The 60,948-nt window shown below is 36.6% G+C and overlaps 3 protein-coding genes across 7 annotated transcripts in view; 2 read left to right on the top strand and 1 right to left on the bottom strand.

Annotated features, from left to right (window-relative positions):
* The first annotated feature begins 1,278 nt into the window (after positions 1 to 1,278).
* Positions 1,279 to 15,975, top strand: aipl1 (aryl hydrocarbon receptor interacting protein-like 1). 2 transcript variants are annotated; one of them, XM_081371217.1, is made up of 8 exons: positions 1,279 to 1,367; positions 5,300 to 5,367; positions 11,566 to 11,666; positions 12,009 to 12,188; positions 13,759 to 13,947; positions 14,500 to 14,676; positions 14,848 to 14,989; positions 15,099 to 15,975. In XM_081371217.1, exons 3-8 carry the CDS (start codon positions 11,571 to 11,573, stop codon positions 15,761 to 15,763), a joined length of 1,449 nt encoding a protein of 482 aa, XP_081227343.1. In that variant the 5' UTR covers positions 1,279 to 1,367; positions 5,300 to 5,367; positions 11,566 to 11,570; the 3' UTR covers positions 15,764 to 15,975. The 2 variants fall into 2 exon arrangements, with proteins under 2 accessions (XP_081227343.1, XP_081227342.1); XM_081371216.1 differs by lacking the exons at positions 1,279 to 1,367; positions 5,300 to 5,367 and having other exon boundaries at positions 11,137 to 11,666.
* Positions 15,976 to 17,669: 1,694 nt separating this feature from the next.
* trarg1a (trafficking regulator of GLUT4 (SLC2A4) 1a) lies at positions 17,670 to 26,864 on the top strand (the record flags this gene model as incomplete). The annotated part of the gene is made up of 3 exons (XM_081370826.1): positions 17,670 to 18,056; positions 26,247 to 26,373; positions 26,842 to 26,864. The coding sequence occupies 3 exons, from the start codon at positions 17,670 to 17,672 to the stop codon at positions 26,862 to 26,864; spliced, it is 537 nt and encodes a 178-aa protein (XP_081226952.1).
* A 3,608-nt stretch (positions 26,865 to 30,472) lies between these two features.
* gosr1 (golgi SNAP receptor complex member 1) overlaps positions 30,473 to 60,948 on the bottom strand; it is a 38,115-nt gene continuing 7,639 nt past the window's right edge. For 2 of the 4 annotated variants that reach the window (XM_081371231.1, XM_081371232.1), the window contains exons 7-9: positions 39,040 to 39,069; positions 35,466 to 35,548; positions 32,773 to 34,092 (exon numbers count right to left, since the gene is read on the bottom strand). In XM_081371231.1, the coding sequence (XP_081227357.1) occupies positions 33,968 to 34,092; positions 35,466 to 35,548; positions 39,040 to 39,069 (238 nt within the window). In that variant the 3' untranslated portion in view covers positions 32,773 to 33,967. Of the gene's footprint in view, positions 30,549 to 32,212; positions 32,287 to 32,772; positions 34,093 to 35,465; positions 35,549 to 39,039; positions 39,070 to 60,948 lie in introns of those variants that run through there. The other 2 variants (XR_014030541.1, XM_081371233.1) reach the window with 2 other exon arrangements.

The raw sequence follows: 60,948 nt of genomic DNA, 5'->3' as shown, positions 1-60,948 counted from the left end.
TTGTTGCTGAATGAATCAGTGTTTATAAACGAATCGGTTGAGTAAATTATTCAATGACTCATTCATAAAGACAATCCGAATTCATTTTCGAATGAAACGTTTGATTGAATGACTCATTCATAAATAATCACTTTTTACATTCTAAATGAATCAGTGTTTCATTCATCTTCATCTCTGAGTAGGTACTATTTGCAACCATTAAAATAGTTTTGTGCTATGTAGGGCATGTATGAATTTAGGTAACACATTATTTCAATGGTCCACTTTAGACATTCTTCTAATTATAAGTAACTTTACAACTACATCAACTAACTCTAATTAGAGTATTAGTAGACTGTTTGATGCTAACACTTTATTTTGATGCTCCTAACAGACATTCTACTGACTATAAGTTACTTAGCTAATTATTCTACTTACTCTAACCCTAACCAAACAGTCTACTAACAGCCTACCAACCCTCTAAGAGTTAGTAGACATGTAGTTGGCAAGTTTCTTATAGTTGGTAGAATGTCTAAAGTGGGCCATCGAAATAAGGTGTAACCTGAATTTAATCTGGACGTACCACATTTGCCATGTTGTCATTGTTATTTGACCTACGAGGATCAGTTTCCTTGTTTCACCCATAGACAGTAAAAGAAATGGACACAGCGACCCCATTGGAACTCAATTGAGACAAGTGAAGCCCGTTTTCAGCGATTTCTTAGCACTTCCTTTCCTGACGCGCAGACTCAAACCGAGCAAAGCGTTACACGGACCACGTGAGCAACCCGTCTGTCTTCTAGTAGCTGTGCCAAGAGAAATCTGAATCATTCCCTTCCGAATCTTGCAGAGACGGAGAGTGTGATTAGGAGCTGTCCATGAGCTTGGAGCAGGAGAAACTTTTGCTAAGTATTCTGATTAATTATATTGTCATTTTGCCTCCACGTCTCCCCGATTGCCCGCGAGCTTCTCCTCCCGTCCATACGGTAATCTCTCTAGTGTGCGACAGAGAGTCGCGTGGTTATGACGCAATCGTTAGCCTACTTTTACAAAAACTGCTTCTACGGGGACATAACATAAGCTACAAGGTAATGGAGCATTTTATACATTGTCGTGTTTCTTTAGAAATAAAAAATGGACAAATGGAGTCTTCAAACGCCTCAGATGTAAAGTTATTCGCTGTCAAAGTGACGCCAAAATGAATGGAAGTCAATGGGATTGCTAACGCAAGTGAAGTTCTGCTACAAGATGGCGGCACCCGGTCGACTTCAACTTCCGGTCGACTTCCTTCCCGCTTGGTTTCACCGCCATTTACAAATCCTCTCCCATGGCCTCGTGGGATAGTAAAGTGTCCATTAGATGAGCACATCAGAATCACACTGAAAGTAGTAAGTCACCAGGGAACTTTTCGTCTACTGTTTTACTGTGAATTTTGACATACTACTCTTTTCACATACTATTTTGACCTACTATATAGTAGAGAAGTGTGCGAGTTTGGATGCAGCCAACCTCTTCCTAAGAGAATCCTTATTTTTGAATGAATTGGTTGAACAAATGATTGAATTTTGTTTTCTTAAATCGGTTAATTAAATGATTCAGTGACTCATAAAGCCAGTCACTTGTCACAACCTACGGCTGTAACTATGTAACCTGCAGAAAGAATCAATTAAAATTCCCACCACTAATGCATGCACTGACAATCTGTCTGGAACGCTCAAACAGAGACAGCTCGGCCAATCAAATTAGAGGTTGAAACTAACTGTTGTATAATGGGGGTGTGAGTGTTTGCTATTCATTGCAAATACCATCATACATTCAAGCTTTAAAGCCACTTCACTTGCATATTTAAAGAAATTGTTAGCTGTTTGCAAACACACATTAGGCTTCTCTGTTACCAGTGCAGCTTTTTAAAGAATAGATTGCAAGAACGCTTTTTCTCTGGCGTTTCCACATGCACGCTCCCTCAAACTCTCTCACGCTCTTTTTCTTTCTTGTGGCTAATTGACCCATTTATCCAGGGGAGAGGTTTGCGTTTGATTCAGGGAAGGCCAGTGAGTGCGTTGGGGTGGGTCTGTGGTCTAAGATGTTGGCGTAAGCTCTCCGAGGCCCTCACCTGAGCCCTTCTCTTGCATCCACACCCTGTCGCCCTCGTGATCTGTGTATTTATGTTTATTTATAACCTTTCCTGTGAACCATGACAAGTATAGTACATGCCTGTATAGAACAAGTATAGTACATGCCCTTGTTCACCTGACAATACGAACTCTTTTGAGAAACTGCACTCATTCTAGTCCGGATCTCAGATTATTCTTAAGAACATGGATTTCTGGCACTCCTCCGAGGTTTAAAACAAAGAGGTTCATTTTGATATTACATCATCATTAAACTGAGGTTTTACACCTATTTGTTTTTCATTCAGGGGATCTAAAGGTGGAGTTCATGTGTTGCGGTGACTCCAGAATCACATGAGCCACATTCCTCAGTCGCATTGCTACATAAACACAGAAGATGTTGTGTTATTCCACAACTTCCCTGCTGCCTGCATTCTTGCGAGCGGACTGTTTAGTGGACCTTTTGCTCTGGCTCTCTGCATGGAGGAATGTGATAATGCATCCCAGCTTTGGCTTAGCCCTGCGGCTGGCCGCCTCGGTCTCTGGCTTCCCAACACGTGTCTGGCTCTGACTCCGCTCCGCTCTGGCCCCCCCCCGGAGACCTGCGGGACCTAAGAACACCACACACTGCGCACTCCCTCGAGAGATATCCTCTCCAGCGTCACACTAGCAGCACGTTCAACGACATCTGCGTGACTGAACACTTCGCTCATGCGACCAAATGTCAAAGGCCTGGATGAGCGGCGTGTGTGGGTGAGGTGGGGTTTATGATGGAATGTCTGTGAGGTTACAGAGTGTTCAGGTTTTGAGGCTGGACACATTAAATGAGATTTATATGAAGAGGATTTGCTGGCCTGCTCTCTTGAATCCAGCATCTTAAGAGGGCTTTGAAGATGCTACTGTAGGACTAAACTGAAGCACACATTGTAAAAGTTTGGCATTACACTAGAATAGTACTACAAGGATAGCTTTGGTTTTGGTTTCAATGAAAATAAAAGCAGGAAAACGATGTGATATGCAAATCTGTCAGGTAAACACCAAAATCTAAGTCAGAAATGAAATGTGTCAATAAGCCCAAAGTATAACTCACTTGTCCACATTCCGCTGTGGCTCGCATCCAGTCCGTGTGGTATCATTTTTGTCATTAGCACAGTCCGCTGATGGCCCATGTGCAAGTGTATGAGTGGGTCCTGTATGTACTTGTGTGTATTTTTACAACTTTGGAGCTCACCCTGTCATAACAGTTGTTGGCTGTGCACATGCATTTTTTGACATGCTAAATGATTTCAAAAGCCAAAAAGAACCATGTCGACTGATAAGGTGAGCAATATTACAAACATAACAAAAGAATAACATAAGAATGATAAAAACATTTTTTTGGTGACTTTTTGCTAAGCGTTTGAATGTGCATGTTTGTTATCAAATGTTGGAGACACAATCGGCCACATTGCACATAATTTACATTTGACATATTAGAAGCTAGCAGAGATATGTTTACAAGGTTGCAAAGTTTCACATCTGACTTGCAATGAGAACATCCCATTATGACTTTCGACATCCCAGACAAACTACAAAACTCTGTGAGTCAGGGACAACACCGATAAGGTTATAGCCTACGTTGCCAACAACTACAACTATACAAGATATACAACTTTTTGAACAAAGCCAAACATTAAATGCAAAAGCAGAAAACATAGCAATTCTGCTACTATTACTTACTAGTGCAGCAGCACAAAGACCAGCTCAGCATCTGTTTTGCATCCTTTAATTTCACGAAGCTCTCGCCAACAAGTAAACCCCACACTACACCAGATTGACTCTTGTCCAGCCCCTTGCACGACCACTGTCTATTGTTCTCTATTCCTCTTTGGTTGTACTGATAATACTCCTTCGCTAAAGCTATGTTGGTGTGTAGCAGTCAGCCCTTTTAGTGGAATTTCGTAGCCTACACTTAGCGTGCACATGCTGAATGCATCCATTCGAGCTCATAGTCAATGAAGTATACTTTGAAGGGGGAGCAAAACGACCTTTAAGTTAAAATCATGCAAAAACCTCCAGCTAATGCTCGTTCAAGAATAAACGTGCAAGAATTCAATAAAAAGTCGTTATTCACTGATAATCTTCCCCTCCTCTATGACACTCAAATCTGATTTAAATATTTAAACGCTTAAAGAAGTCAAATTCCAGTGGCGATCTTTTTGAATGAGATTTAGCATAGAATATCAGCTCATTTACAAGTCATGGTAAATGATAAACAGTTAATTTTGTAAAATGACACCTGTGCATAGATCACTGTGGGCGTTTTGGCAGTGCAGAGGAGGGTGACCTGTCTGTGTGTTAAGTAATGCCGTGCTTAGAGAGAATTATGACCAGACTCTTTAGTGATAAGGCTTTGGCCCATGGAGTGTCAGCCATAGGTCTGCTGTTGGACACTGCAGGTCTCTAAAGTGTGAAGAGGTTAAAGAGCATTTAAGGTTGAGAGCTGGACCATCTGGTTCTACAGCCATCCCAGAATATCCCAGTCAGCTGGTCTCCCTGAGTGACGGAGCTTATAGAATAGCTTGTCCCACATGATGGTGGGAAAGGTGGCTGTGTCAGCAGGCACTCAGTGTGTGAGTGTGTGCTCATGTGCCCTTTGTACTGCCTGCTATGCGCGGTGGTATGTATCTAAAGGTCGAGGGGAGGTACATGAGGCTCCAGCGGGGAGATTTCGGGCCACTCGTTGCTCTAGTTCCCAAAGGCCAACATGACACTGTCAGCTTTGAAGTCATTATCCTGTCAGGAGTTTGTATCATACAGTATTATATCAGGATACTCAGAATAGTGTCATGTCAAGTTTTCCTGCATGTATGAATACATAAATCTAACTTTACAGATGCATTCTGGGGTTAAGTGAGTTGCTCAAGGGCGCAATGGTCACAGATCGGGTTTGTGATCCCAACTCCTGTCACCTTAATTTGAGAATAAACTGGCAACCTTGGTGTTTTAAGGCTACCACCCCACATGATCCATGGCTTTTCCAGTTGTTCATTAAAGATAAACATAAGAACAATTTCTAGCCAATGAAATGTTTCTAGAAAAATAACTAGGAAAATGTATATCCATTACAGAAATATCCAAGACTTGTTTAAGTTTGCTACAGGTTTAGACATTTTGAAAAATGGTAAAACAGATCAGTGTTTGGTTTTACAGGTGTGTCTGTTTTGCAGGCCCAGGCAGCTCTGATTAATTCGGAACAAAGTGGAACAAAAAGACCCCCTCCTGCTGGAGCTTACAGGTATTACATACACTCACCTCACTGCTATCCATCCATCCATCCATCCATCCATCCCTCCATCCAGTAGATGTTCTGGTAAGAGGACATGCACACACACACACGAACGAATACACCAACACCAGTGTGTGGAAGCTTGTCATACAGGGATGTCCAGGGCTCCTATGATTCAGGACCTGTCATATCTGTTGTAAAGGAACAGTGAACACATGGTTCAGTAAACCATGGGTGACTGAAGAGTCTGAAAGAAGAGCACAGGATGTGTGAAAAAGCCACAGAAAATGGGCTCCCTAAAGGGGAATAGCGTCTCAGATACACTTCTTCTCCTAACACAGGATGTTTCCTACACTTTTCACGTAGTAAGGTCAACACAGCGTGTCACATTATGACAAGGCTGGATGAGAATGACACACGCACATACATATGCAGTCACAGTCTGTTCCTCTGCGCTCCTCATCTCTTTATGAATACAGGATCAAAGCTTAATTCTGAGCCCAACAGTGAGTCACATTACATGAGAGGATCACTGATACATTTTCAATATTCAGGTTTTCATCTAACAGTAGCATCATCTCAGCGGTGCACATGTCGTTCTCCACGTGGCCGCACGACGCAGCATGCGTGGGTGAACTGACGCAGTCTCCATGACTCACTCTGACAGCAAACCTCACTTACAGCATCATTAATGTCCTTCTGCGTCTGGGGCAGGTGAGCAATCACAGAGCTGCAGAGATCAGCAAACAGTCATGGAAATCTTGAGAAATCAACTGACCCTAGCAAGAATTTAAAAGATTTTAAATTCAATTTAAAAAAAATGAAGCTGTCTAGCTCTGCTCCAGAAACAATTATCTATTAATAAACAAACAAAAAACTATTTGATAAAGATCAAGACGGACGATATGCTTAGGTTGCCAAATTATACCATATTTTCAGCTCTGTCACAGGCTAGAAGTCAAAAAGCAGGGTAAAAGATCACCCAAAGATCAGTTTAGCAGAATCAAATCCTTTTTTCTTTTTGTAATTAGAGTAACATCAATGGTCATAAATCATAAAAACGCCATAGAAAAGTTAAGTCTGAATGGGTTAACCTTGTCATAACAGTGAAACTGTATAATACATTCGCTCTATGTCATTAACATTTTGAATTAATTTTGTTTTAAGGTTATTTTAAAATTGAACATGGCACCCTTTTCAGGAAAACCAACAACTTCAGAATGCTTTTTTTGCTAGATTCAGGCCTGCATATAGACTGTTATAGACAGTTCAAAAGAACAGAATTTATTTCTAATGGAAAGCTTCTGTTACATTATAACTGCCTTTAATTTTAAAGGGGTGGTTGATTATGATTTCACTTTTCTAGCTTTAGTTAGTGTGTAATGTTGCTGTTTGAACATAAACAACCTCTGCAAAGTTACGACGCTCAAAGTTCAAAGCAAAGGGAGATATTTGCTTTTAAAGAAACTGCTTTTTAACAAACGGCTGGTAGGGACTACACGACATTCCTCCCGGGTTAGTGACATCACTAACCCTAAAATTTACATAAACCCCGCCCCCGGAACACGATTTATAGATTATCAAGACAGAATATGCTAATCAATGATTAGAAGATAGTTAACTCCACATCAACTACATAAATTTAAACATAAACAAAAAAAGTTTTTGAAATTTTCAGGACACAAGCTGTTGTAGCTCTGCCCCCTGTGCCGGGAGCAGCTTCTCATTTGCATTTAAAGGAACAGGAAAGGAACATTTCAGAATAATCATGTGACAGACAGTGAAGACTGGAGTAATGATGCTGAATATTCAGCTTTGCATCACAGGAATGAATTACTTTTTAAAATAAAAAATTTATTTTCAATATTAATAACATTCATATCACTGTTCTAAATATTTACTTTAAGTTTTTTTATCAAATAAATGCAGCAGAGAGAGAGAGAGAGAGAGAGAGAGAGAGAGAGAGAGAGAGAGAGATAGAGAGAGAGAGAGAGAGAGAGAGAGAGAGAGAGAGAGAGAGAGAGAGAGAGGATCTCACAGATCCCTAAGTTTTTAGAACGGGGGTGTATCTAGTACTTCTAGAAGCCCACAGAAATATTTTGATGAGGAAATATTCAGTATTACTTCTGTAAAATGATATAAGAAAAGCTAGTTTTATCACTTATACTGTACAGAGCCTTATTGAATATTAGGCCTTAATGATATTAGTGCTTTTTAACTAAAAATACATAATAAATGAAAAAAATTTTGTGCTTAAATTTCCTCCTTTCCTCTTCGTTTTTCATATAAAGCAAGACATGGACAGATGAAAGACATTCTGCATCTGAAGAAGTTCTAAATTATAGTAAAATCTCAATGTTTGTGGCTTGTGGCCAGCAGAGGGCGATACATGATTTTACATTTATTTTAATTCGCTTTGGTACTATTTTCACAAGTAGGTACATGTACATTCTCAAAACTCTTAGTACAAAAATCTAAACTGATCACACTTGCTAGTCATTCTTTCAAGACCTGATCCCATGCTTTCATTACACATTTTTCAGTCCACATAATCATTGTTTCAAACACAAGATTATTGTAATATGTAATCAGAACATTTGGTTTAATTACCTGAACACAACAGTATGATCTTTTTTCAGTTTAGTACTTTTAACAATAAGTTAATTTAATAGCGAACAATCACAATTTTACTAGCCTATACAGTTAATGTTGTTTTGACACAAGCTAAATTTAAAAGTCCGTATTGGAAATTGAATGTTGCATTGTTGAATGAAAAAGAGTTCATTGAGAAATATGAATTGTTTTGGAATGAATGGGGTTCTAAGAAAAATGAATTTGATCATTTGATACAATGGTGGGAAATAGGAAAGACACAAATAAAAATATTTTGTCAGCAGTATACTATAAAACAAAAAATTTCACATCTGGTATATGATTCAGAAATCTAATTCATCTTCATGGCATGTTGGGTGAAAAGAAACGTGATCTAGAACATATGTTGCAAGTGCGGGCAAAAGGTTCCCTGATAAGATCTCGTTTTATGTCTGTACATGAGATAGATGCTCCCACTGCATATTTTAGTTTAGAAAATGTGTCAAAACATCCAAATGAAATATATTGTTTGACAAAAACTGATGGACGAAAGACTTTTGACGCAAGAGAAATGAGAGATTGCGGTGGACTTTTACTCAAACTTGTATAGAAAAGAAGAAACGGTTACATGTAAGATTCTGCAGCAGTTGCCTTCTCTCACTAAAACACAGAGTGAGAATCTGGACAGTTCTGTAGCATTTGAGGAGGTAACTGATGCCGTTAAACAGATGGACACCTGGAATTGATGGACTATCAGTGGACTTTTTTAAAGCTGTGTGGAACTACATCGGAAAAGACTTTTATGAGGTGATCCAAGAGTGTTTTAAAGAAGATCATGGTTTTCTGTATGAAACAATGAATTGAGTTTGGAGATGGTTTTATTTCTTGGATCAAACTCTTATATATGAATGCCTCTTGTATTCTAAAAATAGGTGGTGGGTTAAGTAAACCAATAAGGTTGCTTGGATGCCCACTGTCTGGTCAGTTACACGCTTTAGCAGTGGAACCACTTATATGTATTTTAAGAAAAGAACTGTCTGGTCTAAATGTTGATGGTAACTGCAATGCGTTTAAGTTAAGAGCATATGCAGACGATAATACTGTAATTGTGAAAGATCAAAGAGATATTGATGATGTTATTTACAGTATCTCTTTATATGAGAGAGCGTCATCTGCAAAACTGAACGCGAGTAAAATGGATATGATAAAGATAAATGCTGTCATGTCAATGCAAAACCTGTTATCCCTGGAAATGTAAAGTGGGAAAGATGGATTTAAGTTTTTAGGCATCTTTTTAGGTTCAGAGGTACATCAAAGAAAAAACTGGGAATCGGATTTGACCTCAATTATCATATGGAGGGAGAGTGCTGGTCATAAATAATCTTGCCGCCTCTATTTTATGGCATAAATTACTTGTTAAACCCACCAGATGAACTCATTAGGGAGTGTTGGGAAATTTTTTTCTGGAATGGACAACACTGGTTAAGAGAATCAGTACTGTATCTGCAGTTAAGTGAAGGCCTTATGGACACTAAAGTCCAAGGTAGCTGCGTTTAGACTGCAGATTGTACAAAGACTCCTATATAATCAGTCTCAGAACTGGACAAAAATAGCTTGTGCTTTACTAAAAAGAGTGGAGCGGATGAACTTGGATAGACACCTATTTTTAATTTGAATTTGAAGGAAGTGGATTTTAATGGTCTCCCTTCTTTTTATGCATCAGTCTTAAATGCGTGGCAAATATTTATTGTTAAAAGAGATCTGTCTGAGGTAACCCATGAGTGGGTTCTTGAAGAACCTTTGATTTTTAATCCTCTTTTATCTAGTGTGATGTTAAAATCTAAAGGTGTCTGCGCAAGCTTGGTTAAAGCAGGAATATGTCAAATCTGTCATCTCTGGTCAAGGGACTAATGGATTTGTCTCTTTGACACTATATCTAAGAAGTCACTTTTTGTGTCTAGAGGACAAATGGACTAATTTTGTTGAATCAGGGGCCTCTTCAAAAGGATGTTGGAGGACATTGTATAAGAAACCAATTGAGAAAAGAACTGGAGATTTGCAATGGAGGATATCTCATTGAATTTTTTAGCAACAAACCGTTATAAAGTTCATCTAAATTCTTTGGAAGGAGAAGAGTGTCTGTTTTGTGGTCTACCAGAAACAGTTTTTCATATATTTATTGGATGTTCAAGGCTATTAGGAATTCTTGGTGTGTTAAAAGACTATTTTTACAAATAGTTTTTTTATTTTTGGACCAAAATATAGCACCAATAAAGCAAAATTGTTTTGATTAATGTTTTATTTGGTAAGGCAAAAATGGCGATTTGGCTGACAAGAAAGAGAAAAATGCAGTTTAATAGTGATACCGATCCTTTGAACATGTTCAGAGCTCTGGTAAAAAGTAGGCTGGTTATGAAGTATAAGTATTATGAATTGGTGAATGATACTGAATCTTTCTTCTATGTATGGGGTGTTGGAAATATTTTTGTAATGTATTGTTGCCGATTTTTATTTTTTATTTTAAAGATATTTTATTAGGAGTATGTATTTATGAAGTAATGTGTTAAAGGTGTATGTATTTTTTGGTATAGATTGTAATTAAAGAAACTCTAGTTCTAGAAAATGAAGACCAAAGAAATCTGCATCAGGTGTGCTTTGGTTTAATTAGCTAATTTATGAAGCCACTCCAAACTTTATCGTTATATGCCACATTGTTATATTATAATGCCACATAATCACTGTTAAATACCTTTAAGTATTGTGGTATTCCGCCATGTTTCTCAGTGACACGCCCCCAACTCGTAAAGATCGGGGCTTAAAGAAAATCCCGAGCTTCCCACTCGTATTTACGACATTGTGGTGGCGTTCATGTGCGCTCAACTCAAAAATATGATCTTTACGAGATGACTTGAACGCACCAGAATGTGCTACATTTTTTAACACGGCCGTTATTAGAAGCGGATAACCGTCCTGTGACTAACACAAAATGTGTTTTTACACTTTTGAATGTAGGCCTACAGTATGACGGCTGGGTCCCTGATTCCTTTGTCCGATGTGAACCCCCTGCTTATAAATACTGCAGAATAGGGTGTAAGATATGTGATGATTGGCCAGTACACAATGTTCAGATATGCCTTGTAAAAACCATAATTGCGTGTAATTGAGCGTCTCTCTTCCGTAATTCAGGACAGTCTTACAAAACGGCAATAGGCAGATGGGTTGTTCCAAACGTTTGTCTCGGCAGGGGCTCGGCACCAGCAGTCCTGTAACATGCCAGTTGCTATCCAGCTGTCGGCCACATGTGTGTAAAGATGGGGTCGTTGAGTCCATACTCAGCTCTACATCATATCCTTTCTTTCATCATGGCTGCGGATCACAATGTTAGGATGAACAGAAGGTGACTGAAGAACCTCGGCTTTGTCCAGAAGGTTCTAGGCTCTTGGAGATGGGTGTAGTGTGAAAATGCTGAGGAAAGCTCTTCTGTGGATGATAGGGTGGGGCTGCTGGGCCTAATCCTGTTATCCCGGCCTTCTTAATCCAGCTCCAGTCAGTCTTTACACCTCTTCAGTCACACAATACAAATACAAACACACTTCCAATACAAATACATTGCAGACATCATGGAGGACATCGTGACGCTAGGTGTTGAAGGGATCAAGAAGACCATCTTGCATGGAGGGACCAGAGAGAAGCCCAAATTTATCACAGGAACTAAGGTACAGCCTCACAGTCCAATATATAGAACAGGTTCCAGAATGCGAGTGATTTAATTGTTTGACTAATTTAATCTAGGGATCACTACTTTTTTCATTACACATGTAACAGGTTGTGTTTATAGGATTATAGAATCCGAGTAGACACAGTCGATTTCCTGACTCTTTAATTTCATAATAAGTTTATCTTTGCACTTATTGGGAATGTCTGATTTCAAATTATATGGTATAGTATATGGGCTTATAAGGGATTTTAGGAATGGCTTCTATATATTTTTGTGTGTGGAAATTACAGCAAATTTAACCAAAAAGAACTAAATGCAATCTCTTCCATGTTGCTTCCAGGTGACGTTCCATTTCCGTACCCAGCTCTGCAATGATGATCGCACCGTGATAGATGACAGTAAGAAGGCAGGGATGCCCATGGAAATGGTGATCGGGAACATGTTTAAACTGGATGTCTGGGAGACTCTGCTCATGTCCATGCACATAGGGGAGGTGGCTGAGTTCTGGTGTGATGTCATTGTAAGTATATTGTGATCCTCCATGTGGTCTTGGTCAGTAGGGGAACAAACCACTCAGGTGGAATGAAACTTTGTGATTAAATTGAATTGAAACGAAAGGAAATGGAATTGATAAAATTCATTAAAAAACAAACACAAATCAATAATGATAATAATATAATAATTGTTTAATTATTTAATGAATATTAATTATTATTAAGTATAATATGTATTGTACTTTGTTATATTGTTAAAACCTACAATTGCAATTTTATGAATTTATTTGAATTTTAATCCATTTTATACTTCATCAAATTCAAATTGTAACTTAAATTCTACACTGTTCAAAAAATAAACATTTTCCAACTTAAAAAAGTGTGTTCATGCAGCCTTAAAACTTTAAGTTTATTCAACTTGAAATGTGAAGTTGTACTAAGTGACAACTTGGTTATTTGAGTTGACTAAACTTAAAGTTTTAAGGCAGCAAGAACTCACTTTTAAGTTGAAACAACATTTTTTTTATATTGTACATTCTCCCTCAAATTCTCAATGGAGCGAATTTAAGTAATCAATATATGTAAGATTATATAAATATACACTGCCGGTAAGATTTTTTATGTTTTTGAAAAACTCTTATGCTCTCATGCTCACCAAGGCTGTACAGTAAAACCAGTTTAATATTTGAGTATCAATAATCAATAATAATATTATTGCAATTTAAAACAGCTGTTTTATTCCTGTGATGCAAAGCTGAATTTTCAGCATCATCACTTCAGTCTTCAGTGTCACATGATCCTTCAGAAATCATTCTTTATGTTAAAAACAGTGTTGCTGCATAATATATTTTTGTGGAAACTGTAATACTATTTTCAGGATTCTTCGATGAACAGAAATTTGAAAGACAATTTTTTGACACTTGGCTGAATAAAATACTTGATTTCTTAAAAAAAAAAAAAAAACACACTGACCCCAAGTTTTTGTACAGGAGTGTATGCATAATTAGACTGAATTTACACCTCAAGTTTGAATGAGGGTCAAAAAATCCATTATACCATTAAATACCATTTAACAAATGCCCAGGACACTCATTATGAATTTAATGTCAGAACAGTATTTCTGTAATTAAAGCTGAAGTAAAAAAATATAACCCTTTACACAGTAATTGCTTTTGGATGAGACATGGCGACTGACGTTTCAGTCGCATAATTTTATGGCTGTGGAATATCACACTGGAGCATGTCATGCGTTAGCCTGACGGAAAGCTTAAATCTGTACAAAACAGGATTAATCTGAGTCTGTTCCACATGGTATAATCATCATTTACAGCTGCCATCCCAGCTCCAGCACATGAGGTAGATTACTGTGGCTGTATCAGCCTCGAGCATTATGGGAATGCCAAGATTGTTAATACAAACACAGTTATGGACACATCTGACACATTAACACACACTTTTAAGCTTTATAAAAGTGCCATGCCTTTTAAAGTATTTGATGGATTTTGAAATATGTGCAGTTATTCCAAATAAATGTAACTTTTACTTAGCAGACATTAGGTTTTCAGTGTTTAATGTTTTCTTTCTGTGGCCGAGAAGCACACCGGATTATATCCAATAGTGGCTAAGAGTCTGAGGCGTATCGCAGTGGGGAAAGATCCGGTGGATTGGCACATTCACACCTGCGGGATGGCCAATATGTTTGCCTACAACAGCCTGGGCTATGACGACCTGGACGAGCTTCAGAAAGAACCACAGCCTCTTACCTTTGTAATGGAACTTCTGAAGGTCTGAATTCAATACTACTTTTAGGGTCATTGAGAAAAATATTTGCATTCATTTTGAAATGAGCAGATATTGATAAAGTGAGTTCTTTGATTTGTATTTAATATGGATTTCACTCACAGTAGACTACGTGAGGAAGAGGACCCAAACACTGCATTAGCTTATAAAGAAGGCTTTGCTGCAAGCTTTTAGTCTAAAGACTTTCCTCAGGCATTTGGGGAGATTTTTAGACTGAAACGTTGCAGCGCTAATAAATATTTTAACTATTCTTTGCAGGCTACAGCAGTGTGCAGGACCTGGTCTTTATTAAGATAATTGCCATATGTGCACCAGCATTAACCTTTCATTGCTTTGTATTTGTGTATATGCAATATGATTTTGGCTTATTCAATTTACGGCCTGAAGTAGATCTGTGCACTAGCAGTACACAAAATGACCACTAGGTGGAGTCAGGGGATCATTTTCAAACATTCTCTTCTTTCAAGATACCCATGATATTAAATGGAAATTAATTATATGTAAGAAACTTACTACAGTAATCGATAATGGATTCAGGTACAGCTGCCCAGTGAGTATGACAGAGAGTCCTGGGCTCTGAATGATGAGGAGAGGGTGAAAGCGGTTCCTGTGCTCCACGGTCAAGGGAACAAGCTCTTCAAACAGGGCCGATATGAGGACGCCACACTGAAATATAAAGAAGCCATTATGTGTATCAAGAATGTGCAGACAAAGGTAAGAATACACCTCTGCAGCTGGTTTTTAATGCATTCAGTTGCTTAAAAATTAGTATATTCTGGGAAAAAAACTGTTTTGATCGTGAAATTATAGAATAAAATTGCCAATAATGTACTATTAACGAGGCAAGGCATGTCTCACTGTATTGAAATGTCTATGTTTCTTCAGGAAAAGGCATGGGAAGCTCCCTGGCTAAAACTGGAGAAGATGGCCAACATGCTCACTTTAAACTACTGTCAGTGTCTGCTGCGCATGGAGGAGTACTATGAGGTCATCGAACACACAACTGACATCATCAACCAGCATCCTGGTGAGTAACTGTAAATTGTTAGTTCTCCCAGCATTTATGATGAGAAGATAATACCTGATGTGTTTTCCAGTCAAACGCACCAGCTGAAAGCATTCTCTGTATGTCGTAGGGGCGATGAAAGCCTTCTATCTGCGTGGCAAAGCTCACATGGAGGTGTGGAACGAAGCCGAGGCCAAAGATGATTTCATGCGAGTGCTGGATCTGGACCCTGGCATGAAAAAGGCAATCAAGAAAGAGCTTGCGGTTCTCAAAATGAGAATGGAAGTAAAAAACGAGGAGGACAGACTTAAGTACAAGGGCATGTTCGCAAAAATAGCAAGAGAGGAAGAGTCTCTAGAGCTGGAGAATCCAGAGCAAACATCACCGGTACAAGAGAGTCCAGAGGAAGCACCACTAGAAGAAACTGCTGAAGAAGAACAAACAAACTCAATGCAAACAACTCTAGAGCAAATGACTTCAGCTCAGTCAGGTCCAGAACAAACACCCTCTGAGCTATTAAGCTCTGATCATGTGATCCCAGAACACAACAACTACTCATCAACTCAGAATGTGACTCCAGAACAAACTACCAGAGAAGATGCTACTCCAGAACAATTGAATGCAGTTCAAATACTTCTGGAGCAATCAACTTCTGAGGAAACATCCCCAGAGCATGCAACTCCTGAGCCAACATGTCCAGAACAAGCAGACCAGGATCCAGTGTCTTCAGATTCAGAACAAACGACTCCTGCTCAAATGACACCAGAATACTCAACACCTGCAAATGAACCTTAAGCATCACAACTTTTTCATGAAAAGCGCAACGGTGATGGTATGGGGTCAAGCCGAATCCTTTTGATCTGTTTTACTTAGTAATGCTTCGTCTGTTGCTTTGTATTTTACATAATGTAAGACTTTATCATAGTGACTGTAGTTTTGCCAATCATTCAATAAAATAGTAGGCTACTCACTAAATTACTATTTTGTGGTGGCTAATTGGTCAGTATAGCATTTTGTGTCTCAAAACATGATATTCATAAACTTGATGATAATTCCTTCACATGTGCACCAGTCTTTATGCATAGGCAAACAGTCTTGTAAAGAATTAAATAATATCATATGTAATGTTTGAGCAATTTAAATATTTTAACTGTAAATGTATTTAATTAATTGAGGTCTCCTGGATTTCTTGATTCTCAAACATTAGTCATATTGCTATTGGCATTTCAAGTGAACAGTGAAAAATTCTGCCTTATGCTGCAGAAACATCTTATTGCACTGCCTTTCATAAAGGTCACTTTAAAAAAAAAATCTTACTGACCTTGATCCACAGATTGAAAAGTGAAATTTTCCCTATGCTGAATATACTCAAAGGATTCCCCCCTTTTTTCATAGTTCTTTGACCTAAAATATTTACCAGAAGTTAATAATGTAAATATTTCTTTAATAATGATTCATTTAAAATGTAAATTTTTATGATTTAATTCGTTAGCTTATCATCAACTAGCAACCCCAATTTGGGAAACCCTGCACTAGTGTATACGTGTGTATGTATGTTGTCTGCACTGGGATTTATAAAACAACTTGCAATGATATCTGTTAAAGGACAAACTGGATCAATACCAATTCATCATATGATATTGTTTTAAGGGGATTCCCTTGACTCCATCCACATTTTTCCAGCACATTCACATGCTCCTCATGCATGCTTGTCATCGGGTCGGGACAACCAAGAACATTATAACAGACTAATGATTTAATTATGATTAAATGAGGAACAGCGCATTATGCATAAATCATTCAAGCATCATCCACTAATTTGATTAAAGAAATTTTTATTGAGGTTTTGGGTTGATAATAAGAAACAATAATAGCAGAAGCCTCATGCATTTTTCCAAATATCGGCTTTCATTGAGAAAAAAATGGTCTGCTTTCTCTCTTACTGTATCCTTCTTTCAACCACTTGCATCTTTGACTAATTAGTTAACTAACCAAATAACAAACAAGAGCTCAAGCGATTTTTGTTTATGACATATATTTAAAAGGCTAACAAAAGACACAGGGAGGTATTGCAGCATCCCCAGGGGAGGAAGATTGTGAGTGTTGCATGGGGAGTCCTGCAGGATCATTGATGCAGAGGAGGTGAGAGAGGAACATCCCTGCACTCATTGCTGCGCAATTACTTTGACCTGCTGCAACATCACAAAAGAGCGCAAAGCACCCGCTTTTTCATTTATTTACACGTGAAAACCGCTTTCTCTACGGCTTTTAAGACGTTTGGGTAATGCTGCGGTGGAGATGCTGAAGTCCAGATGAGTCGCGTCTCTGTGGTTTAGTTGAGTGTGTGGGCAGAGGAGATCGTCTTCCGATCTGGATTGAACTGAGCGGAACTGAATCCATTAAACCTGATCACAAAGAGAGGATGACCATATCGACATGGGAGGATAATGCCACAGCGGCTCTTTGACTTGTTTTAATTAGTTCGGAACTAATTTGCAAAGCAAAATAATAATAATAATCTGGACATCTTTATTCGACGTTTCAAGTCAAATTAACCGAATGAATACAATCAAACGAGTGATTTGAAGTTGAAGAAATCGTAAATAATGGGAAATTAGCGCCGTTTGAACACTTTTATAATATTTCACATCTGCCAAAAGGAGTTTTTTTCTTTCAGAAATATTAACGTTGGATTTCCACAATGGCAATAAACACCGATACGGAGTTTGCGAAATCGAATCTGGGGGAGAGCGGCGGTACTCAACCAGCCGAGACCGAGAAACTCCTGGTGACCACCGAGCCCACCGGGGTGAAGACCTCCAGCTCCTTCACGGTCAGTGTCGGGGGTGACAAGGATGTCGACGGGGATCAGAACGGCCACAGTCTGCCGTTGAGATCCGGATCAGTGGGGCAGCTCGGATCAGCTCATCATCTCTCCCCGTCCAGAGTGAGCCTGAGCCGCAGATCTTCCACCGGTAATGCCGCCCAGGAGCAGCAGAAACCCAAAGACTACCTCATACTGGTCATTTTTTCCTGCTTTTGTCCCGTGTGGCCACTAAGCATCGTTGCGTTGGTCTATTCAATTATGGTGAGTAAACAGTGATCAATAAGTTATAATTGAAATAATTCAAGGTGGGTTTTATTTCGTAATTCAGACCAAAATCTCCACATTTTATATATTAAAATTGTGATAAAAGTAGCCCACAAAACAAAAATCTCTTTTACTTCAGTAAACAGTGTCTGTCTGTTGTATGGCAAGCCGTTTATACATTCATTCCTTAAAGCTACTGGTACTAGTATACTTACATAAGTTTAAATTAGAAAAAAACATAGGTTTAAATTAGCCTACTAAAGTCTGTAGTGACTATTCATAAGTAAACATTCATGAGATTCTTATTCCAACAGTTACTGTATCTATTTCCCCCCCTAGTTGAACTCCCTGAGCTACAGTCTAATAAAAAAAGAGAAAAGGCTACTAACAAAACTGAAACCAATACTAGTAACTATTGGGATAGTTTTACAAAGAAATAAAATGTTAATAGTAATGGTAAGAAAGTTAATAAATTATATCTGACCATCACTGAATTCATCATAGAATGGAAATGTTACTTGCTACTATTGAGATACTGACTAGTAGCCATACGTAGCCTACTATGTAATAAGTACAGAGAAAGTGAAAATGATCACTAATGGATTACTTTTTAGCAACTAAAACAACGTACTAAAATAGTTAGATACTTGTTAGTTTTTATAGAATAAGTTTAGTTTTAAATTGATACTATTGATTATAATTGCTAAAGTGACTTGCCATACTCTTGCAAATCATATGCAAAAGCGCAGGAGCTGCGATGAGAGAGCAGAGCACAAATCCACTGACAGGTGTGATTTACAGCCCTGCATATGCTCGCAGTAAACGGACCCGACTGCGTGCTTGGGAGCTATTCGCCATGAAAATTGGTGCAGACTACATCCACCGCACATAAAGCACCCACACAGCAGAAACTCTGGGGACTGTGGAGCAAAACAGTCATTTAGGAAGCATAAATGGGGTGTGAACTGTTCTTTTAAAGCCAGAAAATGAAAGAATTTTGATTGAAAACACTGTAGAACAAGCTTTAGGTTCATACTGTTGGGGCAAACATTTTTTTTCAAAGCAACGATACAAATATTATAATTAAAAAAGAAGCCAAATATAATCTAAAAAATATAATTATTTCCATCCAAGTAACTTGGAGGACCGCACTGTGAGCGTGCACCATTTATCTGTGTTTAATAAAGACCTAGCCTACAAGAGATTGCATCCATGACATGACTGTCCCTCTGGAAAAAAAAAAACTCTTGTTAGCAGATAACAATGTGCCCTGCTTTTTCTGATCAAAGATGAGTGCTTCTGTGTTCACTGTTTCATCCCCTCTCTCTGAAAGAACAGTGAATAAGCAGCGTATAACTTCAGCAGGATCATACAAATGAGACTTTCCAGCATATAATAGTCACACAAGAGCAGCTTTTAAATCATTTTTAAATCATATCATTTCAATAAATGTAATAAGACAGTCAAATTCAGTCTTAAGTGAATTTTAAACCATTGTGTGCTCAGTTTTCATTACAACTTTCTAAGTGTTTCAGTGGGACATGCACTATTGGAGAAACACAAATTAGAGCATTAAATTATCATTGAGTGTAAAGGCGCCATACAAATGTGCTTCATTTTCTTGTAAAAAATCGAAATCCTTTACATAATGCAGAATGCATTGAAACCAATATTCTGCAAACACCTGTTCTACTGACCACGCTCATGCAAATAGCATCTCCCAGTCTTGCATAAGCCTCCAAATAAGCCTTTCTTTCATGCCAACAGTGTGGCGGGTGAAACCAGAGCATTGCCGGCAATTCAACAGAGGGCAAGACAGATCAATTTAGCCTTCTGCCCTGCTATAACGACCCCTCTGTCTTACTTTGGGGCGTAATTCTTAAAGAACCTCTATTATGCTTTTTTCGGATATTACGTTTCATGTAGTGTAATACAACCGTTTGTAAATGTAAAAGGTCTGCAAAGTGTCAAAGATTAAAGTGGACAAGTTATTGTCTCCCAAAGAAAGAACCGATTCTGAACTGCCTGAAATGAGTCATCAGTAATTCCAGTCTTACTTCCGGCACGAACCTACTTAGGTTTGTAACAAATTTGCGTAATGCCCGCCTATGGTCTTCATTGGCTGTCTATGAACAACGAGGCAATGTTTACTGTTCGTATCACTGTGTATACAAGTGCTAAGAAACCAAAATTCAAGCTGAAATTCATATATATATATCATTATTACATATTCAGGTCTTTAGCAACCCGAATCTATATCTAACACGTATGGATCTCTACCTGTTGCGATAGTATAAAACTCTCCTGATATTAGAGTAACGATTACAGAAGAATAAAATAAATCATATTTTGTTACCTTTTGGAGCTTTGAAAGGTTCAGATTGAGCAGATGTTTTATACCATCATTACTGTTCTCGTCAGAGCTCATTTCCCACATTCAGCATCTGGCTCATATCCGCCATCTCAAACATATTCTCAAAACTATCATTTTCAACATCTTCAAAAAGCTGACAGCTTCTTCACCAGATCCACCATCAAGTGACAGTGACACTAATATTTGATTGCGTTCAGTACTTGCTCTGCAGTAAATCACTGAGCCATTTCAAGTTTTGCTGATGATTCTTCCTATTCTTCTGTTTCCTGCCTGTAGTAACTATAAGTGAAACGTCACTTCATTATTGTGTATCAGACATTGCCACCTTTTGGAATAAAGGTGATTTGCACTTATTCAGTCATCAAAGATTCAATTGTTGTGCAGAAAATGTTTTCTTACACTGTTACACACCTCAGGTTGTTTTTTATTGTTTATAATGAATTGATTGAGGAATACTAAGAAGATTGATGTCTGACTTGACGAAGTGAATGACGTCCCAGGTCACTAAAGACCTGAGGTATGCAAATAAGGGTTGATCTGCATTTCGTTTCCAACATGCACTGTAAATGGGAGACCAATCACAACAGACTGGACTGTCTGACCAATCAGAGCAGAGGAAGCTCTTGGAGAGGAAGGATTTAGAGAGACCCAATCCTTTATCGAACTGCTTTCCTGACACTGTGAGAAAAAGCAGGAATGCTGAAATGTACATTATGAGAAAATTAAAGTGTTTTTTGACCTTGGATGCATGTAAACCTATTGTAGGAGACCTCCAAAACAGAAAATGTAGGAACCTTTAAAATAGCATAATAACATAACCGTTTTGCTTCATTAAAAAAATTATCTTTATAAAAATAAATTCAAATAGAATGCGGATAGGATTACAGAATACAATTTGGATCATAACTCTTATGTGGGTGAGGTTTAAACTGGAAAATGATTTATTGTTTATTACAAACTAAAACTGCTCAAAACAAAACAACATAAAGGATTATTCAGGAGTCATGTTATTGCATATCTTGTTTGGCAAGTTTAAAACATGAGAGACATACACATTTTAAATGATTATAATCTAATATATAAAAGTATTTATCATTATAGTATTTAATATTAATGTTACTTTTGACAAGTACAGATTTCTGAGACGAGCACAATAAAGAGAGAGAGAGACGCAACACAATCATCTGATTTAATCTTGAAATCACACTATGCACATTTTCATTTATGAAGTTCACACTTTAGTCATATTGGTGTCACAGGCTAATCATTCTATAATTTTTTTACCTATTATTCCCAAATCAATATTTGTGCCTTTATGAATAAGGTGTCCAACTTTGGCACAACCCTCAGGACAAGTACAGATTCATAGACCAAAACAGGACTAAAACACTTTCAAAATAAGAGCACAAAGAAGAAGAATAGACATAAAGAAATTTTGAGGCTTTCACTGGTTACTAGAGGAAGTCTACAAAAAAGTGGGATGCTACAAAAATATTTGTTTTTATTTTGTGTTGGAATCCTATAAAAAAAATCATTTTTGGATGATTTCAGACTCATAGCCAGACATCTAAACAGTTCCTTTCAGCTGAGACCTAGAAATCAATATTGTAACCGGCAACATTGCAATGTTCGTACTGTAGGTATGCATCAGGAACGCCGAAATCAATGAGCTTACAGAGGCAATACAGTGGCAAATAAGATGTTATGGTAAGCTGAAGCTCATGGAAGCAGAAAGGAATCATTTGCTTGGCATGGGGAGGTGACGTGAATTTAATTGGACAATCTCAGTGCAATGGTAAATCAGCTTCTGCTGGTAAAATATGGTAAGCAGAGCTGCTGAATGGCTTTGTTTCTGTGTCCATATCTGTGTACATGATATTATAACAGGAATTTGAGACTACAATGGGCTGCCAATTTCTGCTTTTCCAGCTTTTCAATATGAAATAGCTTTGGAAAATATTGATGCGTAAAGCAGCTTGTTGCTCGTCTCTCAAACAAGCCCTATATTGTAATATGGTGTCATCATGTTCTCACAATGCTGAGTGAAACATTACATTATGAAAGCAAACAGCCAGTGAGATCATGTTTCCAGTGCACCTGCTCATGCATTGACAACAGAAGCTTGTTTCCATGAGCAAAATAGAGAGGCCGGAGATGAAAAATAAAGAAATAGACTAAATAAATACATTAAAAACAAGAACAACAAAATAATAATACTACAAAAATAGTAATGTACACTGTCCAATAGCAATGTCAGCAGATAAAGTTCAGGGAGGCAACGGCATGCATATATATTACAATTTTTGCAGATACCAATGAGTCCATAATTGTTTTAATGTTATTTCAGTTAAATGGCAGATTTAAAAATACTACACAATCGATCCAAATTTTTGGTTAAAAAGTGAATGAAAAATAAAACACTAAAAACTAAGCAAATTTAGGCACCACAAAATTATACTGCACAGTATGAAAATGTATTAATTTTCAAATTTCCTAAAGAATTTAACTGTGATATTAAATTATTAGTGTTTTTAAATATTAACTAAGCTAATCTAAACATAAAAATAGGGGAAATTAATATGCACAATGAAATATACAATATCAACAGATATATTGTATTTCCAAGGTATATATATTTAAAAAAAAAGTTAAATATTTAAACAATGATCTGTAAGGCAATTTTTATCGACCCGTCACTCAATAAATTTAAAGCTGCACTTCCTTTAATGTTGCCAACTGCAGTCTTGATTATGGCCCGTAAAGAAAGTGGCCACTACTAATAATAATAATAATAATTGCAGAAGAAGTTAGTTAAAAAACAAAACAAAAAAAAAACATCTTGAATGTGGTTTTAATTATTACTGTCAATATAATCAAATTAATACAGAAATATTAAAGTATTGGTTTCTTGTTGAAAATGAATTTATTTTGGACTAAAAAACAAAAACAAAGAGAGGGGACTTTGCCTCCATTCTGCAGGTTTTCTACAGTTAGTCCTCTTTGGCCGCTGGCATGGCTGTTTATAATTAATGGCTCAGGCTTGTGAGGGAACGCTAAGAGCTGCTGCTCACTCCCAGGCTGCAGCAGGAGAGGTTGAGAGGGGGAGGGGAGCTTTCCTCTGTGTTTATGGGAGAAAGTGAGGAGAAAAGGGGGCCATCAAATCAGCCCAGAAGAACTGGCAAAGACTTTCCAGTTCATGAGAAATATATTACAAGCCAAAGCTCATGGGGAATCAGCGTTATCCATTTGCTGTGTCACTGGACCACACCCCTCCTCTGCTCGGAAAAGCCGCACACAGCCCATTAGAATCTCTGAGCATTCTCTAAACCGCAGTCAGGCAAAATGCACCTTAAAACACAAAGAGCCGGAAGCTGCATGCCTGCATCACGACGACATACTGCACTGTCATCCTGCTGAATGAAAGCAGGTGAGATTGAAACGCAAGAATGGCAGATGGCATTTTACAACACAGTATTTTCAAAAAGACTCCCACTGATTGAAAGTGCTGACACGGCTTTTCGCAGTGATTAGTCTTGGGAATCAATAACGTTGTGCAGCTCCAGTCACATATTATACCCCTGCTAGGATGTCCGAGCAAGCCTGCAGTATTTGAACTGAGAGACGATGGGTTGGTTAGTAAAGAGGGAAGGGTACGGCTCCGGATCTAAAGCGCCATAGGAGTTGATCTACATCTGCAAAACAGATATTTGAATATATTTCACAAGACAAAATAACTGAAGCTACACAAACGATGCTGTTCAGATGCTGCTTTTGTGATAGCAGTATAACGTTAGTTGCGTAAGTCCCTCAGTTGTCAACATCGAGTCATATGGTTGAGAACTTGCTCAAATTGACAAACTTGATACTCTAGGAGGAAACACAATATTTTTTATTGTGTGTGTGTGCACGTATACACTACAGCTAAAAGGTTTAGGGATACAATTTATTTTTAAAGAATATTTATAATGTTACAAAAGATTTTCTTTTGAACTTGAATCCTGTAAAAATGCATCACAGTTCCCACAAAAATATTTGTTTTCAATATTGATAATAATAATAATAATAATAATAATAATAATAAAATGTTTCTTAAGTACCAAATCAGCAAAAAGTCAGGTTTGCCATCACAGGAATAAATTACACTTTGAAATATGAAAACAGTTATTTTGATGGCACTTTAATTATAATTGTAATACTGCTACTGTTTTTACTGCATGTTTTGACCAAAATAAATGTAGTCTTGGTGAGCATAACCAAGTGAGATTTCTTTCAAAAAAAAAAAAAAAAAAATCGTATTGACCCAACCCTAAACTTCTGAATGGTACTGCGCATATATATTACTGCAGCTTGACATTGTGGAAGCAGAGCCTCCCTGTGGGTGAGGGAAGATTGTGTGTATGTGATGGGGGAAGCTCTTCAGTTTCTCCAACAAAACCAGTTTGATAGAGCTGTAATCCTATCTGCTATTGTCCCACCGTCTGCTCTAAGTGAACGCTGAAGACATGATTAAGAGGATAATGGTTCCACTGTCGGCCTTTCAGTCTTTGGTTGTACATATAGAGATGAACGTGAAGGTGGATTCCTACTGTTTGTAAACTGTCTGTTTAACATCATGCAACATTAAGGATTTCTGAGCCATATTGCGTTTAGCTTTTTTTCCATAGGAAATATTTATAATTAATTTTCAACATTTGAATTTTTCTTTTCTCAACTTGACAAAGATCATCTTAAAGGGATAGTTCATCATTTACTCACCCTCTTGTCGTTCCAAACCTGCATGCGCATTTTTATTTTGTGGCTCACAAAATTTTGAAACTTCCATGGTTTGGACATTTCTTGTGTTTCACAGAAGAATAAAAGTCACACAGGTTTGGAAGAACAGAATTTTTCAATTTTGAGTGAACGATACCTTTTCCTTATGTCATACGTCACATTAATATGGAGTAAAAAGTGTTTCCCCAAACTAGTTTGTAGTGGCACATCATTATGGGAGCTGTCAAGTCCGAAGGTGCTGAACTAAGACTGAAACCAAAAAGTAGTTTGAAAATACTTACATAAGTGTGTGAAAACTGTTACAGGGTCACATCCTAAAAATGGAAAATATAAAAATAAAAACTAATTTGAACAAAAACTATAATAGTATCTTAATAATACTTAAATAACACTGTAATTAATATAATTTGTGTCCCTTAAACTGGGGAAAAAAAGAGAAATATGAAGTTGCACAAGCTACAAGGCTCTTCTACGCCCTACTTAGATAACAATGCTTTTGGGAATCAAGCCGTACATATTAAGTACAACTTGCTTGCTATTAAAAGTGCTTCGGGAAGCTTCAGGAAGTCCAGTCAGCACCATGGACAGCAACACCACTCTTGAGACTCCTGAGTTTCTTTTATGATAACGTGAGATTGCGTCACATCGCAAGACGAAAAAAGACCACCTACGTGATGGAGAATGGAATTAGCATTTGAGGTCGGGGAGATTGGTTGGCCACTGTGTCAGAGGCTTTATCCTGCACAATCTATTGCTCAGTATTGATTCCTTTAATGCAGTCTACTGGAGAGGCTCTCTCTAGGGAACACTGACCATCTAATGGGTGGCTGTGGCATATAGGGCTGCACTAATAAGGAAACATGTTTATCGGCTAACCTTATCCTGTATTCAAATCACTTGAACAATTCAGTCACCTCTGACCTTTTGCTTCCTTGCTAGATTTCAGCCAATGACTTAACTGAAAAAAAAAGTATTTTGTGCATACTTTTTTGTTAAGGGATTTTTGTGTGTGACATTCTCTCTTTTTTGTCTCGCTACAGTCCAGAAACAGTCTACAGCAGGGGGATATGGATGGGGCGAGACGCCTGGGACGCTTGGCTCGCCTGCTTAGCTGTGTGGCTATCATCGTGGGCCTCCTTAGCATCATAATATATGTGGTGGTTGCAGGTACGTCTTATTACAAGCTTTGATTGTGTTATCTAGATAGATGTGACGCTCTATTATTTTGAGTATTTTTTCAGGATTCTTTGATGAATAGAAAGTTCAAAAGAACAGCTACTTGAAATAGAAATATTTTGTAACAGTGTTTTTACTGTCATTTTTGATCAATTTAATGTGTCCTTGTTGAATAAAAAAAAACTTATTAATAAAATAATTATTTGATAAGTTACCCAATTCTGTCAGAAATATCTGAAAATAGTTTTGAGGAGATTTTCTTAAAAACAAGTTATGACAGCCACCATTTACATGATTATACTGTATATCTACAACGGTCTGGAGTAGAAACATAATTATATATCACAAATTAGTTTCTGGGCCAAAATGATGGAGCAAGTCACATACTATTGTTTGATAGGTTGATTATATTTCCACACTGTTATGATTCATATGCTCTTTTTTCTGCTCTATCCTCAGTAACTGGAAAGGGGATTAAGTAAGACGAGAAACCCATCTACAGCACTACTGCAAAAACTCACACACAACGTAATTAAAATAAGATCTCCCTCTTAATAATGCCACAGAAGTTGAAAAATAAACGAGGACTGTAGCATCTAAATAAGATCTGATTAAATATCAAAAATGCATGCAGTAGGTTAGCATGCTCAGTGAAAAAAAAAACTAAATCCCATATGTTAAAAAGAACAGTGATGGCTTGCATTATGTAAATGAGAAACATTGCTGTTTCGGCAAGAAATCGCCTGAGGAAGACACGAAGGACGAGGGGACATTTTTCAAAGATGGGCTACGACTGGCAAGCTGCATTTTAACCTCATATTACTCCTGGTTGATCTTGCATTCATAAATTATGCACAGAAATATTTGCAATATAACTACTGATGTATGTTTTATAAAAAGATTTATATGTGGAGTTAAAGCTATGGGAACGAACTAGGGATGACAAGACTGTTAGAAGCTTTTTGTTTATTTATTTTGTAGGTTTTGATTATAAAAATGACCACGTGCATGCCTGATCTTGTATGAGAATAACTGTCAGCATTTTTCATTACTATCTTTTTCATTTCTTTATCTGTGAGAGTAGTGGGTATCTACAGATGGGAATGTACATCATTGTCCAGTGCTATATTCTCTCAATGGCTCTGTCCTAGCCATGGGGCTCCACTACACGTCCTGTACTAGTATAGTTTCCTTCAGAGAGGTAAGACTGTAACGTTATGCATGCCAGGCCTCTCTGTCCTGACAAAAACTGCTGGAGCATGGACATTCAACTAGAGGCATGCAACGGCCAGCACCATTCTGTGCCAAGACCTTTATATCAGTATCCTAAACAAATCACAGGACTATTCATCTTTTCCAGGGTTCGTTCCAGGACAGAATGCCAGTCTCCCTGTCATAAATTTCCATACTTAACCCTTATAAATATGAGATATATATCAGCATATTTATAGAAATATTTAGGCATGCTGTGGGTGGACAAAACACTTTTTTATCTTCACCAAGAATGAGCTTGTTTAAGGGATTTTTCTTTGACATGTCTCACAGTGTTGATTGCATCTCTGTGACTGCTTATTAAGACAAAATTACACAAATTAAATATGAGATTGTAAAAATGGAGGTACAGATACATAACAGCACTTATCTGGTTAGTTAGACTGAGGGACACATTCCACAGCACAGTCTATTGATCTGTTTCATTCATACTGAATTAAGTATTTTACTGCCCTTTCCTATAGATTTCTAAGCAATTTATCACTTATTTTTCATCATTATTCTCATGTCCTGACAATACTTTTGTATGACCTTCATGTGTGAATCTAGACTGTTAGCAACTCGACACCTAAGACTTCATTTATAACCACTGTACTGTATAATTTACTGTTTTGTGAATTCATGTGATCTAATGCACCTTTTTTTCTGGAAATTGATCTTACTCATAACTCTTTTGTTCACTGTAAGCAATTATGTTAACTGTGTAGTTCATAATAACCATTAGGCCAATATGAATGAGATGCAAAAATGCTGCTATGTGTCTTTTAAAACTGTGATTTGTGTACAAAATATGTTTTTCTATGTACCTTTGCAAGTGTGAAATAAACATTAACATGCATGGTCCACAACTTGCTTGCAGCTATTGATCATGTACAGCGCAAGGGTGGAGAAACATAAGCAAGGAATAGAAAAGAAAGTTACTGCATTAGCAAAAAAAAAAAAAAAAAAAAAAATGTTAAGCGTACCACACAAAGAAACAAAGGAAGACAACAACTTTCAAAGCCTTCCTGCCCCCAGCACATATACACAAGCCTAATTTTTCATGCTCCTGACTATCGCTACTGTAAATAATGCATGGCTAAGGAAATGGCACAAGATCTACTGGCTGATTTTGCACTTCCCTGGTTCTCTGATCTCTAAGTATGGCCCTCTGCCCAGCCTCACTCCAGCACTCAGCACTAACAGTGCTCTCTCACTCACAGTGACACAAAGTGTTTAAGTACACACAAATCTAGCCACCAGCTTAAATGGACTGAAGTGCCATCATTAGTCATCTAGGATCACAATCGGAAATGGTTTTATTTGCTTAGAAGAAAGAAACCGTGACAACACCATAGAGCTTTTTGTCAGCTGAGCACCAAGGACCTAAATTATTTATTTGAAGTGAGATGTCAAAGAATGTAAATCTTTTAAAATAGAATGAATTTTAAAACATCTTTGGACGTCCATTTTTACATTTATTTTTTCAGTCATAAATTTTTATTGAATTCGGCACTGGTTTTTCTTTGTTCTTTCTTTGCTTTGTTCACATGTATATCATATCTTGAAGTGAAACAGATGTTTATATTATGCCTGAAACAGCTGGGTTCACTAGTTCTAAAATATGTAATGTTGTGAACTATTTTTTTTATTATTATTATTATACATGTACTAATGCAAAATGTTTCACATATAATACTCTAAATGATTCCATAGCATCATAAGCCATGAAGAACATTAAAGGTAACATTCATATCAAAAATATTACAGAAAACCGATTCACACAATAAGGAAAAAAAGAAAAAAGAAAAGAAAACATAACGGAAAAAGATACTTTATCCGTGTATAATCAAAATAAAGCAGAGGAATTTAATTCTTTGTAGATGTCTTTAGTTCTGGTTGCTTTGTGGTTTGAAAGTCCTTGCAATGTTTCAAAGTAAATCTTCATGTCAGCCTTAAAATGGTAGATGTTGGGTATCCTTTCAGACCATTTACATTTGCGTATATAAAACTTACCAAGTAATATAATAAAATTTAACATAAAAACGTGACTTGACTATATTTTTTTTGTCATAATAAAAAAATAACATCTCTTTTCTCTATGTGAATTTTAATTCCACTTAACATTAAATAAATATTCCACATCAATCCAAAATAATTTAACATATATACATTTAAGGAAAAGATTCAAAATTGCTTCAGTATCCTTTTTACAAAATACACACAATTCAGAAAGGTCATTTTTATATCTTTTTAGGAACTGGTTTGTTGGAAAAAATGTATGTATAATTTTAAAGTATATTTCATTACCTTTATAATTGATACAGTATTTGTTATTATAAGTCCAAATATTTTCAAAATGGTCATTCCAAAAGTATTTATTTCGAGGTGTTGCAGGGCAATGAATCAGGCATCTGAAAACATCTTTAACACCGTTTAACAAAACCTGTTTTTTAAACATTGATTGCTTATGAGGTTCACTACTGCCTTGCAAAAGTCTCAAAAACAATGCTATATTCTCGTGGAGATATTGGAATCCCCAATGTCTTTAAAAAATTAAGTATATGTAAATAAGTAGCCCTCGTTTTTTATCAGTTGCGAGACCATTAGAATATAATTCTTAACCCAATTGTCATAGAAGATTGATTTATTCTTATATTTAACCATTTTACCATGGTGTTTAACCATTCTAGGTGTCAGTGCCCAGGGGCACCAACCACTGCCTATTCAGGAAACCCTGACATGAATATTTCTGATTTAAAACAGAGATTCTCAATGTTAAAGTAGACTTTAACAAAGCTCACTGGGGGCTAATTTAAAACAAGATAAAACAGGTATTAAAATAAGCCACTTTTTTATTTTAATTCACTTGCACAAGTTCTCATTTCCTTTGAAGAACCAGGGTTCACATGGTCCTGGAAAAACAAAACCCAGGTAGCCTCATTTTAAAAGTGATTTCTAGACCTGGAAGAGTCATTTAAATTAAAATCTGAAATTTTTATAAAGAATATATTTTTATGAACATTATGAACATGCATGACACACTGTAAAATATTTCATCGGGAAGAAATTGTGTAGAAAATATATTTTAATCCTTATCCAGTAAATCACAAACAACATGTAGAAGTCCTTTGAATATTGTTGACAAGATTTAATGGCAATGCACCAGCCTCAACTATCTAGTTTGGCTTTGCATACACAGGGTTAAATTTCCATATTCCTCTCGACTGGCTTCAAATGTGGTTAATAAGATTTACACAAGAAGGGCGTGTTTCTGGATCAACATCCTTTATTGGTGCAGTAATGTAGCAACAAATCAATGTCCTCTTAGTTTAGGATTAGCGTTAGGGCACAGGACACCATTCATGAGATGGTTTAAGGTTACTGTAAGGGCTTTACTTAGTTTAAATGGTGTTGATCCAGGATTACATCCTACTTTTGATAAATTGTGTTGCACTTTCAAGTGAATAAATAGGTCTCAAGATCAAACTCTTCGCAAAATTAAAAACGTGAAGACATACAAACGAGAGACAAGGATTGGTCCCCACAAAGATGCAAAGTACTGAACTTGCAGTATAATGTAGGCCAGGGTTGTGCAATCCTGCTCGTGGAGGGTCATTGTTCTGCAGAGTTCAGCTCCAAACCTAACTGCCTGAACCACATAATCATGTCCAGAATCAGATCCCTAGTTCAGTAGTCAGGGCACTGATCAGGGAGTCGGCCATTTTAAGAGCTGCTTCAATCGCAAAATCCTTCCAGTGCACTGAAACCTTTCTTTGTTCCCTAAAAAGTCCTACAATGCAGCGTGAAAACCAGGGAACATTGATGCTCACTATGTTCCTTTAACAGAAGTTCGGAAGTGCGAAACATGTTAAACAAATGTTGGACGTATATGTAACAATTTATAATAATTTACTTAATATAATGTCAAAAAGATATCAGTTCTGCTGTTTTTCATAAATACCAGTAGTGATGTTGTACAATGAGGACGTTGCCATGTCGCTGGAAATAGAGCCATCAGCGTCCCACTGTGCAGCGAGCAAGGGTCCATACTAATGAATGACCGAATTCGTGTACACATTGTACTGATTCACAACCTCAGAAACTATAGAGAGCTGATTGAGACGCCCCCAAGATACTTCCAGGCAAGTGTGTTTTGGGCAGGTTGGACTCTGGAGCTAAACTCTGCAGGACATTGGCCCTCCAGGAGCAGGATTGGACACCCCTGATGTAAGCTGATTTTCACTACAGTCACTCAGGAGTAACTTCAGGTTACGTGTCTCGCTCAAGGGCACGACGGTGACAGAGCAAGATTGTGATCTCTGCAATTCTCCAGTTTCAGACTCACACTGACTATTCAGCATCTGTAACTTCTTGGAAAGCAGCCCAGGAAGCCAAGTATTATATGACCCCCCTCATCCTATTCACACTCAACTCACGAATTACTACACAGCTGCAGATATTGATTAAAAATCAAGCAGAGAGGGCTTCATTTTGTAGTGTTAAGTTCAGAGAACAGTCTACTTTAACCTTAACAGAGCCAAGGAATAAAGACTACAATTCTCAAGTGCTGCCATACCTCAAAATTCATGAATAGTAGAGTAGGTAATGTGTGTCATGTCTCCGTTCTCACCTCAGATCAGTTAGAAGTCACTAGGAAAGAACAAAACAAGGCAACATGTAGAGCAAAATAAAACAAAGTGGAAAAGACAAAGATGGACTCTGGGCTGGTGTAAAGAGAACACGTTTCAGTCAGCAGGGGAGGTGAGGAGGGTGATGACAGCTTCCTGTGGAGTTCTGTGGGTGGCCAACTACCTTCCAAATGACTGCTGCAGTACCTCTACTACAGACACATTTAGGAAGAGAAAACAACAACATACCTCATTTGTGACTTTAAAACATCTTCTCATCTACAATTTAACTATCTGAAAATATGGTGAGAAACCCATACTGTGGTGTTTTGTGATCATCCTTTGGTCAACGAGGCCCATTTCATCTGTAAAAGACCCTCAGTCCCTCAACATTTGTACTGTATTTCAGGACACTTGGTCCATGTATGGACTGGAACTGTAGGAGACTGATGTGGCCTTTAGATAATGGACCCACAGAGAATATAGGAAAAAGGAGGAAAGATTTCTTAGTTTCAAAGAGCTCATTTTAGTTTATTGTTTTGGGGAAGCCAATGTCTCCATTGAGTGATTGTATCGAGTTTGTGTAAACACTCTCTCTATGCGCCAATGGAAAAACCTCAGGCAAACAGATTCCATCAGTCTAATAAGAACTATAGCCAGTCTGACTGCTCCAAATGTGGCAGACACATCAAAAAAGGATCAGTACAGAAGAGATGCTCAGCAGAAAAAGCTCACTTTTATGGATGGGACATCATTTGCCAACATAAGAGGGAGGGAGAAACAGGCGTATGATAAGACTCACAATCCTTTTTTCTTTTTTCTACAACCATGCTGCATAGTGTGCTGGTCTTACCTCTACATGCAATCACTGAGCTATTTTTTCATTTTCCAGGGATCGATGCTTTATAGCTTGTATATTCATCACATTAAAGTTCTGGTCTTGATTCTGTCTCTCACGCTCCAATTCCATTGCAGGCTTGTTGGTTTATCCAGGTATTCCTAACTGGAACCTGATCTAAACTTTGAAACACACCAGTAAAGTCATAAAGAATTAGCACCTTGAAAGAGAAGGGTTAGACATCACATGAGCTGCAATGCAACTATTTTATTGTTGGACTCTTATTTTCCAACACTCCGTGCAGAGGAATATGTCATTGTTAAGAGAGTTTAGAAATATCTAAAAAATAGAAGCTTTAGAGTACGGACCTCTAATGTTTCACACACATTTTTAATATTTTGTATATGAATAATTTATTAATTCACAAAGTACACAGCATGATGAGAAACCCTCTTACTAAAAGGATCATCAAATTAAAACCCTCTTCCGATTAATAATATACAGGAACACCACAACTCCATGTTGATGCTTCACAGAATCGCTCTTTTCTCAAAGCCAATGTGTTATTATATGCTCTTTGAAATCTATTCCTTTAGTAATTTGGTCTCCAGTCCCAGTTCACATCTGAACAGCGCATTGTTTGTAGTACAGAAACAAAAAAAAGGCTCTTAGAGCTAAAACCCTTCTGATGCTAATTACAAATAACGTCCATGCTGGCCACAATCAATCCTGTTTCCAGACTAGGCCAGGTGGGCTTCAGCTTTGTGGGCCCCAATAGTCCACCTCTCATTGAGCCCTTTTCTCAAGGCTTTGCCACCTCTTTGCAGAACACCCCCTAAAAGTAGTCGGTTAGTTCCCCTGTTTGTCAGTGAAATGCATATAGCAGCAGAAGGATGGTGCAGATGCCAATGACTCCTCCCAGAATTAATGAGTCCCGCCTCTTCCTCAAGTTGATCCGCTGTATTAGGTTGTTGATGGCAGGGAAACGATCTATAGTAGGGGTAGGTTAAGAAAATACAGGGATACAGTAGATTGCCTTTCCTCAAAAACTGACAGCAAGTATTTTTAAGTTGCAATTTTTCACATTTTTGTAAGATAACATGGCCTTGTCCTGCATAAATGTGACCTATGTAGGTAGAGGTGAGCTCTTCAAATTAAATTTTGTAGAAATCTACTCTTTTATAGGAAACCTACTGTATAGGTCCTGCATACTAGGGATGCACAGATAATGCAATTCTGATTAACGATACCGATAAGCCAATAATTAAAAAATAAAAAGGTCAATATTAAAATGATGTCCTATTTTATCTAAAATAAAACACTAACCAAAATCTAACTACAAAAAAAATAAATAAATAATTGGTTTGTGAAAAAATATAATTACACTCAAATAAAAAGTAAAATGTTTGTATACAACTCAGTTTCAGCACATAAGGTTGTTTTCTAAATACTTCATGACAAATTTATTCAAACATATATATAATTTAGTAAATAAGGTCATCTCTAGTGTTTTTTACGGCAAACTAACTGTGAACATTGGATAAACTTTCCTGAGGTAAATGCAACATTAAGTGACATTGTTTTATTGACGTCTTTCTGCGGTTGATTGAGAGATTGCATAAGATGATACATTTCGGTCAGTTGTACTGTATTTTTTAATATACCTTTTAATGTCCATGCATGTTTTTTCATGCTATAACTATTAAAGTGTAAGAAAAGATGTGCACTCCACACCGCTCCGAGGTGCTACAGCGATCTGTCACTGTAAGAGTGAAAACGCCAATCATTGTTTGAATTTCGTGATAAAATGGACAGAATTTAAAAGCTGAGACTTTTTTCTCATTACAAGTAATAAAGCACAAAGCTCTTTGCGATAACTAGACGGGAGGCGCAATACAAATAAGGTTTGGTGTAGGGAAAATGGCAGCCCTGGCAAACCTTGCTTGAACTACGGGGTTTTCAAAGGTTCAATATAAAGTTTGCTTTAACATTGCAATTTCTTTTAACTATTAATGCATTAGTCACATTAACTTCTACAGCTCTAAATTCAACACAAAACACATTTTCTTCACACAAAACGAGTTGCAGTCTGACACATTTTTCCACCCCCTTTTGATTGACAGGATATAATGGGCCCTGATCATCGACTGTCTTTAAACATTTGGCCGATAGTGAAAATAACAGTGCTTTTAGTGGCTGATAGTGCTTTTATCGGCAGATACTGATTATTGGCCGATACATTGGTGCATCCCTAATACATGCATACACACACATATACACATATACAAGCACTCACAAAGCAATACAGTATGTATTATCTTATTCTACTGAATACATATACTCTTTTTTGAAATCAAGGATACTGGCCAGGGTGTTGACACGGCTCTGTATAGACTTCAACCACCCTCTCTGGGAGGTCATGTTCTCCTTGGTTGCCATGGCAATGCTGTGGACAAAAAATAAAAAAAGAGTGCGTTTTATTGCATAAAATATGGGGTTGGCTCATCACAGCACATATGCAATGAAAGTGGTCAAAAATGGCTGTGATTAAATTAGTAACTAATGAGTTATACAATGGAAATATGTCAACAATTAACTTGTCGCTGGATGACTATTTTCTTCTAGAGCTGCTGTACAGCCAAAACAAACTTTGTTGCATTAGTATCCTGTTATCACTGTAAAGCTGCTTTGAAACAATCTGTGTTGTAAAAAGCGCTATATAAATAAAGGTGACTTCACTTGATCAGTGAGTCAAGGGCGCAGCAGCTGTTAGGAATGCAGACACAGGAGAAAGTCCCTAAAAGACAGCAAACGTCTATTTCACTAGGTTTGATTTCAGACAGGAAGGCAGGAGCTGCATTAATCTAAAGCTCCAGAGACATTAGCCACACACAGCTAGAAACCAAAAGTATGCAGAAAAGTGACCAACCATTACATATCCATTTCCCTTGACACTGCAAAAAGTGAACACCTCATATTTTGGACAGATCAGAGGTTTTCCTGCAAACAGCCATCATTTGTCCTAGCTTAAAGGCATAGTTCATTTAAAAATGAAAATTCTGCCATCACTTATGACTTACATTCTTCCATGAATCACAAAAGAAAAATGTACTGTTTGTTTAAATAAAAAATGAAAAATAGATTAAAAAAAGTTTTCAAACATACCTCAAACAAATTACTTTTATTTTATTTTATTAAATGGCATGTCTTTTTCCAGTTAAAGTAGAGGAAAATAGTGTGAAATCATCTTTTAATTTCCATTTCTAAAACAAATACAGAGACGAAGTGGGAAGGTTATAAAAGGAAAACATGAGCAGACCAAGGAAGACGTCATAGCATCAGGATAAAAAAAAAAAAAAAAAAAAAAAAAAAACTCAAAGCAATATGCCTTGAAAATAGAAAATGCCCAACAAAACAAATAAAAAACAAATAGCTGGAAACAGGAGTCAATGTTTGTGACTGAATGAAATGGCATTTACATATAGAAAAGCAAAATGAAAACCAGCACTAACACTTCAACAGAAGAAACCAATGTTACAGGGGCTAAAGAAAAACAACCATGGAGAATGGATGATTAAATGAAAATGATATTCAGTGATGCTGGAACTTTTGTCTGGTGCCGTTCTAATGAAACATATTAAGATAACTGCCTGAAGAAAACAATTCAATTTCCCAACTCATTTATGATATGGAGTTGCATGTCAGGTAAAGGACCAGGGGAGATGAAAGTTCATGTCAACAGTCAATGCACGGGGTATACATTGAAATCTTGGACACTTTTTTCATTCCATCGATAGAAGAGGTTTGGTGGTGAAGTTATTTTTCAGGATGATAAAGCATCTTGCCACAGAGTAAAGGGAAAATTTTCGAAAAAGTTGGAACCAGCTTGATGGAGAATATTGTTTTTTTATTAGGGAAGGCCATCATAAAAGCCAGAGGAGGAGCAACAAAGTACTAATTATGTTTTTTTTGTTGACGATTCAATAATTTTTCCCTCAGCATAGAGTGATTCCATAATTTTTTCCTCTACTTGATCTGGAAAAAGACATGCCATTAATAAAAAAAATTAAGTGAATTTGTTTGAGGTATGTTTCATGAAGCCCAAATGCAAAGTTCATGTCATATTTGTGATTTGTTTGTTTGCTATAAAGTAAAAAAGCTGTGTGAACATCCTCAAAGCTTGAAAAGTACAAAGTAATCCTTATTCAGTACATTAAAAAGTACTGGGCCTTCAAATATTGTTGTGGACAATGGTGGGGGGGTGGGGGGATTGGGCTTGAAGTCAAGAATTTTGAGAACCACTCATCTAATGCTCATTTAACTATGCACTGTTGCATGCTATAATAAGACTGTTGGACAGGTCCAGTCCCACTACTTTGTTTTCTTCAGCTGAGTCTTACTTTAATGTTCCAAGTGGGGAAGATTAAATTGCTATGTGACAATACAGCTCACTCCGCCTCCAGCTCAGCAGATTTGTGAGTGCAAACTAAAGCCTGGCATCCATTAAACTCCTGTCTGCCCTACTCTGCAGAACAAAAACCATCAAATATAGTCCACCACAAGCACTCAAGCAGACCCTACACCTTGATCATAATGAACAAGAGATCTTATCTATCATACCCACATAAAACAGGTGTCATCTAGAATGTATTTGTAAAATTAAGTCGACACCATCATTTTTAAGCAGCGTGCCACTCAGTGATGATTAGTTGCCAGTAGCCAAACCCCACTCACACAAACAAGTCACTGAGCACATTTAACAAGACCCTGAAGGCCACAAGGTCTCTGGTGTTTTGTACTCCCAGGTGCCCTCAGTCACGAACAAGCAGTTATTTTGTTATAGCCAGAGATTTGCCTCTAGACAGGCCCTTCACCATCTGACAGTTCTGTTCTCAACCTACATTCCTGCACACCATGAGATGATGAACACATGAGCTTAATCCATCTCCGAATCTTCATATCTGTATGTGTGTATTCTAAATTGTGCATTTGTTTAAATATGTTACCTGCAAGGGTGTATCTCATAAAATCTTGCTTGTAATAGTTTAATTCTTGATTTGCCTTGTTTTAAATCATTAAAAGAGAAACATGAGCACCCACGCTCTTCAGAGATCAGAGCTATGATGAAACATTAAACAATGGGCTCTCATCTTGGTGGCTCCAGGCTGTGGGTGCTACATAGGGAAGATAATGATTAAAAGCAGCTGATATAGCATAATTTTTTTGCTTGAACAAGACTGGGGTGGGGATAAAAAGAGCTGCATGGACCAAGAGCCGACTTAAGCACCAGTGCCGGCTGCCAGCTGTGGGGTTCCCAAAGATGCGCAGTTAAAGTGTAGGCTACTCTCATGCCCAGCACAGATCTGCAGTGAGGGAAAGACAGTAGTAGTGCCCACAAGCTCAATATTAACAACTAACGCACCTGAAGAACATGGCACAGCTGGAAGAGTTTCTGTTAGTTTCCCTAAACAAAGGATAGTTAACCTAAAAACGATTCTGTCATAAATTACCCACTCTCATATTGTTCCAAACCTGTATGACTGGCTTTCTTCTGCAGGACACAAAAGAAGACACTCTGAAAATCTCTCAGTGTTTTTTGTCCAAATAATGGAAGTCGATGGGGTCCAGTGTTGTTTTGGCCCAGGGTTATTTTTATTAACTAAAACTATTAAAATGTTTTTTTGATAACTGAAATAAAGCTGAAATGAAATAAAATAGAAATATTAGATGAAAATTTAAAACTAAATGATCTAGTGGTATCAACTCAATGCAAATGCAAATGGGTCAGTAGTTTGTATCCCTTCATCGAATGAGATCTTCCTCGAGTTAATGACCCTTGGCAGGCTATTCTTTCAGAAGAGACCACATATTTTAGTAAAACAAATAAAAATGGAAACTGAAGAAGTGTCTGAATTGTTTTTATAAAGTTAGACTTACCTTATTGTGTCATCAATAAGTCGATCTGAGCTGCAAGGAGACAAAAAGAAAGAAAGAAAAAAAAAAGACATTTAGACAATGATAATTGGGTGAATTTCTTGAGCCCTCGTTCATCTTTGAGAGTCAGGGTGAAAGAATCAATCAATGGCAAACATGCAGTGAATGCTGATCAGAACTTCACATGAACACCAGAAGTATTTTCTTTAACAAATACGATGATGAAGGATTTAACAAGCATTACATTAAAAAAAACTACAATCAGTATTGTCAATTGTCTACATACAAACACTACAAGGCTAAAAATATGAGGACTCAAAGACCACATCCATATGTCTTTGAACATTTATTTTCGAAACCATGGCCATGTATAGAATTTTAAGATATTCATCAAGATATTGATTCCAAATGGTGAAATAAATAGATTTATATATTGTCAATGCAGTTACTGTTCGGAAAAGACAAGTATGTCGGGTGTGAATGAAATTATCTTTCAGGAACAATTCTTCAATCTTGCATTACTATCTATACTGGAATGTCTCATACCCCCACCACAGCCATTATTCTCCCAGAAAAGGAGCTGCAAGCCTTCAGGGTGGGAATGAAATTCTATGCTTGCTCAAAATCACATCCTCCGTCAATTTAGATGACAAAGTCTGAGGGCTAGCGAGACCTCAGGGGAAAGTTAGTCCTCGATTCCCAGACAAATGATTTTCGGTGTGACAGAGAGCTCCAATTTTGATTACACGAGCAAAAATGAGATTGCAAATTCTGCTTTGAAGCCTGTAAACTCCCTCTCTCTGTCTGTATGGTTTGAGAAATCTGGCAAATACAAACAGTAGCTAGGAGAATAGAGTCTAATGGTCCATATGCTGTTCAGCCGCACCACTGCAAAACAGGACTCTGTCTTCACAGACACATGAACATGTATCTTGGTATCTTGTAAAATGCTTTGAAGGTGCAGCAAAACTGATGTGAGAAGCTCCATTCTGTCAAACGGCTGTCGACTTAAGAGCTTATGAATTCTTATGAATGAAGCCTTTGAATAAAAAGCCAAACCTGCATCGGCAAAGATAAAGTATGTGAGTTCCCGAAAAGACTAATCAGTATGAATTGTCCCAGTGGGTGCTAATGATGCTGATTTTGCACAGTTTAGATTGCAATTAGCAGGGCAAATATTAAGAATCCTGCGGGATTTGACCAAATAGATTCCTTTATTCATGATCTGCATTTCATCCTGATAAATAATTAATAAGGCCTCCTTCAGACTCATTAATCTTCATCATCTGCATCAGACATTTATCCACTTGGTTGCCTAAAAAAGAAAATTTTATTTAAAGGAAATAAATCAGTTGAAACTGAAGATTAAAGTTAGTGAGACAACAATGCAGAGTCTGAAGTTCTCAACAAAAACTTCTAGCACATGTAGTCTTGTCTCCCCATTAAGCCTCATCCATTCTGAACTCAACAGCAGGGCTATTAGTTCAATCACATTAGCTAGTATTACACATGACTGCCAGTCTGAAAATTACAGTGATACAATTTAGTTCTGTAAAGCTTTCAGCAGAGCACATCTAGACCTGGTTTGCTGGCACACACATCTGGACTCTGGGAAGTGTTTTATTATGCACATGAAGTTCCAATTGTCTAAAAACTGAAAGTTTAGAAGATGTAGGCTATACTACTACCATTCAAAAGTTTGTGGTCGGTAAGATATTTTAATATTTAGTAGGGCTGGCTGTCACGATTCCTCGATTTATTTCGAGCACTTGATTTAAATACATCCTCGATTGTAAGTGACCCATGTCGAGTAACCGGCAAAATACCGGAAGTGGCGCATTCCACGGATGAGAAACTATGAACCACATTATTAGACCGTTTTCTAAGACTGCACTATTAAAACCATTTAAAAAACATACTATAGCAAAGGGCTTTTGTGAATTCACAAAGGCTGCGATTCAATTCTATAAATATATGCCCTGCGTGTTCAATATACTGTATATGCGCTTTATTTACATGTGTGTAAGTTACATGTGTCTCAGAGCAGCTCCGTTCACAATAAATGCTGTTCCACACAAAATGTTATCATTTACATGCATGGGGCACATCTCAAACTCTATCTAATCTAATCATTTAATCAGATTTGCTTTGTAAATCATTTATTAACCTACGCTAACACAGGAGAATATATGCGTTTCTAAATATGCAAACTGTACATCGCGATTTCAAACTAAAAAGTGTAAAAAATGTTTTATTTTTTATCTAAAAAAACTTTTCTATTTTATTATATGTTCAAATGTAATATATCCCTGTGTCACATGATCCTTCAGAAATCATTTTAATATGCTGATTTGGTGCTCAAGAAACAGTTCTTATTTTTATCAATGTTGAAAACTGCTTAATATTTTAAGCTTAATTCTTAATGTTATAGTGCAACTTAATTTTTTTTAATGTAAATTGTAATACATTTTTCAGTATCTTTGATGAATAGAAAGTTCAAAAGAACAGCATTTATAGAAATCTTGTAACACTATAAATGTCTTTACTGTGACTTTTCAATATATATACCCAGGGGGCAAAACACCTGTTTTTTAGGAAATCAGACATGGGCTGCTGTAAAAGGTTGTCATATAAAAATGAAATCTATGATGTCTGAGGATCACAACCTGGGTGGCCAACCCGGTCAACAAGCTGCTGGAAACTTGTAATTAGGGTCAAAACAATGTTACCTCAAATTCGGCTTTAACTCCCAGAATCACCCAAACATGCTAAAACGGTTTAATTATATTCATGAATCGTGAGCCTTATCTCCCTGATACTTTATGCTAGAAACAAACTGAGCACACCTTTAGAAAGAGTGGAAGATAAGCTTTCATCTGATGCCTTGATTGTACATGTAATTAGAATGTAAGAGTTAACAATGCCTCTTAATTCATAGGCAAAAAAAAAAGAAAAAAATATTGAACATTCCATTTGTAATCAGTAGCATTCTTTTCCCTTTGTTGTTGTTACAATAAACAAATTACCATGTAAAGTTAACTTTTACTGGATGAAATCCTATTTTGATTTTTTTTTTTTACTAACCAGACAGTCCTCATGGCCCATAACACATTTAGAGGGAATTCAATGTCAAGCCTATAATAGCCTGTCAATTCAAACAAGATCCAAGAAAGAAGTTTACCATTAACTGGTGTTAATTGTATACTGCTCTGTTTCTGTATGTACAGTATATCGTTTGCATATTTATGCAATATCAATTATTTGTATTGCAATGTCTATTTCTAATATTCTTTCACAAGTGGGATAGCTTTATTTATTCTATTGAAATAAAACAAGTAATAAAAACTCAGTGAGTGTTTTAGCGCAATTTTCTGACGTCATGGGATCACAACACTAAGAGATAGTAAATGTTTTTTTTTTTTTTTTTTTTTTTTTTTTTTTTTTTTTGTGTGCGTTCCCGAGATTAGACCTTCCTTAACATAATGCCGAAAACCCGAAGTCTCTAGGTGGTCTAGTTGAGGAGGAGGTAGAAGTGCAAGATTGGTGCGCACAGACAGAACAGAAATCATGAGTTAACAATCAGAGGAAAATTGCGCTAAAAAAGGGATTTGAGGATTTTGGGTTAGGCTGGTTAGTGTTCAATCCTGGTGTTTGGAGTGTGAGACAAAGGTACTGACAACTAAATGCTGAAAGACTAAAACACACAGGAGTCATGTGTGGAGTAGGTTTAAAAGTATTTACTGATTAAAACTGTTACATTAAGTAGCAATTTGTACCAAAAAAAAAAAAAAAAAAAACCGAAACAGACAAACAGATTACAATTCAGGGTGATAACTTATTTCTGTAATAATGTTTATACAATTTGTTTAGCTGTTTCGGAATCACCGCTGCTGTCGCTGCTCTAGTGTTTCAGCATGCTGTGTCCTACTACATTTGGTTGCCAACCCCTAGCAACGGCATCCTATGTAGCATGGAGCAGTTCTTCTGACAACCTTTAACCAGAGATGGGCACAAATACATCAAAAAGTATTTAATTAAAATACAAGTAATTTGTAATTTGAAAATACAAAAATATATTTTTTACAGTCTTCTGTAGTGTAAGTGTGGCGTTAGGTACGTGTAAGAGTCTAGAATATTGCAATATTATTGTTTAGTGCAGAAGATGCGCTTTCAACGTACATGTTGCCACATACTGTCATAATAAAAGATAATTACGCATATAACACTATATTTGTATTATTTACACAAAAACTAGTTAACGCTGCTGTGAGCGTGTTTCTAATAGCGCGGCTGTGACAAAGTTGACAACTTTCTTTCTTCCGACTGCCATTATCTATTTTTTTACTCTTTTTGAAAGTTGTGAAAACACTGTTGTGGCGTTTTTCTTTTGCTATTTGAGCAAATTGGAACACAAAAATATATATTTAATGTAGTCTTTCATTCACTGCTATAGAAGTTAACCCAACTATGATGCCTTACACTTCTGAGAAACCCAGAAATGTGAACAGGGTCAATAGGATGTGTCACATCACGTGATTTACTTGCCAAAAACTGTGATAGGCAATTTGGTAGTCCTATTTGTATTTTATGTCTATGGTCCTAGGGATAGTTCACCCAAAAAGGAAAATTTGATTTACTTACCCTGACGTCATCCTAGGTGTATATTACTTTCTTCTTTCAGAAGAATACAATCAGAGTTATATTAAAAAGTGTCGTGGCTCTTCCAAGCTTTATAATGACAGTCAATGGGTATATTTTTCATCAAAGTGCATCTGTCCATCATAAAAGTGCATCTGTCCATCATAAAAGCGTATCTATCCATCATAAAAGTACATCTATCCATCATAAAAGTGCATCTGTCCATCATAAAAGTGCATCTATCCATCATAAAAGTGCATCTATCCATCATAAAAGTGCATGTGTCCATCATAAAAGTGCATCTATCCATCATTAAAGTGCATCTATCCATCATAAAAGTGCATCTGTCCATCATAAAAGTGCATCTATCCATCATAAAAGTGCATCTATCCATCATAAAAGTGCATGTGTCCATCATAAAAGTGCGTCTATCCATCATTAAAGTGCATCTATCCATCATAAAAGTGCATCTGTCCATCATAAAAGTGCATCTATCCATCATAAAAGTGCATGTGTCCATCATAAAAGTACGTCTATCCATCATTAAAGTGCATCTATCCATCATAAAAGTGCATCTATCCATCATAAAAGAGCATCTGTCCATCATAAAAGTGCCTCTGTCCATCATAAAAGTGCATCTGTCCATCATAAAAGTGCATCTATCCATCATAAAAGTGCATCTATCCATCATAAAAGTGCATCTATCCATCATAAAAGTGCATGTGTCCATCATAAAAGTGCGTCTATCCATCATTAAAGTGCATCTATCCATCATAAAAGTGCATCTGTCCATCATAAAAGTGCATCTATCCATCATAAAAGAGCATCTGTCCATCATAAAAGTGCATCTATCATCATAAAAGTGCATCTATCCATCATAAAAGTGCATGTCTCCATCATAAAAGTGCATCTGTCCATCATAAAAGTGCATGTGTCCATCATAAAAGTGCGTCTATCCATCATAAAAGTGCATCTATCCATCATGAAAGTGCATCTGTCCATCATAAAAGTGCATCTATCCATCATAAAAGTGCATCTGTCCATCATAAAAGTGCATCTATCCATCATAAAAGTGCATGTGTCCATCATAAAAGTGTGTCTATCTATCATAAAAGTGCATCTATCCATCATAAAAGTGCATGTGTCCATCATAAAAGTGCATCTGTCCATCATAAAAGCATATCTATCCATCATAAAAGTGCATGTGTCAATCATAAAAGTGCATCTATCCATCATAAAAGTGCATCTATCCATCACAAAAGTGCATCTATCCATCATAAAAGTGCATCTATCCATCATAAAAGTGCATCTATCCATCATAAAAGTGCATCTATCCATCATAAAAGTGCATGTGCCAATCATAAAAGTGCGTCTATCCATCATAAAAGTGCATCTATCCATCACAAAAGTGCATCTATCCATCATAAAAGTGCATCTATCCATCATAAAAGTGCATCTGTCCATCATAAAAGTGCATCTATCCATCATAAAAGTGCATGTGTCCATCATAAAGGTGCATCTATCCATCATAAAAGTGCGTCTATCCATCATAAAAGTGCGTCTATCCATCATAAAAGTGCATCTATCCATCATAAAAGTGCATCTGTCCATCATAAAAGTGCATCTATCCATCATAAAAGTGCATCTATCCATCATAAAAGAGCATCTGTCCATCATAAAAGTGCCTCTGTCCATCATAAAAGTGCATCTGTCCATCATAAAAGTGCATCTATCCATCATAAAAGAGCATCTGTCCATCATAAAAGTGCATCTATCCATCATAAAAGTGCATCTATCCATCATAAAAGTGCATGTGTCCATCATAAAAGTGCGTCTATCCATCATTAAAGTGCATCTATCCATCATGAAAGTGCATCTGTCCATCATAAAAGTGCATCTATCCATCATAAAAGTGCATCTGTCCATCATAAAAGTGCATGTGTCCATCATAAAAGTGTGTCTATCCATCATAAAAGTGCATCTATCCATCATGAAAGTGCATCTGTCCATCATAAAAGTGCATCTGTCCATCATAAAAGTACATCTATGATGGATAGACACACTTTTATGATAGATAGACACACTTTTATGATGGACACATGCACTTTTATGATGGATAGATGCACTTTTATGATGGACACATGCACTTTTATGATGGATAGATGCACTTTTATGATGGACAGATGCACTTTTATGATGGATAGATGCACTTTTATGATGGACAGATGCACTTTTATGATGGATAGATGCACTTTTATGATGGATAGACGCACTTTTATGATGGACACATGCACTTTTATGATGGGCAGATGCACTTTTATGATGGAGACATGCACTTTTATGATGGACAGATGCACTTTTATGATGGATAGATGCACTTTTATGATGGACAGATGCTCTTTTATGATGGATAGATGCACTTTAATGATGGATAGACACACTTTTATGATGGACACATGCACTTTTATGATGGATAGATGCACTTTTATGATGGATAGATGCACTTTAATGATGGATAGACGTACTTTTATGATGGACACATGCACTTTTATGATGGATAGATGCACTTTTATGATGGACACATGCACTTTTATGATGGATAGATGCACTTTTATGATGGATAGATGCACTTTAATGATGGATAGACGTACTTTTATGATGGACAGATGCACTTTTATGATGGATAGATGCACTTTTATGATGGACAGATGCACTTTTATGATGGATAGATGCACTTTAATGATGGATAGACGCACTTTTATGATGGACACATGCACTTTTATGATGGATAGATGCACTTTTATGATGGATAGATGCACTTTAATGATGGATAGACGTACTTTTATGATGGACACATGCACTTTTATGATGGATAGATGCACTTTTATGATGGACAGATGCACTTTTATGATGGATAGATGCACTTTAATGATGGATAGACGCACTTTTATGATGGACACATGCACTTTTATGATGGATAGATGCACTTTTATGATGGACAGATGCACTTTTATGATGGATAGATGCACTTTAATGATGGATAGATGCACTTTTATGATGGACACATGCACTTTTATGATGGATAGATGCACTTTTATGATGGATAGATGCACTTTTATGATGGACAGATGCACTTTTATGATGGATAGATGTACTTTTATGATGGATAGATACGCTTTTATGATGGACAGATGCACTTTTATGATGGACAGATGCACTTTGATGAAAAATATACCCATTGACTGTCATTATAAAGCTTGGAAGAGCGACGACACTTTTTAATATAACTCTGATTGTATTCTTCTGAAAGAAGAAAGTAATATACACCTAGGATGACGTCAGGGTAAGTAAATCATGGGCTAATTTTCCTTTTTGGGTGAACTATCCCTAGGACCATAGACATAAAATACAAATAGGACTACCAAATTGCCTATCACAGTTTTTGGCAAGTAAATCACGTGATGTGACACATCCTATTGACCCTGTTCACATTTCTGGGTTTCTCAGAAGTGTAAGGCATCATAGTTGGGTTAACTTCTATAGCAGTGAATGAAAGACTACATTAAATATATATTTTTGTGTTCCAATTTGCTCAAATAGCAAAAGAAAAACGCCACAACAGTGTTTTCACAACTTTCAAAAAGAGTAAAAAAATAGATAATGGCAGTCGGAAGAAAGAAAGTTGTCAACTTTGTCACAGCCGCGCTATTAGAAACACGCTTACAGCAGCGTTAACTAGTTTTTGTGTAAATAATACAAATATAGTGTTATATGCGTAATTATCTTTTATTATGACAGTATGTGGCAACATGTACGTTAAAAGCGCATCTTCTGCACTAAACAATAATATTGCAATATTCTAGACTCTTACACGTACCTAACGCCACACTTACACTACAGAAGACTGTAAAAAATATTTTTTTGTATTTTCAAATTACAAATTACTTGTATTTTAATTAAATACTTTTTGATGTATTTGTGCCCATCTCTGGTTAAAGGTTGTCAGAAGAACTGCTCCATAAATACTTTTAAACCTACTCCACACATGACTCCTGTGTGTTTTAGTCTTTCAGCATTTAGTTGTCAGTACCTTTGTCTCACACTCCAAACACCAGGACTGAACACTAACCAGCCTAAACCAAAATCCTCGAATCCCTTTTTTTTTATTTCAATAGAATAAATAAAGCTATCCCACTTGTGAAAGAATATTAGAAATAGACATTGCAATACAAATAATTGATATTGCATAAATATGCAAACGATATACTGTACATACAGAAACAGAGCAGTATACAATTAACACCAGTTAATGGTAAACTTCTTTCTTGGATCTTGTTTGAATTGACAGGCTATTATAGGCTTGGCATTGAATTCCCTCTAAATGTGTTATGGGCCATGAGGACTGTCTGGTTAGTAAAAAAAAAATCAAAATATGATTTCATCCAGTAAAAGTTAACTTCACATGGTAATTAGTTTATTTTAACAACAACAAAGGGAAAAGAATGCTACCGATTACAAATGGAATGTTCAATATTTTTTTCTTTTTTTTTTTTGCCTACCTATGAATTAAGAGGCATTGTTAACTCTTACATTCTAATTACATGTACAATCAAGGCATCAGATGAAAGCTTATCTTCCACTCTTTCTAAAGGTGTGCTCAGTTTGTTTCTAGCATAAAGTATCAGGAAGATATGGCTCACGATTCATGAATATAATTAAACCGTTTTAGCATGTTTGGGTGATTCTGGGAGTTAAAGCCGAATTTGAGGTAACATTGTTTTGACCCTAATTACAAGTTTCCAGCAGCTTGTTGACCGGGTTGGCCACCCAGGTTGTGATCCTCAGACATCATAGATTTCATTTTTATATGACAACCTTTTACAGCAGCCCATGTCTGCTAAACCCCCTTTGCCCCCTGGGTAATATATACATTACTGAGCCCAAACTTTTGAACAGCAGTGTGTGCTATTCCAAAAGAACAGAGTTGTTTGGCAATGAAGATTTACCCACAACAGTACCCCCCACCCCCTTTCAACAGAGAAATACACAAGAGATGTGTAAAAGGCTTGGTGTGTAGACCTATTCCACAACGCCCAATAACAAACCCCTACAGACACACATGCCATACCGCACAGCCCCCTTGAGGCTCGTGTTTCAAGAAGTGCTCATTGCAAACTGTTGTAAAGTTTTTCTTTCTTCAAAGCAGAGACCAGGAGACAGTTGGGATCGCGTTCAACGGAAGTTATTCTTTATTGAGAACTCCTCTGTACACGGCTGTAGAAACTTCCAACATGATCTGTCTAACATAACTTTACATGTTATCTTATAGGCATTTTAGGAGGAGGGACTTTTTGAAGGTGGAGACAAATACAAACAAAGCATGTAAATGAGGTATACAGGTTAAGGTAACCTGCCCCAGACCCCAGCGTGTTTACCAGTATCAATTTAATCAGCATACCTATTCAAATGCTGATACTGGCCAGGAAACTCTGGTTCCACGGGCCATCCCAGAGCCATTTAAGACAAAGGGTGCATCTTGGAGCTACTGGCTAGAGCCATTAAAGACTCATTTAAAACACAATAGAGAAAACAGGTCTGGTAGGAATAGGAGACTCTTGCTAGAGACTCAATAATCACTTTCTCAGTTTATATACTATCTAAATTAAAACCTCAAATGCTAAAATCAGTATTCTTCACCGTGATGTTATGTAAGGAAACATATCTGAAATAGATTCTTAAATTTGGATCCCTTCAAAACCATGTACTCAGCATTTTATTCGCCAATTAAGATTGATACTTAGACTGTTTCCGAGAAAAGAAGAAAAAACAAAACAAATTAGCCAAGTCACTAAATCATTGTCTCCATAGTGAAATTATGAATTCAAATATGAACAAATCTGATCAGATATGACTATCCTTGGGAAAAGCACCTGTTAACAATAAAATGAAATGTGAGTGCGTTAGATTGCACAACATAATTTGACCAGATCTTGAACAAGAACAATCGCAGAAAAGGTCAAAAATAAAATAAAAAAATTAATGAAATCAGATGTTGTTACCAATAACCGACAGCGAGTTGACACACATTCCAGCCTTCCCTCACTCACTCGTTTCGCACCGGAAGAATATTGTTGCTGTTACAGGGCCTGAATTTTGGCAAGGTATTGCCGTGCATTATTGTGCATAAATTTACTCATTACCACAGATTTGGTCCTCACAGCCTCACACCCAAAAAGCACGCATATAAAGCCATCTTGAATTCGTTTACGCTAAAAATAAAGAGACAGCAGCCTAATATACATGCTGCCAAATTATGAGATATTCAAAAAAAATCTATATGGCAGTTTTTCTCTTTGGTATCAATGTCAAAATTGTGGCCAGTGAAAATACTGAGTGGCTAGTAACTTTGGAAAACCACTAGCTACAGTGGATGGTAAGTAAAAAAGTTAATGTCAAGCCCTGGTTATGATGACTTAAGTGAATGTAAACAGTTAAGAATGAAAACATGTGTGTAACAGTATATTGGATTCATGCATTAGGCCTTAAAGTGATAGCAGCCTGATAAACCTGCTGTCGTCTGTGACATTAATGTTAATCAAACAACAAAATAAAATCGCTCACTGATCATGACTGAATAACTTTTGTAACTTTAATAAGGATTAATTTATATTTTATTTTAAAAAAGAAAACTATGCACTGTTATTTTACATTTGATTTCAATTTCTGTACCTAAAATTTCATTTGTTTTTATTTGTGCTATTGCTAATTTGTTTATTTGTTCTTATTTTATTACTGACTGTTTACATTAGTTTACTGTTTATATTAGTCTATTTTTGTTAAAACCGGTGAAAGTTACTTGTGTAAGTGTTCTAAAAGGGCTGCTGATTTTGTATGAGTGTTTTGCAAAAAGACAGAATAAATATGTTTGATATCTAAAGGTTTGAAAACTGGGATCGATAAGCAGATTCGGAATAGCTAAAATTCAAACGATACCTAAACCTAGTTACCAACAAATATTTTAACTTCAGTTCTACTTTGCCTGAGCTGACATCTAATTGTCCTGGAACAATCATAACCTTTAACCTAAAATTAAAAGTAATTGTAAATTAATCTTTGAATCTATTCAACATTAATATATGCAAACACATGCAGCACACCACTTGTGTACTTGACACACAGCCTTTCAGGGCAAGCCATTTTTCTGAGCTGCTTAATGGGTTCAGGCATCATATTGATGTATTTAAATTAGTGTTGGAAATGTGCATAAATAACACAGCCTAAGCTTTAACACCAACTACAGTTAGGATCTACAATTCATGATAAAAAAAAAAGTTTAACTAATAAAGGAAATAATATAACAAATATTATTAACAAATAAGGAAAAACAAAATATAAAAATTACAGAATATTTAGCATATCGCAATAATTGTAAAAGCTTTTTATTTTGCCCATTAACATGTCAAGACAAAATTCATGAGGCTACCTTGTCTAGCATATATGTGAATGTGAAAAATAGTCTTAGAAAATAGAAAGCAAAAATGTTGTTAGAGTTAATAATAAGGACTTTCCGTTTCTGTGAAGCAGTTTAAACTGTTATTTTCTTGAATTAATGGATTAAAAATTTTGGTTTATAATCCATTTGTGTCATCACTGGTCAAAAAGAATTCAAATATAAATAAATATTCAAAGAACTCGACACATTTATTAAAAAATAATAGCAAAATATGTTAAAATTCTGTCTTCATGTACTTGCACTCAAGTTGTTCCAAACCTGTGAACTATCCATTTAAGTTCAAACTGATTCCCTGATTGACTTAATGCATGTTATTAATCTCCAACTCTAAAATAACCTTTTTACTAATTTATATACAGAGGCTGGAAGATGCCTCTATTAAAAAACACTCATGCAAGCACACATGTATGGAACCGTGGATAGCTGAGAGAGTTCATGGGATGACTGTGTTGGTTTTACCCTTCTGTCACCGGGCTCGTGCTATAAAATGCGCATTGCTGTATCTGGGGAGGGGTGTCAAGGTCCAATTCTCGCTGTGTTTTTATAGGCCGAGACAAGCTCAAGCTGAAGGATTTACTGTAGTTCTTTATCGTCTGCAATGTATGAGACACAAAAGCTCCACTGGTAGAGAAAACTATCCCAAAGGCCCTGTTTACACCTGGTATAAAGATGCGTATTGGTCGATCGGATCTTGGTCAATTTGGTCGAGGGAGACACATTCTTGTTTACACCTGGTATTTTAATCCATCTCGTTCACTTCCAACCACTTCTGTCCTGATTTCTTCGAGGGGAGGGTCTATGGGCAGGTAATTGTATGGGCCTTTTCAGATCTTTGGATCTAATGGACAAAATACGCTTGCGCAATTTGCATCTGTATGCGTCTGGAGACGACGGAAAAACATACGGAGAGCATCAGCTTTTTTTCTTCTGCTCTGACAGCCACAACAAATGTTTTACACCGCGTTCACACTTCACACCTGTATTTAGCGGCGTCCACTTGTGATCAACCAAAACACATCTTAATACCACAGGGCCTAAATCTGTTTTTGCAATCATTACTAGATTAATTTGCATAAAGCTAATTTAAAAACATTCACTGCCCTTTTACCTCTCCCAGTATATTGTCACGTTCAGCCTCAATGTTTTCTGCTAAACTTTTAACTTATAGCTAAGAACAATAATTTTGTTTCTCATTGAACTGCATTTGGCACCCACACTGAAGCAATCTAGTAATGCGTCCTGTTCCAGCTACAACACCAGTCAAAAGTTTGGACACAGTGACTCATTCTTTATTGGTAGCAAGACATCATTACTATTGATCTGAATTTTTTTTTATCTTGAACCACTCCAACCCAAAAGTTTTGGCACATAACTGCACTGTTTGTGTTGTGGACATGAAAGATAGCATCATGTTTTTTTTGGAGAGTTTTGTAGTTTTCAAATGGCACACGCCACTCACATTTCCTTCTGTTCTGTATCTGTGTCTATTTTCCACAATTTAGAATAACAATAAATTAATCAAAAACTAAAAAAATAACAAATGAAAATATGAGTTACAGGGACCAAAAACTGTTAATCAAAATCAATGTATTATTACTAATATAAAATATAGAATGATATTAAATGAATTAAAAAAAAAAAAATTTAAAGAACTGACTGCAGTTTTAATGTTTGGGGTCAGAAAATGTTTGTAAAGAAATTAATACTTTTATTCAACAAGTACACTTAATTCATGTACATCAAGTGTATATAATAATAATAATAATAAATGCTGTTCTTTTGAACTTTCTATGCATTAAAGAATCCTATATAAAAAAATATCATGGCTTTCACAAAAATATCAAGCAGCACAAATGTTTTTAACATTGATAATCATAAGAAATGCTTTTGAGCACCAAATCATCATATGTCACGACGACAAAACCAGTCACATGGGTAAATTTTATGAAATTGAGATTTATACATGGTCTGAAAGCTGAATAAATAAGCTTCTCATTGATGTATGGTTTGTTAGGATAGGACAATACTTGGTTGAGATACAACTATATGAAAATCTGGAATCTGAGGGTGCAAAAAAAATATAAAAATTGAGAAAATCACCTTTAAAGTTGTTTATGTTCGCGAATGTCCTGCAATCACTCACAAAAATAAAATGTTTTATATATTTACAGTAGGAAATTTACAAAATATCTTCATGGAACATGATCTTTACTTAATATCCTAATGATTTTTGGCATAAAAGAAAAATGGATAATTTTGACCCATTCAATGTATTGTTGGCTATTGCCACAAATATACCCGTGCAACTTATGACTGGTTAAAAGAAACAGTTAAATTTTTAATTTGAATCCCCTTTCACAATATTATTGTTTTTTATTATATTAGCAAATAAATGCAGCCTTGGTGAGCAAAAGAGAGTTCTTTTAATAAAAATAAAAAAAACATTTTAAAAAAAATGTATCCTAAACTTTTAAACAGTAGAGTATGTACAACCTATATCTCTCTACAAAATGAATTTCAAGCATTTAAGAAGCATAGATCAAAGGCTTTTGAAGATCATGAGAAGAAAAATTCTAGTCCAAGCTTTTGACTGGTAGTGTACTACCATTGAATGCACAGCTTGTGATTACAGGGCAGACGGTAGGGTGATGAACTCCTGGATCCAGAACGGATACCCCATGGCCCACTTACTTGAAGCTGACAGCTGCTGCCACTGAATCCATTTTATGGCATGGAAAGAGGTGGGAAGTCCCGCCCTTTAAAGACCTGCTCTTAAAACCTGGAGCTAGGCACTGGACATTTAAATTGGCTTTAAAATTGGGAACTGTCCTTAAATGAGTCCTAGTAATCAGTCAAGAAGCCAACCTCTCTCTTTTTCCCTGAAACTAGCAGACAGAGTAATCTTGCTGGCTCATCAGAAAAGCTGCCTCATTGTTATGGCCGACCTATGCAAGGAAAGATTTATACCCCAGCTCCACAGAGATGACAAGAGGAGAGTGAGAAAGACGTCTGAGCCCCAAGCTGGTGAGCTCCATCTGCTGGATCCTTCACTCATGGAAATACAGGTGGAGAGGTTACTTTGATAGATAATGATATGATAATGAGCTAAAAGAGAGAGCACATCAATCAGTAACATTTTTGCCAAACAATTTGTGTTACCATGTCTGGTTTGGTTGTACCTATCCAATGATTTCAGCATGACATTTGAGTTTTCCAGCACCACAGAGAACAAGCAAGTAAACGCTGTGTGCTCAATGATGGAACTACAAATGCTTTTGGCACAAGTTTCTTATTGCTGTGCTTTGTTCTCAGCATCAGTTCACAGTGTTTTAGACTTAAGACTCAAGGTCCTTTGCTCTTTGCTAAACTACTTTTATCATTTGTACTTGGATCTGTTTTTATTGTTTTTGGTGGAAGAGCCATCATGTTGAGAGAGTGAGAGAGAAAAAGTCTCTTCTCTAGATGAGCTAATGGACTGTAGCTGTACGGGCACAACTCAAATGCATTTCCAATGCAATAAATAAATGGACATCTTGGAAACCCTACAATGCTCGGATCCCAAGTGTCCACCTCAAGTACAATAACAATTTCATACAATATGATAACAGCTTTCAAAATGGAATCAAGGGATTCGAAGGGATAATGTAATTGTATTTAAAAATCTTAAGAAGCCAGCAGAGAACGGATCAGCAACCAATGGACCGTACAGGAGGGTAAATGCTTGCACACAAGCCAAAACAAAGAGAGAGAGGAATATTATGATAAGTATTTTAGATTACACTTTAGTTTAAGGTGTCCTTGTTTCAGTGTAATTACACATACTGAGTGATATTTATTAACAACATGTACTAGGGACGCACCAATCCCACTTTTTCCAGAACGAGTCCAATACTGATCCTTTCTACTTGCTGATATTTAGAGCTGCTCCAGCTGGGCTCAATTCTAAGGACTTTTTCAAGTGGCCCAGTTGGGGCAGTGGTTCAAATTTTTAGATACCAGTGAAACATCACTATTTTCATGGAGCCTTCGGAAATTGAAAAGTAATCAAATGTAAAACAACACTGCATAGTCTTCACTTTATAAATTAAATATAGATTAATCCTTATTAAATTTACAAAAGTTCAAGATTCAGTCAAAAGCAGTGGGTGATTTTCTGTCTTTTGTAATTAGAATTAGGACAAAGACAACAGTAGATTTATTTTGCTGCTGTCACTTCAAGAGCTGCACGTGTCCAATATACTGTTACACAGTGTTTTCTTTCACAACTGTTTATGTTCACTTAAGACATACTCAAATGTTTCACAATGGTACTCATCGATACGGGCATTTTGAGTGATTTGAGTGAGCAATCAGCAATCAAGAGCAGTTAACTTTGTAATATGTTCCTCGCTATTGAGATAACTGATTACAGACTTTCCAGCAATGCATGTAAAAAGGGATGTGCTCGACAAGCTTGTGCGTCTGTAGCACTGCACGCTCAATGAACTCTGCATGTTTCGCTTATCAGCTCGCACTTATAGGATATAGGCGTGTCACATGAATATTTAATTTGTTTAGTATTCTAATAACTAGATACATTTCCTTCATAGGCATCCTTCTCTGATATCTCCATTACCAGTCTGTGTTTGTTTGACTGCACACAAACACTGTACATGTTGTGTGGTATCAGTTTTTGGCATTGGAGCATTTTAATGTGTACGAGTACAAGAGCGCAATCTGAAAATCTGTACAGAAATCTGTATGTTTCATGTAATCATTGTTTCAACCATGGAAAGATGTAAATAAAACAGCTTTGGAAAAAATAGGTCACTTGTAAAAAAAAAAAAAATAGGTCACATAACATCACATTTTCCTCAGAAAAGCCATTCAATGTCTCTAATTTAAAACTAATTCAACTCATTAGTTAGAAAAAGTTTAATGTATGTTTCAATAAATCCGTCATGTTTTCATGCCAACCACCATTAAAATTTTTATATTTAAAAGTAGAAACATATTTATGTCATTAAAGTTTTATTATTATAACTTTATTATTATAAAAAAACTCTTTATGTGTAATTTAACCGCAATATACAATAAAAATTGGCTATACAAATCAGTTAATTTTAAACTTTAATATTATATTAATGTACCAACTGGGGTTCCCTGTATAGTTTACAGCTTTAGTTGAGAAATTTTACCTGAGGAAACGTGCCATACTGTACCTGAAAGGCCCCAGTTAATCGATATTGAATCAAATCTAAATCGCAAACTAGTGAATCGAAATAGAATTGAATTGTGAAGTTTGAGTAAACACCCAGCCCTATTACACATATTTTAATAGTATTAATTGTCCTAACAGTATGTACTGTTTTAATAGTATTAATTATAGTATAATACTTATAAATGGACATAGTGATTACTAATATAAAAAAAAAATGGCACTTCATGTCAAAAAGTTAGCAAAGACACATGCAAATTAAATTCTGAATATGACTTTCTACTCGTTAACCTGCTGGCTGCATCTGATATGAGTGGAGATGGGCCAAAACTCACACAGGCATGACTGCGGAGTCCTTCTGTCTCCACACACACACAATACACACACAAAAGAGCTGTGAGTGAAAATCAAGCCTCCCTGATTGCCCTGTGCTCCCGAGAAACAAATGTGCGCAGCGCTATATATTATATATAGTTTTTTTTTTTTACATCTGTAAGATGTTTTAATGCACACTAATTGCATAAATGTACATACTGTATAGAACATAAAAACTGGTTGTGCACATACCAATCTCTTTTCTTTATGAAAGAAAAAGATGACTGTTAAAGGGACACTTCCCCCATTTGCATTAAGCTTTGTATCATTAGAAACCCAGTCATATTTTTGAATGGTCATGCATTATTCCCTCATTTTACCCTGAGACGGGAGAAATACGGATTTCCTGCTTATAATGATGTAAAAATCATCATTTTGCGTCATTCTAAGCAGGAAGTCCCATATCTTTGTAGAGAGGTTGAGACAACAAACACTTGGTTCCTCATTTTTCCAGGGGGTGGGACGCAGACTGAACATCCCGGTACCATGCAATAATTCACCATTTCGAAAGAAATACAAACGAGGAGTAATTCACTAATGAGTTTGCCAACTAACTAATCTAGGATCAACTTGGACAGGAATAAAGTCTGTGTATTTTCAAGCCAGCTGTGAAAGAGGAGCTGACCTGTGTAATTACTTTAAGTTTGTTTTGGACATAAACAGCACTAATACATTCAGACATTTCCAGTAAAATTCTAATGGATCAAGAGCTGCTTACTCTTCATCATCAGATGCATTTCAGGCAGTGTTCCCACCATACACACCATTTCAGAACAAAAGTACTGACATGCCTCCTGTAGGAATATTCTTAACATAATTTGATAAAAATGTCTCCTTTGATAAAACCTTATAATTGACCTTACAACAGATACATGAATGACAGTCCAAACAGCCAATCAAACTGATGAGCTTAGAAGCCTTGTTGCTGTCTGCCATTTTGTCTGCCAAGCTTTAAAGTTTGTCAAGCTTTATAGAACTGTTGGACACATATGAACCTCCTTTTTGGCAAATTCCTTTAACTATAGTTAGACGCTGTTGTTATGGCAAGTTATTTAGTATTCTATCCAGAGTTGCAAGTTAATAGAGTTTGGTTTATTCTCTTCCCAATCTGCCAGCAATTAAAAAAAAAATGCAATCATTGCATCAGATTTGCCATTCTTTATTACACTGACCTTCGTTAATTTTACTCTTACGTGATTCTGTGATGTTTTCTCTATTAAATAAAAAGACTGAACAAATAAATATGAGTTTGGGCAGTTTTCATTAACACTGGTTCCCATTAAGGTGATTACATAGGATTTTATATGGTAGTATGCCTCATCATCAGAAAATCTGGAAATTTGGTTTAATTGCATCCATAAATCTCTATATATAGTAAGAGTAGATATCGGAGTACTAAATACAAATGGGCTTCATCCAAAATACTTGTGCATTTTTTGACTTCATCTTATGTCTGAAAGATTTGGTTTTATTTGAAAAACAGAAGCATGCTGAATAGACTTCTGTTTAAACTTCCACACTCTAGGGTGCGTTTCCCGAAAGCATCGTAAGCCAACTATGGTCGCAACAAATTTGCAACAATACGGTTTCGGGAAACAGTTGAAACTAGCTAGTTGATTTCTTCAACGATGCATCGTACTACAGTAGTTAAGCACCGAGTTACGTCGTTGTTCGGGAAACGCACCCCAGATAAGTAAAAAATAATGTGACGTAGCCAAATGTTAAAAGGTTAATTCACCAAAAAAAAAAAAAAAAAAATCATCATTTACTCACCCTCATGATGATCCAAACCCATAAGACTTTCGTTGATCTTCGAAACACAAATTAATATATTTTAAATGAAATCTGAGAGATTTCGGTCCCTCCATTGACAGTCCATGCAACTACCACTTTGGTGCTTCAAAAAGTTCATAAAGAGATTGTAAAACAAATCTATATGAATCGACGGTTTAGTCCAAATTTCCTGAACAGACTGGATCGCTTTATATAATGAACAAATTGAATTTAGAATGTATTAAAATATCTTCATTTACATTTCGAGAATGAACAGAAGTCTTACAGGTTGGAACGACATGAGGGTGAGTAATTAATGACAGAATTTTCATTCTCCAGTTTGCATCTGCAGAGAGTTTGTTACACATTTGCCCTGTGAGTTAATGACATGTTGACCACCCGACTTCTTAACACTTGGGTAGATCTCCCCTTTTAATTCCACTGTTTTCATTTTCTATCATTACATTTAGTGTTTCAACATAACTTGATACAAAAGCTGATTTTTGCATGAAGATAAACTACATTTGAAGAATAAAAAAAAAAAAAAAAAAAATCAATGCATCGCGCTGGAATTTCAGAACAAAAACAAAATGAAACCCCATGAAATTCAGGCCAGCACCAACACTATTCATCCAGAGCGAATGAGACGAGTGAGTGAGGGGAGGTGGGTGTGTGTTTCGCCTTGGGAGAGAAGAGAGAGCAAGAATGCGCAGCTGTTATCAGTGTGTATCGATACTGCAGAAAAATAGTTTTGGAACTGGTTCAGGTATTTCAGTATCGATACATATTGAAATATCAATTTTTTTGACAACACTAGTAAGAACCATCTTTCATCTACAGGTCATAAGATCCTATACTTTTTAATCTCCAGGCCTACTTCAAATCAGCAGATTGACACTATGACACAGGGTACTAAATGATTTTATGAAGACCCATAAAGGAGTGAAAAAAAAAAAACATTTCAATGAATGCAAAAAAGCTCATTGAAACAAGTTCCTATTATCATTCTTTAATTGCTCAAAAAATTTTTTCGTCGCATCTTTCCTTATTTGACTGAGTAATTGTCTGGAATGTGTTTCCAGTCTCCCTCCCTGTTTTCTCTGAGAGCACAATGTAATCTATGAGTCAGACTGTCATAGCTGTTAATGTCTTTAAATGGCCTTTACACTGGAATGGGCTCAAGCAATAACACCAGATTACTTCCTCTCTGAGAGGAAGCATGTCAAAGGAAGATGAGGAGACAACCACGGCCCAAGTCATACACACGCAGCTCTTTGTTACCATTTTTACAGCTTATGGATGTACAATACATCAACAATACTAATGGTCTGATACTCTGGATCATAGATAAATGTTAAAGGCACACTATGCAAGATTTGTACCTTAATATAACAGCTTCGAAATAATTTCGATGGTAAACAAACTCGTAGTAGGGCTAATCATCCCGATAGCAAAGCAGGGGGGGACGCCGCTGGAAAAACCAGCAATGCAAGTTTGAGAGGTGGTACCCCGACAAATCTCGCGACTTGCTTTACAGCAAAACGTCACATACATCAACAACATATGAAGCAGCCTCTATGGAAGACACTAGCACGCATTTCAGACAGGAATCATGCCAGAGTCGACGAAGAAAACAAAGAAAGTGCATTCCGAAGAGTGCAGAAATGGCTCTGCGTGAGTGGTATCTACGACAGTAACGTTAAATACAAGTACTCCACAGCGACTCTAGGGGTCGCTGTTTGACAAAAACGAAAACTGCATAGTGTGCCTTTAAACATTGTCAATAGAAGTCCTATAAAAAAAAAAGAGAGGGAAAACAACAAAGCAGTCCAAATGCTAGAAGAGTAAACGAAGTCTATGTCCTGTGTTTGCCCCCAGCAGACTCTGGTGTGAGGCACTGAGCTGAGAGAAGGAAGGGCACACTGATGTTGAGAAACAAAGAGGGCATGTGGCCAGGACTGCAGGGAGAGGAGGCGGCACACATACACACTCAGCATTCAGCCAGCTTACAGTCTCAACTCTGCCAATTACCGCTCTGCACAACAGTAAACACTAACCGCCCACTTTTTTAGCTGCTTTGGTTCCAGAAATATTATTTATTTTCTATACAAGATTTTAACAAAATTCTTCAATAAAAAGTTCTAAGACATGAACCAGTCACAGCAATACAGATTTTGATTTGATTTTTCATTAAAAAAAATGATATGAAAATCTGGAAAAAAGGTGCACAACTCTGTATAAACACCTGTCATGATGGAAAACCTGCAATCCCAAGAAGGTTTGTGAATGATGTAATCACTTTAAAAAATAAACTTTTATATTCAATTGTAAATTAACAATAATTGTATAAAATCAATACATTTTACATTTCTATATAATGTAAAATATACATATTCTATATAATTCCATACAATAT

The sequence above is a fragment of the Scardinius erythrophthalmus genome, assembly GCF_964197995.2.
Source record: "Scardinius erythrophthalmus genome assembly, chromosome: 7".
Taxonomy (NCBI): Eukaryota; Metazoa; Chordata; class Actinopteri; order Cypriniformes; family Leuciscidae; genus Scardinius; species Scardinius erythrophthalmus.
This window is presented reverse-complemented; position numbering and strand designations above follow the sequence as displayed.

Excerpts from the sequence above, each read along its gene's own strand:
- aipl1 (XM_081371217.1), top strand. The coding sequence starts at position 11,571 with ATGGAGGACATCGTGACGCTAGGTGTTGAAGGGATCAAGAAGACCATC. Across the intron at positions 11,667-12,008 it reads AATTTATCACAGGAACTAAG|GTGACGTTCCATTTCCGTAC; the intron begins GTACAGCCTCAC and ends TGTTGCTTCCAG. Across the intron at positions 13,948-14,499 it reads TTGTAATGGAACTTCTGAAG|GTACAGCTGCCCAGTGAGTA; the intron begins GTCTGAATTCAA and ends TAATGGATTCAG.